Genomic DNA, 72,089 nt, shown 5'->3' on the forward strand with positions numbered 1-72,089 from the left:
GTTGTCTCGCGAAAATCAGCCAAATCAAAAAGATTTTGGCGATTTTGGAGAATTAACACTAAAGAAAACTTAAATCATTTGTATCATTATGGATTTCCGCAAAGTAACGCCTAATTCAATAAATTTACTTTTAGTGCAGCCTATGTACGTCACTGATTTAAAGATATACTTAACGAATTTAAAAATATCAATATATAAAGAAAATAACGCAGTAATCATATAATAACTAAGTGAAATTAATCTTTTATGTTAATAAAAATAAATCTATAGTCCGACTTGGTAAGCTTTCCACTACCACGAGATCGGTATATAAGCGAGTGAAACCGCGAGGCATTGCTAGTACACAGTAATTTTGAAACGTTTCATTAAGTGGGTTGTTTTTTTTTATCTATTTGCCTAAATCATCGTGTGTCACGGCCGTTCCCAATATACTATCAACAGATAGATATAAAATACTACCCTCTACTGTCAGTAATTAGCTGTCAATAATTTGAATCTGTCACAATATACCCGATAAGTCATTCTTTTCGCCTTATATTGGGACGTGTGAATTGCAATTTCCATACAAACTTCTATCGCTGGTAAGTTATAGGTACATCGTCCCATTGACAGACAGCGTGCAAGGATAAGGTGAGTTACCGTCGAAAAGTTTATTGGGACAGAAACGTCAACGATGGCTACCATTTTTTATCTCAAGTAAGAGATAGACTGAATATTGGGATTGGGATAGAATATTGTATGGAAATTGCAATTTACGTGTCCTATTTTTTATTTTTTAGTTTATCATCTCATTATTAGTGGAGGCTATTTATTTATTGCCAATAAATGATAACTGATAAATAAAATAACTGCATATAATTGTTTCAACAGATTTTAATAAGGTTTTACAATAACAAACTCTCAAATAATTAATTAACAACAGTTTAAAATTAGTTAAAGTAAATTAAATTATAATAAAAAAAGTTAATGATACATTCCAAAACCGAAAACACCGCGAATTGCATAGATTTAGAATTTATTAGCGTCATGTGTATCGTAAAAAGTTCACTGAAGACTGCAATAATTATTAATATCTTATTTAATGAAATTGATCGCGGACTGACAACGTGACTATTAACCTTTATACTAAAGAATTATGCAAATTAGACATGTGATTTGAAAAATAAAGAAACGGCCACGGGTGTTGCCTAGTATTAATACCTACAATAATTTTGTCACGGGTCAAGCGATAACATTGTGCGTTATTGACATAGATGGCGCTAAAAGTCGCTTACATCGCGCTGATAATATTTGAATAAGTTTTGTAAGGTGAGATATTTAGTGTGTCGTATTAACAAGTCGTCCCACGACTGCGTCATATATTTTTGAATAGTGGTATTCTACCTGAATACCACTTATATCATAATCCATGAGTAGGGATGGAACGATACCATCGAGGTATCGTTTATATCGTATAAGAGGTGTGTCATTGAAGGAGTTTAAATTAATTTAATATAACTGCTTTTTGTTAATGGAGTATGGTCAACAGGTTGAAGAAACTGTTAAATAGTCAACGGGTTTTGAAAAATCGGTTAATGCATTTTTAGGTTGCAAGGTGGTATGACGTTAAAGCGCCAATGATAGTAGATAATGAAGAGAAAATCCAGTTTAGAAACAAGCACTTTTAATTACACAAGTAACAATTAAAAATTAGGAGTATAAATAGTATTAGAAGAGTAATTTAACAAAACCAGATAGTAAATAGAAGACACTACAAATTTATATTATATGCAAAGAAATAACACGTAACGATATTTAAGGCTGTGACAAGGAGCGAACGACACTAGCTCTGCGCAGATTAACTTAATCTTGACTGGCGCTCGACTGGTTAGCTAGTGAGTGGTGATTTATAGGGAGTCACCCCTCTCCAACAAGTATCATAAGCAAGGTTATGTAAAATAATTACTTACCACCTGATTTTTTTATTGGTTAGTTAACATTTGCATGGTTTACCACCCACATTGACCTTCAAATTGCGTGGTATGTCATCTTGGTCCAACAATCAAAAGTTGTCAATACCGCATGACTATTTATTAGTAACTAACTGTAGTGATATTTAATAAACATGCCACTATTGGGCAAAATTGTAAAACAATCGACATAAAAGCCTCTATTGGGGAATGTATTAGTATTAATGTACAAATATATAACAATGAAGATTTTTTTTCAAGTATCAATTTTACCACCCTGTATAGTAGATATATTGTGTTGTATAACGTTAAGTATGATAAAGTTAATAGTAGAAGAATCTAGACGCTATTAATTTGTACTTATATATTTAAAAATTTACCTACAAATCCATAAATAGTATCCAAGTACCCAACAAAAAGCTGCACCTGAGTATAAGTCAAGTAAATTTCCATTTAAATACCGCACAACACAATTAGTATCAGCAAATTGCTTAGTAAGTATTACTATACGAAATTTAATAATTGATAGAACATGTACTCAGGCTGGGTATGTGATTTTATAAGGATCATAGAAGACATTTTAGCAAAATTTAATTTCGGAAAAAAAATATGCTCTGAGAGAGAAGAGTAATGCAATAACAACGAAAAAACAATTCCAGTAGTATTTTTTGCCCTCTTTTAAAATAATAACATTAATATGATTTATACATAAGTTAATGATCAATCGGACATAATTTAGAACCAGACTGTCTGATTGTTTAGATCTTTCTGTAATGTTCAGCTGAGCCATTTACTCCAGAGTCATTTATTTATAACGTTGTAATTTATTTAGAGATCTGTCTAAACCATAGTTTCTTAACCTTATTTTGCTCACCGCCCAGTTTGAGAATATGTTTTTTTCTAGAGCCCCCCATCTTAATTTTACTTACCATCTGTCGCGAATTTAAAACAGCTATTGCCACGATTATATTTAAACGTAAGATATTATATTATAGTCGTAAGATAGGAATATGACCCCTATCCTATTTCTGTGTTTAAAATAATGAATGAAAGAAGAATGTTTCAATGGGAGCAATTAAAACGCATGCTTAGTTATATTGAGGAATATTTTTTTGACATTCAAAAGACAGAATTTATGACATAACTAATGAGAAGGTTGAATTTGATGCATTTGAAGGAGTTTGTTAATATCAGGCTCGATTTTACTTAAAAACAACCGTAAGTCGCCGCGTTCAGTAACATGAGGCCGATTTCTCTTTTTAGTTACCAACGTTGCTACAACACTAAATCCACGTTCAGCTAAATAGGAAGATGGGAATGCTATCAGAAATTGTTGAACAATAAACCATAATCCTGGGTACAGTTGTGAAATCGGCTTCTACAGCCAAATTTCTTGGTAGCCATTCTTGAATTTAATTTTTAATTCTTCATTTGTCGTCAGTTCTATTAGTTCTTCGTCTAACTGGGATGATCCTGCTGTGTTAACATTTGAAAAAGGATCCAAAACCCAGTCTGGTATGTCCATGCTTAAAACGTCCTGGAATCGTTCCTTGAAATCTTTGTGGAGGTTTTCCAAGTGTTGACAGTAAACAAGCAAGTCGTCGTTATTGAATGATACTCCTGATAAATTTGGGAAGTTATTAATTAATTCCCGTCTGCCGATATTTCTTTTGTATAATAGTAGTTTGGATACGAAAGCAGCAATGCTATTTTTTGTCTTAATGAAGTTTAAGTCAACACCTTGAAGTTGGAGGTTGACATCATTAAACAATTTATACAGGTGTTTCAAGTACGTAATATCGTTCTTTGATGAGATGAGGTTGTCGCGCAATTCTAGGTCTTTGTTTTCTAGGAACTCTATCACAGAACCAAACAAATTGTAAAATCGTGTCAAGCAAGTAGGTACCTTTTGACAGCCATTGGCAATGCAAAGTTGACTAAATAATATGTCATTCAACGAGTTACTTCTGATTTTATTAACTGATCTGATGACATATTGCAGTGATGTATGGAGGCATTCATTCAGATTTTTCGCAACCAAATGCTGGCGATGAATTACGCAATGTACAGCAAGCACGTCAGGAACTGTTATTTTACTTTAGTACGTGATTAGCGTGTATTTTTTTGCCTTTTTAGACTATATTTTTAATCTACCCACGCCCCATCTGCGCCATCTCAATGCCCCTAATTTTCTCTGGGTCTTCTACTGCCCCCCCCGAAAGTCTCAAACGACCACAAGGGGGCGTTATCGCCCACGTTGAGAACCTATGAACTAAACTAATATTTTTGCATTGGTCTATAAAGAGTTTAAAGAGCACAATGTTTATTTTATCTACGAACGAAAATTGTGCAAAAGGATACCTACCTAATTTATGTAAACAAATCGTATTTTCGCCACAATCCCGACACTGGAATTCCTCCATTATATTTTAATTCCTTACTAGTTACCTATTTTAAACACAAAACACACAGCAACTTCTTTTTCCAATATAAACACTAAATATTATTAACAATAAACAAATCAACACAAAACAAATAACTAATGTAATTAGCTTAATTATTCACGCCCGTATAAGTACACGAATGACGAAAACACAACAACTAAATTAAATGGCGCTGTCATTCTTGATTAGTGAACAATATATTTTTATTTCCGGAAATGTCATATTTTATATCTCACAATCATGAATCACGTCATGTGCGATGTCAGCACTCTTATGGGAGCGCAATAAGGTTGAAATTCGGACACTAAGCGAACGAGACACATCATAATAATTACTCATAAATCTTAATGTAGGTATCATTTCTTTCGTTGATTTAATCCGTGACAGCTCGGTTGTCATTTCGAAGTGTCAGCTTGCTTACCCGGATGTGTTAAAGATGTCAAACTGCGATGGTCATATTTAAGAACGATATGCATAGTAATCGTATATTTTTTGCTGTGGTCGTATAACCTTGACAAATAAATTTTGTTATAGAAATTGAACGTATTCTACTAGGCTTCAGTAAGCATTATCGGAACTGCTTACTGTGAGTATTTAGTATATCGCGTAACGAAAAACTTATTATGGGTGTATTATGGGTGTTCAATAGAAGTTCGATTATAGAATAAAAGAACTAAATTTATCTGAATTATCTTGGAATCTAGTGTAGGTATATTAATTACTCTAAATATGGTAGGTAGGCTATGCCTATTGGCATATATGGAATGCACGCCCCTGATCCCCACCATCTGGATGTGTGGCGGTCCTCCACAGTGCGGTTTTCAACGAGCTTTCTTCCACGTACTACAAACCTGTGGAATGAGCTTACTTGTGCGGTGTTTCCGGGACGATACGACATGGGTACCTTCAAAAAAAGCGCGAACCTATACGTATGTAGGTTTAAAAACATAGAAAAGGTTACATACAAACGGCCTTACAAATAAAATTGGCATAAAGTTATAACTAAGCATAAACCAAGAATATGTAAAATGTTTACAAATAGACATTTTGCTTACGAATGGTTTGTTCGGATGTATAACGTTTCCCGCGTTTATTTGCAAGGCAGCTTGTCATTAGAAAAACTTCAGAATTATCATTGTATTGACAGTGTTGTCAACGATATTGTAAACATTTTGCATTTTCTTTGTTTATCATGAGTTATAACTTTATACCAAGTTTATTTGTAAGGCCGAAAGTGCATGTTGGGAGTACCACACGAATAACTGCATCTTACGTGCACTGCATTACTAGGAACACATAGATACATGGTAGTTAACCGGTACATAAAATCAATATCATGAAACCTAGGAATTGCGCTCATTGAAATTGAAAGTTCTGCGCAGTATAATAAATCAATAGAATACATGAATAAGTAACTCATCTATCTTATAAAGTCCTAGTAATTCAATGCAGAATACATGCAGCTGATATTTCCCTGTGAATTGTTTATTTCTATAAACAAAAAACAAATGATTCTCCAGGACTCAATAATGTGATACTGAAAACCAGTGTTACATTCGCGCCACGCCATTACTAGTCCGGTCAATTTAGACCAAAAAATGAGGGTACTGATTTTCAGCTTGTTGGGACTTTATGTAACTTCGAATGTCTAAATTGCCGGACTATACAGCTTGTTACTGAGTTAGCTACATTTGGTGACATTCACTGCCGCACATTACCTACTTTTTCGTTTTTAGTAATAAATTGTATTATTTAATTGGTTTTATTACTTAGTTCTAAGAATTAATTACTCATTCTGGTTTGTTTGTTATTTAATAATTGTGTGGTGGTATTTGTTATCAATAAATTTTTATTCTATTATAATAATTGTAATACTAAAGGAATTAAGTGATGTATATGTATAATAAAACATCTCTATAAATAGACTAGCTGACCCGGCGAACATTGTTCCGCCTTAGAGGCAATAAATGAGCAGATTTTTGATTTACTTAATTAATTTCAATATTTTAATGGGATAGTAAATATAAGGAAATAAAAAAAATCAAGTTCGTTAATGATTCTTTATTGGCTGTGTATTTTAGGTGCATGGGTTGCACCTAAAATACACAGCCAGCGATAGATGTCCGCAGAAGTTGGAACAAACAGACAGATAATAAGGTTCACATTCCGTATAAGTATCCATAATTATATTAAAGTATAAAAATACAAAATTAATGCTATATATATATGATATTCTTTATATACCTATGGACTTACTGCCGTTCCCAATATACTATCTACAGATAGAGATAAATTACTACCTTCTACTGCTAGTCTGCTACTGCTGTCAATAATCGAAAGCTGTCCCAATATACCCGATAAGTCATTCTTATCGCCTTGATGGACGCGTGAATTGCAATTACCATACAAACTTCTATCGCTATACGTCCCATTGACAGACAGCGTGTACGGATAAGGTGAGTTACCGTCGATAAGTTTATTGGGACAGAAGTCAACGACAGTTACGATTTTTATCTCAAGTAAGAGATAGACTGAATATTGGGAACGGCCGTAAAAGAGAAGGGTGAATTGAAAGAAGGACTCACAAAGAAGTGTACCGTACAATCGTACATTTTCAAAATAGAATGTATTTACTTACCAAACGTCAAAATCAACCATCGATTCAATATGACATACCTCTGACCTTAGAAGTTATAAACTTTAAGCTGTACGTTTCAATTTTTGTAAAAGAAACATTTAATTTTAACTTGTATTTGCCATTTTAGAATTAGCTATCTCGGTTTCGTAATCATTCATCATCAGCCGGAAGACGTCCACTGATGAGATGAGGGAGGAGCGACTGGATGTCACAGACAACGTCATATTTCAATGTGATAAAATATTGTGAGTATACTGTCCGAGGAAGTATGAATAATTGCGTATTTTATATTGCAGTAGTATTGTGAGTGAATTAATTATATTATCTTATCGTATCAGTAGTGTCAGCGTCATTGGCGATTGTACTACATTGGTAACAGTGGTAACATTGTATTGTTTGATATATGGCTAAACCTGACTTTCCGTGGCTAGTGGTCACCACTGCGGTCGAATATTGTTATTAATTATTTGATTACACCATTTGTAAGGAATCACCGGATCGCTGGTGCTCTGCAAAAGCTTTCCTAAAGCGTTCTATCATTTGTTAATCAATTATATCAATCACACTTAAGTAGCGTTCTTTACACTTTGTGATAAACAAGATGGACAACCTAATATCAACTTTATAATAATAATAATAATAAACCACAATATTAAGCCACCTAACTTTCTAGATACAATAGTTTTTTTTGCAGTAAAACTTCTTTAGGCGTGACTTGAGGGTAACTCAGAATATTTTTCTGACGGAAGCCACGTTAGTACTTTCGGCAGAAAAAATTCAATTGAAACAATTTTTAACCATTATAATTTAATGATTTAAAAAATTGTTTCAAAGTGATCAGTAATATTTTCTGAAAATCTCTAAGTACATTTGTTCATTTATGATAATAAATAATAAATAAAAGTTCTCAGTCTGACGTTTGCGACATTCGTTAATTTTTCTTCGTCCATCGGACAGGCAAAAGGTCCGAGCCCATAGAGCCATATATATATATATATATATGTATATAAATTATTAATATCACATATATATATGATATTAATAATTTAATTATTTTTATTCAATTATTTGTTAATAACACGGCTTTAATTAATGTAAGTATATATTTAATGTTATAAATTAAATCTTCTTGTCTTTCCACTTTTTAAGAATATTTGTTCTATACTGGATGTCCTAGAATAGGTGGGACAAACAAGGGCAAACGAAAATAACATATTTTGTCTATGAGCTTTCAGATAAGCAAAAAAAGTATATATATATGTATCTGTTAATTATTCCTTCAGTTAATTATAATTAAGTTTTACTTCAGTCGCGCGTAAAGATTACACGCACACACTTTTTATTTTCGTATGAAAATATATAATCTGACGAGTAAATGACCCCTAAATGTAACATTGCGTCATCAGAATTTGAGCCGTACTGCAAATTAAAATTATCTATCATGTAACTTATCGAATTGCTCTATGTACGATCCCGATTACGTTACACTTCTCCCGTCACCCTGACATTAATAAAGATGAAGAAAGATGAGCATGATGAGATATCTGGATATCGTCCCCACCATCTGGATGTGTGGCGGTCCTCCACAATGTGGTTTTCAAGGAGCTTTCTTCCACGTACTACAGAGCTGTGGAATGAGCTTCCTTGTGCGGTGTTTCCGGGACGATACGACACGACATGGGTGCCTTCAAAAAACAAAGCAAGTACACCTTCCTTTCCTTGCCGGCCTGGCAATGCTCACAGGAGCATTGAAGGAATCACAGGATTCCTCTGGTGTTGCAAGAGAATGTGGGCGGTGGTGATCACCTAACACCAGGTGACCCGTCCGCTCGTTTGTCCTCCTATTCAATAAAAAACACATAATTTATTAATTGATGTCAATAATTAGTGTAGTTTTAAAAACATAGAAAAGGTACATACATACAAAGTGCATGTTGAGAGTACCACAAAATAGCTGCATCTTACGTGCAATGAATTACTAGGAACACATAAATACAGAGCTGTAACTCGGTAACTAGAATCAATATCATGAAACCTAGGAATTGCGCTCATTGAAATTGATAGTGCTGCGCAGTATAAAAAATCAATAGAATACATGAATAGATACCTCATCTATCTTATAAAGTCCTAGTATTCCAATGCAGTATGCATGCAGCTTTTTTCAGATGCAGAATCTTGTCTATGAATTTTGACTGAAACCTAAGAAACATGTGTAAAGTTTCACTCCAAACCCGACGTTTTAAAGTGGGCGAAAATTAAGCACAAATGTTCTGCTACTTAGATTCGTAATAAAAGCGTCTTAAAATAACCAAAGGTACTGCATAAAAGTTTTCATTGCTTCACAAACTTTGTATACAATTTTCTGATTTTTATTAATGAAAACAAATTTTTTGAAAGTATATTAAAGTGAAACTTTTATTACATCGTCTCAAACTCTTTCCTCTGTGTGTTGCATGTCGCGTGACGCTCGGGCGGCACCTATTAGTAATATAAAAGGCGTTTATTTCAGGCATAATAAAACTCATAGTTACAAAACATTTTTACAAAAAACTGTAAAGGGGAGCCAAGTTAAAAGTAAAATTAGACTTAGAACTAAGTTCTATAGTTTGCTTAATGGATGCAACTGCGTTCGGGTGGAAGAGTAGGTTCGAACCCCACACACTTGATAAAGGTTTTTTATTTTATGAAAATGTAAAGCATAATATATAAATATGTTTTTTTTCTATACCTATGTTATTTTGTGAAAAAAAGTTTCACTTGCATCGTGGTTTCATAAAACCACACGATTGCTTTTTTTTTATTGAAATAAGTTTATCATTGAGTATATAAGTTCGAGTTTAATTTATATTAACACACCTTTTACCCAAAAAAATTACTCTTTTACTATAACGTAAAAATAATTATAATTTCAACATAGGGTGTCTGGCAAGGGGTTGTCACGATGTTAACTGTCTGGCAATAAATGTGGTATATTTTAATAATATTCTGAAGGTAACAGTAGAAAAGCACACTTTATTGTTCAATGAATGTGTCGACAGAGTGCAACGTGCAAAGTGCACTATCCGGCTTCAGTGATGGTTTGATGGCTATGAAGAAGTGACTGAGCCATACTTTTGTGAAAAAGGAATCAAAACATCGACACAAGTGTATCAAGATACCATTCTTGACAAGGTACTGAAGGTCTTTAACAACACCATGTTTAATAACCAAGAATGGTCCTTCCAGCAAGACTCGGCGCCGGGTCATAAAGATCGGTCTACGCAGTCTTGGTTGGAAACTAACGTTTCGTACTTCATCAGAGCTGAAGACTGGCCGTCGTCTAGTCCCGATCTTAATCCGCTGGATTATGATTTATGATCAGTTTTAGAGAGTACGGCTTGCTCTTAACGCCATGATAATTTGGTGTCCCTAAAACAATCCGTGCGATTGGCAGTGAAGAATTTTCCCATGGAAAGAGTGCGTGCTTCTATTGATAACTGGCCTCAACGTTTAAAGGACTATATTGCAGCCAATGGAGACCACTTTGAATATGCTTTTTATATTTTTAATTGTTTTATATTTATGTATTAAACTAACACACTGTAAAAGTAGTAATAAATGTTATTTGCAATAGAATTTGTTTTATTTGTTTCAGTATTATTAACTAGGTAGATAATAATAATATTGACACACTTTTACACAAATTATCTTGCCCCAAGCTAGGCATAAGTCTATGATTATGTGTTGCAAGACTACGATATATTTAATACGATATACTTACTTAAATATACATAAATGCAATAAACATCCATGGATGTCGGGTCATGTTTCGAAAAGAATCATCTATTTTTATCTTAAACAATGTTTGCACGATTATTTATTTATTTAGGAAACTAACAAAATACACTCTTTACATGCTTAAACTTAAAATATAATAATAATATGGATAAGAGTTAATTTACTTATAAGCTACCACAGCATTCATAATTTTTACTACGTTAATTATAAGACAGTAATTTTAACAATTTAAAAACTAAAATCTATAAATATTGTAATATATAATAGAAATATGAAAACAAGGTTTCTTTAGTCACGTGTGTAAATTAAGTATTTTCTTTTTATATTGAGCAAGCGGAATGAATAAATCAATGTTCTGCGATTTGGCCAGTGAGTTATATGACCTACAGAACATAGAAATAGTTGCGTTTTGACCCAGATTAGTCCTAGATTGTGGCACTGCAAACAAAAAATAGGCATTTTTCTTATAAATTATGGTGGAACGTATATTTTGAATTTTGATAGCAAGTTTGAAGAATCTATTTTACCGCTAAAAATATTGTGTAAAAACAAAAGATCTAACACTATCCTTCTATCCGCCAGTATATATTATATTATTATTCTATACTTATGAACGAACATTAACATTATCAGCGGTAGAACGTACGTACTCGAGTTATCAAGCATCTGATCACGAATGAAATTACGATGTTCAGTTACTAGGATCGCATAAAATAAAAGAGCCAGAACAGCTGAACTGAAGCTGAATACCTTATGAAAGAGATGGAAATATAATCGCCTGTGTGTGTGAGACACACACAAAATAACATAAACATTAATTGACACTCCCACTTGAACGCCGCGTCTCGATTTCCATTCTTTTAATCAGGGATGTTGCGAACATTCGCATCTGCATCCGCAAATGCGGAACATCCGCATTGTTTTGGACATCTGCATCTGCTTCCGCATCCGCATTAATCAATGCGAATGTTCATGCGGATGCGAATATTATACAAGTAGCGACAAGAAAGAAATTGGGCGGGGCCGGTGATTGACGCGTGCCGGTCGCACGTGACAATAACCAATGGGAGCGAAGAAATTAGTGACAAGATTCGACACGTTTGTTTGTTTTCGCTAGTGCATCATTTGTTTGTTCCTTTCCTTGCAAGTGGAAGTGAATAAATACGTGTTTGTTTGCGTTGTGAAGTGAAAGTGAACTACTTATCGTATCATAAAGATAAATAGGTATTTTTAATGTTATTGTGATACAGTGTGTAAATAAGAAGAGTTTACAAGAAAACTTTATATTATTTAAGACTAATATCCATAAGATCACAGGGTAACTTCTATTATATTACGCCGGTAATACGTTTTATTGTAGGAAAAAATATCGTTTTATGACGAAATTCGTTATTTTTCCAGTGTGATTCCCGTTATTGATAGTTTATCTATCTAACTATTTAGTCAACAATGTCACCACCGACCAAAAGTAATGTATGGGATTATTTTGAACCAAATAAAGAAGACCAGGATAAAGCTGATTGTAAAATATGCAAAAAAAGCTACTCTCGCAAGGGCCGCACCACGTCGTCTTTAAAAAACCATCTTAAGTCGATGCACTCAGAAGAATTTTCTACATTTGAGAACATTAGTAAAGAAAAAAAATTACAACAGATGAAATCTGACGCAAGTAAGTTTCATAATTAATAGTTTTAATTAATTAATATTTACTTGAGGCATTGTTTGGTTAGTTTAATAAAAGAATAGTTTTAGTTGTGGTTTATTGGCTAAGTTTCCACTCAATATTATAGTTATTTGCTGTCATATAAAACGTCAGTTGTAAAAAGACTAATATATGTAATTCATTTATCTACTTTTTTATTGTTTCAAAATAAAACAACCTGTACATAAATGTATATTTTTAATATGATATTAAAATATGAATAGTGAATTACTTAACTCAAAAACTATTCGGCTGATTGCAAAAATTTTATCACTATCAAAAAGTGTACCTTTTCTTTTTAGTGTAGTTTAGCTTCACGCTATATTTAATGTTAATGCCAGAAAACATTAGGGATCCTTCCTTCTTATAAATATTTATAAGGAATAAACTCCTTTTATTTTTATTTTTTGCAATATAAGTTGGACATTTGATAGAAAGGTTTTCTGGTGTTTTAAAATGTCCTCACTTTTTAATTACTTTTAAGTAAATAGTTTTTTACAACGAAAATTTTTATTTATTTGTGTATTTTTCAGATAAAGTTACCACTCCTCTGCAAGAATCAAAGAAACAACTTTCATTAGAGGAAATGGTTCTAAAAGAAAAGAAGTGGGACGTCAATAACTTGAATTCTAAAAAAATTGATAAACTCATTGGAGAAATGATTGCACTTCAAAATTTGCCGTTTAATTTTGTTGAAGGGCTAGGTTTTCGTAGACTGATGCAAGAATTAGCACCAAGATATAACTTTAGGGGACGCAATTTTTTTACAGATTTTGTATGCAAGGAATTATATAGCAAAGTGGCTCAAAAAGTTAAAGGATTAATCGAAAATTTTGATAACATGTCGTTTACGTCTGACATTTGGTCGGATCCTAGCTCAAACGCTTCTTTGCTTAGCCTGACTTGCCATGGAATTGCAGAAAACTTTGATAGATCATCGATAATATTGAAATGTGAGACATTTGACGGCCGTCACACTGGTGACATAGTTGCTGAAAAATTCAGTAACATGCTTTCTGAATGGAACATTAAAAAACAACAACTGCATTGCCTAATCAGAGATGAAGGGTCTAATATGAAACGAGCCGCGCGATTAGCAGCATTAAATGATATAGACTGTACTGTTCACAAGATACAACTGGCTATCCGTAGTTGTTTAGGTTCTCAAGAAAACATAAAAATACTAAAACAAAAATGTAAGAGAATTACGACCCATTTCAATCACTCTACCATTGCCCAGAAACAACTGCAATCAATTCAGGACAGACTGAATCAACCGCACCTGAAAGTGTTTCAAGATTGTGTAACACGATGGAACAGTACATTCTACATGTTCGAGCGTTTTTCAAAGATAAAGGATGCTCTGAGCCTTTACATGAATGATAATGAAATTGACCCTATTCTACCAGAAGAATGGAAAATGATTGAAAGTTTCATTCAATTACTGGGACCTTTTGAGGAAGCAACACGGGAACTGAGCAGCTCTTCTGCTCTTATTTCATCTGTGATACCGATAATACAAATGCTTGAAAAAAAAGTTGATGACTATTTATATTTAACAAGATCGCAAGAGTTTGATCCGATTCGTCAGGCTGTAACGACTTTGAAAAACGAACTTTCTACAAAGTTTTCTAGCTTGGGAGAAAACAATTTATATACCATCGCTACCTACTTAGATCCTCGCTATAAGCACAAATTTTTCACACCGGTGACTGAAGAAAAGATTAAAGATGACATTTTAAAAATGATAAATATTGAGAATGACAATTTTGAATCAGTTAATACCAATGCCAAAAGGGCTAAAATAACTGATTGCATGGAAAATGAAACAGAACAACTAGGACCAGGGACTTCAGGTTTCAACAAAAAGCCATGCTTAAAAAACGACCTGGCTATGATGTTAGATTCGTCGAGTGAAGACGAAAGTCAAGATGAGCCAGAAAATAGTAGCGTTGAAGCTGTATTAAAAAAAGAGTTACTTGCTTACCGTACTAAAAAAAGAATAAATGTGAGTGAAAATCCTTTAAACTGGTGGAGTGTACATCGAGGGGAATTCAAGGTATTATCGCCGATAGTACGAAGATTTTTATCTGCTCCACCGGGCAGTGTTCCTAGCGAACAACTATTTAGTAGCGCGGGATTAATTTACGAACCTCTGCGTAACAGACTAGAACCAGAAAAGGCGGCAATACTACTCTTCATCAAGTATAATGCTCCTATTTTTAAATTCAACTACTGATATAAAAAACAGAAGGTGTTCAGTTACATTATACATGACTTATATTTTTAACATAAAAATAAGTACTTAATTATGTTTGATTACAATAAAAATGTTAATAATTACGTTGTCATTGTTTTAATTCTTCATGGATAGACTTTATTTACATAATATCTTATACATCCGCATCCGCATCTGCATCCGCGGATGTGAGCCTGCTAAACTCCGCATCCGCATCCGTATCCGCGGATGTGAAAATATCGGCATCTGCAACATCCCTGCTTTTAATAGTTTTTTGAAAGCTCACCCATGAAGATGCGTATTGTTAAAGTAAAAATTTCATACAAATAATATCGTTCTTCATGCACTGGTACCGGGGCCTTAGTGATGATCTGACCAATGAATATCGAGTTGTGTTAAGTGTGAGTACTGATTGTGTCAGTGTGTTTAGCTACAATATCGGCCTGTTAAAATTGATATTAGCAAGTAAAATGCATCTCCTACTTATTCATGTTCTCCTGGTACACCTGCGGATATTACGTCGATACGAAATGTTTGCGGATAATTTCAACGAAAATTATTTTTTACTGCGGATTAAATTTGATATATATAAAAAAATATTTACAACCTGAATTGGGCGCACTTCCTGAAAAACTTTCCAAGCTAGAAACATCACATTTTAAGGAATTCGTGTTTAAAGTTTAATTAATATTAGTGTATTCCATACATGTGGGTTGGGCTACTAAGTCATGATGTGATTTAAAGAGTGACAGTAGGACTGCTAGTTTTGTCAGTCCGTTAATATGAACCAAGTGACCAGTTTCGTGTTTTTAACTCAATTTAGACAATATTGAGGTTTGGAACGTTTTTCTGGAATTACGTCGAATTAATTAAGTAACAATAATTAATTGAGGAGAAAGGTTTCACCAAAAGTTAGAGTTTTCCTCCCTAATTCATTACTTTTACTACCAAATATTCCACTCCCATGAACTTCCTGCAACATCCACCACATCTGCTACTAATTCATGTTCTCCTGGTACACCTGCGGATATTTTGTCGATACGAAATGTTTGCGGATATTTTTAACCGACTTCAAAAAGGAGGTGGTTATCAATTCGATCGGTTTTTTTATGTATGTACACCGATTACTCTAAGATTTCATATCTGATTTACATAATTTTTCCAGTAAGTTTGGCCTACTGGGCCATTCATTTTATCAACGTTTTTTATGAAAATTTTTGTTTACCTTGATGATATAATTGTTTTTTGTGTACGGCTTTTTTAGGAGTGTTAATTCAGGTTGATTATTGTTTATTCAGGCACCGACTTAAAACCTATCAATAGGTAGCACACATAAATAATAACATTTTAATAGTATTAAAGGTAAAGGTGTATTACACGAAACGAAAATTATTTTTTTAATCCGGATTAATTTTGATATATAAATATTTACAATCTGAATTAATTAATCAACAATAATTAATTGTTTCACCAAGAGATAGAGTTTTTCTCCCTAATTCATTACTTCTTCTACCAAATATTCCACTCCCATCAGCTTCTTGCAACATACACCACAATACATATTATGTATTTGTTTCATAAAGTGAACAAGACTTCTGAATCTGAATTACTCCCACCTTTAGGATAGTCAACAAGTAGGTCCTAAAAATATGAGTTATGGCTTATTCAGTTCGGGATTATGAATAGAAAAAATAACGGTTTGCACTCCGGCAGTGACGTCAGAATAAAACTTGAACATTCACGTTGTGCATTTTTGAATATTTTGGAATGGTTAGGGAATACTTTTGAATGAATTGATTTATTTCTCAGTATAAAAGTACTAGCATTTATGTGGTTAAATACAATATTCATTTACTGCGGTACACAGAAATGACAAATTATATTACATTAAAAAGATAACACTTCAGAACTATTACAATTATTTTACACTAGCTGACCCGACAGACGTTGTTCTGTTAATAATAAAAAAAAAAACTCCTGCGAGTGGTATTTCGTAAAGTCTTCTTCTTAGCTGACCTCTACTCGGCGAAAGGAATATTCCTAGCAAATTTCAAGTCTCTACGGCTTATGGTTCCAGAGATATCGTGATGAGTGACTATACACGTGGAAATCTCTTACATATATTATATCGATTAAAAAGTTTATTATACCATTTGTAAAAACTAATAAATAGTTTGAAGTGAATTATTATGACTGCTCATTGTCAGTACATTCATGAAAATTTAATATATGTTCACAAAAATCGTCACCTTTTTGCTCTTAATAGTGATTTTCATTATTATAACACTAGAAATAAGGGATTGCTTGTAACTAATTCTAGTAGGCTTCATAAGATACATAATAGCTTTAAGGGTTAATGTATACACTTTTATAATAAAGTCCCAGCCACTGTTCAGTTATTATCTATAAATAAATTTAAATGTTTTATTAAAAAATGGCTCCGTCGTAAATCCTTTTACTCCACAGCTGAATATCTAAGTGATCGGACAGCTTGGGACAACATTATGATTATAGCAATAGCAATGACAGTACAATATTGTATATTTGTATTAAAAAGAGCGCAAAAAAAGAATCCTGGGAGAGTTTCTTACGCCGCTTCTGATCTCTCAGAGCGCCATTTGTTTCCGAAGCGGTAGTAGTATCTAGTGTATTAGAAATGACATCAAAAAAAAATCTAAAGAAATCTAGAAAGTGACCCACTTTCAATGTCAATAACACAGTCTCGGTTTATTGATCCTTTGATTATGTCACTTACGGCCGTTCTCAATATTCTATCTACAGATAGAGATAAATTACGACCTTCTACTGTCAGTAATGCGCTGTCAATAATCTGAAGCTGTCCCAATAGACCCGATAAGTCATTCTTATCGCCTTATATATGGAAGCGTGAATTGTTATTTCCATACAAATTTCTATCGCTATATACTAAAGCACACATGAATAATTTAATATTGCAATAGCACACTACGTTACGATTACACGTCAAAGAAGAATAGAAAATGCAATTATCGCAAGCGAAAAAGAGATAAATCTAATATGCTAATTACTTCGTATTTGAATAGATAAATACAGAATCATCCTTCAGATATGATTTTTTACCGTACACCGTGATTTATGCCTAAAATACGATTCATTCATGAGTTCATGTAGTAAAAGTTTTAAAGTAGTAAAACTGCTTTGAAATTAGGTAAATAAAGTGTCATTGATTTTATAAAAAATACAGACATATAGACAACAAAACAAATCCGAAATTTATTTACAGTAAGGGTCCTATTTTTATAATTTTACTAACGACGGCTCCGAAAAAGTTTTAAGTTTACAATTAAGTATTATTTTTTGTATCTTATATTATTGATGAATGTCTTTTTGTTGAGGGTTTATTACAATAAGGTAATAGGAGAAGAATACAGTGATCCATTTATTCTTCTGCAGTGATCAAGGGATATACCAAAAGGGACAGTTTAATTGATAAAAACTCCTACGTTAGCAAATAGCACTCACTCTACGTCCGCTACCTACCCTAAAACTTGTTTTTGTAGTTTGTTAGTTCAGCTGCCTATATTATACGTACTTGTTTATTATTACATTTCGTATTACATTCACTGGAACAACGCTTTTTTTACATCATGTCCTAAAATATACTACCTCGATCATCCCGAAACAGACAGCATCAATATTTCGCTATTTCTGTACGTTTATCTATGTCCGTACTCGAGACTCGTCACTCGAGACACGTTGCGGCATTCGGCTTGACTCGGCTTGGCGGCGATCGGCGATGTCATGGCGTCATATTTATTTTGTTAGAGAATTAATGAAATCAAATATAATTCATGATTTCTTAACTGTAGTATGTAATTCTATGATATCTTTTTACTTTCGTAATTACTACATCTTCCCATAACACAAGACGGCATTTTAATGGTGTACCTATATCAAATTGTAAGCAATTCTGTCAACAGCGTGCGTACCGTTTTCGTATCGAGAGAGCGAGTACGACCAAAGGTACCAATTGACTCCATTTAGGCGATTGATTTTCGGCGCGCTAGTGACATATCTAGCTCTTTTACTACTATAATATCATTGGTAGGGTAGTAATTTATCTCTATCTGTAGATAGATTATTGGGAACGGCCGTAAGTCTATAGTGAATCCTGTATTTTTTAAGGGAAGTTATACCCCTAAAAGCCTACAGGAAACATGAACGGGGTGTATTGCACCAGGGCCACATGAATTGCAAAGGCTATCTGTGACGTATCCAAAAAGGATCGAAGCTCACTTCTGACCTTTTAAACAGACCGGTTGCAACGAGTAGGTACAATGCCGTCACCTGCACCACAATTCACATCTTGCATCCTTGTTCATCGCCGTATACCATAACACGTTTGTAGTAACAAACATGTTATGTATCGAAACTTGTCAAAACAAAACGCACATATTATATTGTCACATATATTATTGTCTAGAATTTTATTATAAGTAAAGAATATTATCAAAACGTATTGTTTTAGTTACAGATTTGACGCTATCCATTTATTACACACAAATAAAATTAACAATATAATAATAGCTTTATTTATTATAATGTTAATTTATTTATAGGTTTATGGTGAATTTACTATCTCTTCGTTTTATTTATCACTAGTAAAGTACAGACGGATAATCTGACTCGCACTTAGCCTTGTTTTATCTAACTTTTGCGTATGCTATGTTTTTACAAAGCACGACGCGGCCCGCGGTGACGTTTTCGATCCGTTGTATGAATTGAATGCGGGGTGGTGTGAAGCGGCAGTCGCTATGGCTCCGTGGACAGAGCTCCGAAGTATAGTATGTGAGCAAAAGGGAGATCGATATAGTGTGACGTGTATCGCTACTATTATTACTTGTAACCAGAGCCGGATTCATACACGCGCTGCGATTTCTTCGGGCCCCAATTTTGAATTAAACAATATGCACATAGAGAATTAGCAAGGATTTGTTCGATTTACCAAACATTGAAAAATCATTTTTTTAAACTACTCTTATTAATATTTTGTACATATTCTTTAATAATTATGGTCAGTGCTTAGAACACACCATCGACAACATAGGTACATGCTGCGTAGCTGTAAATATATATATTATATATATAAATATACTTATAAACCTTTTAGGATCCAGATCAAAGGCCCTACAATTGAATTTGTTGCGGGCCCCGTTCTCGCACTTAATCCGGCACCGCTTGTGACCTACTGGCTGCAACATTGTAATTTGTAGTATTTCTAGATTACCAAGTACAATTTATCTGCTATCGAATCATGTTCTCCTAGTACATTTGTTTACGGGCTTTGACCGGAACGATGGCCAAATCAACCACTACATACATACATGTTACAATAAATACACACTTACTACAGTAACCCTGGTACATTTTTCATCTTTTATTACTAACAAGATGTTTTTTCGTGAGTAGTATCTTGTTGACTAGACGCCCAACTTTTTTCCTCACATTAATGTTGGTAGATGGTAGCTTAATAGGGGTAGCAAGGATAAAATATGTTGATTTGAATAATTTTAAAAATTCGGTTAGTAATACTAACCGAATTTTTCTACTCGGCAAATGAGACTAACTGCACCTGGTTCAAGCCCATATAATAATTGTAATTTAAATAATATAAATTAAAAGTAATTGTTTTGTGTAATTTGCATGATAAATGCGCAATTAAATATTATTTAAATGCGGTGTGGGTAGACGACAGCATTCGCGATCAAAATCTTGTCAACAAGTGTACCAGGAGAACACGAATCAGTACGAGTACATTGTACTTGGTAATATCAAGTTATACAGCCTGCAATATTGCAGTCACACACACAGTCACAATTAACATTACTACACTACTCACACGTCGCACATCTCGATAGTAGATTAGCTGACCCGACAGATATAATAATATATATAGAATAAACAGTTCGAGAGATATGGTAAATGCGTGGGTGGTATCGTGACACGACAAACTATATATGTAAACCTTCCTTGAGCTTCAACGAATCTATTACAAAAGATTCATTGAGATCGGTCGAATAGTTTAGGAGTTATTAGGGAACATATAACCATACTCTTATATATGTATATATAGATTGTTAACCGAGGGCCGAAAGAATCGATTCCCGAGGTATTTAGATGAATTTTCTATTTTTTGGTGGGATTTTCTATGAAAACGTAACCTTTTTGTTATGTTGAATTGTCATCGGTCCTTAATAAGTATGCCAAATTTCGAGTTAATCCGACGTTTTGAAGGGGGTCAATACTAACATACGTATGAAGCTAATAAAAGCATATTAAAAAAACAGTTAGTGACAACATACGGCTGTTTCGATGTTTGTTCATTGGGCATGTTGTAATTAGATTGCAATTTCTCAAAAATGCGCGATCACGAAATTTGTACGGACAAAGTCGTGGTCACAAGTTGTAGTTCCCACGACGCCAGGTGCGTATGGCTACACGTTTGGTTTCCCCAAAACAACTGCATTTCGTGGCAGCTTTCGGTATGCTTACACGAAGTTTGGAGAATAATATTCCACCTCCCATACGGAACTGCGTTAGTTTAGGGCTATTTAAATTAAAATACAAGGAATATCTCATTATTGTCCGAAAATCAGTTTAAAATATTTAAAAAAATTAGGTTTTTTTGTGTGGCAATGGCAAGTTTAAATCAAGTTTAATTGTTTTTATTTATTGTTAGTTTTAATTTTAGATCGGAGTTTCATTATTTTTGTGCTTTGTGCTCATAGACAATTAATAGTTTGTACACCTTCGTGTGACAGGACTGTGCGTTAGTAGCGCTCTCTGGGTTTCCACGGAAGACCAGCGTTGTGGATTCTTTCGAAACCACAACTATTCTGAGTTGGGGGCCCATTGGCGTCATTAGATCATAATTAGATTAGTATAACTTTAAGAACTATTATCAGAATGTATAATGACGTCAATAAACATTTTTTCTTTCTTCTTCTTTCTTTCACAAAATACTTAATCATGTTTAGCCTATCCACTAACCCGTATTATCATTTAACTACAAACATATTTTCATCAAGATCTTGCAAGCCGATCTTGAGTTATGAAAGTACTTACATACAGACAGACAGGCAAAAATTAAAAAAATTGTAGAATTGTTGTCGATTAGTGTTTAAACGTTTACTAACCGACTTCAAAAAGGAAAGAGGTTCTCAATACGACGGTATTTTTTTTATCACACAGAAAACGAAATTACAGACAGACACTACACATTTATAATATAGGAGTACTTATATTAATTATGAGCGCGGATCAAGATTTCAACAGTGGGAGGCTCCTTTGCACAGGAAGCCGGCTAGATTATGTGTACCACAACGGCGCCTATTTCTGCCGTGAAGCGGTAATGTGTAAACTGTATTACTGTGTTTCGGTCTGAAGGGCGTCGTAGCTAGTGAAATTACTGGGCAAATGAGACTTAACATCTTATGTCTCAAGGTGACGAGCGCAATTGTAGTGCCGCTCAAATTTTTTGGGTATTTCAAGAATCCTGAGCGGAACTGCATTGTAATGGGTAGGGCGTATCAATTACCATCAGCTGAACGTCCTGCTCGTCTCGTCCCTTATTTTCATAATAAAAGGATATAGACTCCACGTAGTAGAACGCGGGCAGGAGCTTGTATAATTTAAAAGTATATAAGTCAGTCAAATGTTGCTAACATTTTGATCAAAAATTAAGACAAATTTCAATAAATTTAACATGACAACATTATGTAGTAACGTGTTGAACTCTTAAGTTGAATTATTCATTCTTATCTTTCTCGCACAAGACTCAATATATTATATTCATTAAAATTTGGCGTTGTCAATTATATCCAGTCACTCCTCACCCCTCAGACCGCATTATCTCATTCATAACTCTTAATACCTTATGCGATCCTGGTATTTCATATACGTATATTTGCAAGTACCTACTGGATGTTATACCGCTGCGATATGTGGCAATATTCAGTCTATCTTCGGTTGCGGCCTACTTGAGATAAAAATCGTAACTATCGCTGACTTTTCTGTCCCAATAAACTTATCGACGGTAACTCACCTTATCCGCACACGCTGTCCATCAATGGGACGACGTATAGCTTACCAGCGATAGAAGTTTGTATGGAAATTGCAATTCACGCGTCCCAATATAAGGATATAAGAATAGCTTATCGGGTATATTGGGACAGCTTCGGATTATTGACAGCTAATTAGTGACAGTAGAAGCTAGTAATTTATCTCCGGATCTTACTGTCTCCCGCATCATGTTAACTACGCACGACATGAACATGCCCAGGTATGGCGTCACAGAGCACTGTACTATCTCTGATGTCTCCCTTCATTCCAGACTTAATGCGAGAACAGTATATTATATGACTGCCCGCGTGTCTGGAGCTCTCATAGAGCCTCGCTGACTAGTGTATCGTAGCTACCAACTTATGTTAAAATGATAAATACAAAAAGCAATTGTGTGGTTTTATGAAACCGCGATGCACAAAATTGTTTCACAAAATAACATAGGTATTAATATCAGCATAGAAAAAAAAACAAATTTATATATTATGCTTTACATTTTCATAAAATAAAATAACTTTATCAAGTGTGTGGGGTTTGAACCTACTCTTCCACCCGCACGCAATTGCATCCAATATGCGAACTATAGGTGCCGCCCGAGCGTCACTAGACATGCAACACACAGACGAAAAGTTTGAGACGATGTAATAAAAGTTTCACTTTCAAAATGCTGATTGCAGTTCGTAGCTTACAGTGACTTATCAATTTTGATAAGTCCAACAATGCCATCGTACATCTCCCTGCACAGCATCATAGTCTTATTAATACATTCTTATAGCGTAGCTGATATTGACATATTTTCTGATTCCTTAGCCAAATTCCGCAAGACCATTTGCAGCATCATTGGTAATCTTTAATAATGTTATAATTGGAAAATTGATGTAACTGTGTATAATTGACTTATTAATTTAAAAAAAAATGTTTAATTCGTAACTTATTCTATATAATACCTACCTAAAATTAATTATTTCTGTGCATGCTGTGTTTATTTGTAAGTAATAACTACATTTAGTTCTTAGTTTTTAGTTCTACATTTTATATTTGTGTGTATTATTGTAAGTGATTGTAAATAAACCTAATAAATAAATCATACTCAGTCAAACCCATACGCCTCTTGTTGGAAATGTCATACACACCATCTTCTGCTTCAGTGTGCTCACCTCGAGTTCCACGGACTTTCAAGTGGTACTTGGAAGCTACTTCCTCCAGCTTCTTTTATAAGAAACTGTGTGGCCCTCTTCTAGCACTAGCCATCGCCCATCAACCTCAGTTAGCTGGTCGCACAGGTTTGTACGTCTATTATTGTGAATATCGTCTCTAAACCTTCTTTAATCTCACCAAACGTTAAAATGTTTAATAATTAACTAATAATTTAACTGTTTTAAACTTTATGAAATTTAAATGAAGTTTTTTTTCTTCTATCGACAGTCTCAACATATGCCAATTTTTTTATTTCGATCATTAAATAGAAGACATAAACAAAACATGATTTATTTAATATGTTATGTATTTAGAGTGATATCTATCACTTCTAGGATTAATACACAAATAAAACTTGAAAAACAAAATTTTATGAACGACGCGGGACTAGCCACAACCTGAGAGTTGAACAAAGCAAAGAAGTTTTTACAACTCTACGATACTCGAACGGTTGGCTCAGTTGGTCGTTTTTCAAATTTTGTTTTTCAAATTTTATTTGTTGATTTCTTTAAATTTTAAACGGCCAGTCGAACCTTAAAGTTGCAAGGTCCGGTGAATGTGATATTTAGAAAAATAGTATTGTATATATGCACATCATATAATATCACTATTGTACTTCATAATAATTATTGTTCAATGTAAACATTAATAAAACATCTTTATTCTTAATAAATAAATAAATCTTAAAAATTTGCAGTAGCAACGTACAGACAAGTAGTTAGTGCATCTTCGTTGCATCGGGTGACCAGGAACTCATAAAGTAGCGAAGGTAAACAGGTGAGAGAGTGAGATAGCTGGAGAACTGGATCAATAACATGAAACCTAGAACTGCGCTGACTGAAATCTAAAGTGAGCAATACAGATAATACATACAAATACTAGAAGCTCAGTATTTCAGATGCAACAGTCCGCCCGTAGCCAGTGTCCGTAAAGGTATATTACGTGGACTGTTTTGTAATAATCGGGTTTATGTTCTTGTCGTCGTATTCCTGGACATCAAGACGTGTTGATATAGTATATTTCATTACGAGTGCGGAAAGCCTGTCATTGCAAAGAGTTCCGACAAATGTCTACCCGAGCCGAGGCGTAGCCGAAGGTGAGGTTATAATGGTGGACTCAGGTGAGTGAAGGGAGGGTGAAGATTTGTAGATATAGATTATATTTTTGTTTTCTTCATCCATTCCGGGTAGGCAAAGGGAACTGTGCCCATACAGCCATGTCTTCAGTAGATTTTTTTTATTGATAGGTATGAAATGAAAATGAAATTTAATGAGACGAAATGAAATGAAACCTAACCTAACTCATTGAATGAAATCATTAAATCTGATATTGAAACATATTAGAAGCTTATTTTTAGAAATATTTGCATGAATCATAAAAACTTCTATGATTTTTTTTTGTAAAAACTTCGTGGTTGGTTTTTTTTAATAGACATTATTTTGACAATTGGGAAAGAGAACGCACGAGTTGGGAAAAGGTAAAGAAAAAGCTCGATTATGTAATAGCCTACATCCCGAACACTATACGTCCCTGTAATACGACACTTTTTGAGCAACTGTATTTAAAATATTATTCAATGTATTTAAGGCTGGGGGTCGAACCAAAGGCCTTGAGAAATCGGATAGAGCTAGGTTACCTTTTTACCGTTACCGTTTTTAATTTATTACAAACATAATACAATTTTTTTTTACAAAACTATGACATTATAAATACACTGGCCTTCAAAAGTAAGTATCACAATTTTAAAATTGGGATAACGTTTTAAGTTCACAAGATATACTTTCGAAATAAAAAGGACTCCAAAGAGAATTAAATTTTGTACATAAAAACTTTATAGTCGGAAACCTTCTTTTAAGAATTGGCTGAAAAAAAAACTTCAAAAACAAAACCATTCCTTTTTCAAAGTGGAGTTTCCGAATTACAATTTTACCATTCACATTTTTCTTTGTTTTAAATTTTTTTCAAGATCGATGGGTCTTGTTTTAAAAATTTATGCTAAAAAGCACATAACATTTATTTATCATGCCTCTTTCAGTTGAAGAATGTGCTAGGATCATGGCTTTTCTGGAACTAGGCATTAGTATGCGTCGCACTGCAAGAATGGTGGGTGTGACAGTACGAACGGTCCAGAAGGTAAAGCGAAGGTACGAAGAGACTGGACACCATCTGAGGAGACCTTGTAATGGCAGACCCAGGTGTACCAGTGCCCGAGAAGATCCTTATATTATTTCCACTGTGTTAAGAAATCGCCACCAAAATGCAGTTGAAGTCCAGCAACAGCTACTTCACACCCGGAGGGACTACATTAGTGACAGTACAGTGAGAAGAAGACTTGCTGAAGCAAATTTGAAACCCCGAAGACCAGCGAGTGGCCCAAAACTCGAGAGACAGCATCGAGTAGCGAGACTACGATGCGCCCATGAACACATGCAGTGGGATGAAGAAGAATGGTTAAGAATTTTGTTTGCAGATGAGTCTCGATTCTCCCTTTACACTTCTGATGGAAGGCGAAGTGTTTACAGGCGACCTGGTGAGCGATACCTTCAAGCCTGCATCTCAGAAAGAGTCCAATACGGTGGAGGCAGTGTACATCTATGGGCTGGTATATCTTCAGAAGGTCGCACAGAGCTAGTAGCCATAGAAAATGGGCAAACTCACTGGGCAAAGATATGCTCAAGAGATTCTCAATGAGTATGCAGGGCCGTATTTATCAAATATGGGTGATGGATCGACGCTGATGCATGATAATACCCGGCAACACACGGCTCATATCGTACAAGAGTATATTCAGGAGGTCGGTATCAGCGTGATGGCTTGGCCATCAAGAAGTCCTGATCTCAACCCGATTGAACACGCCTGGGATGAGCTTGGGAGGCTAGTCAGACCACCACTGAGAGGCTAGCCAGGTAGAAGAATGGGTTAATATTAGTAACTAGTGTAGTACTAAACTAGTGTTCAGTATGCCAAACCGGCTCGAAGCTGTAATAAGAGCTCGAGGAGGCGATACCAGTTATTAAAAATTAAATAACATGTAATACATTGTAGTTGAATTTTTTTACACTCAACTAAAAATGCCTATTTTCATTGTTTTATCTTTTTTACGTTAAAAATGTTACTAATATATAATTTTAGTTGCCTAAATAAAAAATTAAAGCCTATAAAATTTGCAACAAAATGTTTTAATCTTAAATCTCTACCTTCTATAGTTAAGAAAAAAAATTAATTTGAAAAGTGTGATACTTACTTTTTCAGGCCAGTGTAGTATTGGTGTACAATTAATAAATTCTCGTACAATTTTTTTTTATATTTTAACTAGATTGAATGATTAGCATTGCTCTAGCTGTAAAGATAGGGCTTAGTGACTTTTTTCGCACAGTCTATAAAAAACAAAGGATTGTGTGGTTTTATGAAACCACGGTCAAAGTGAAACTTTTTTTCACATTATAGACATTTAACTAAAAATTTTTGGAATAATATTCCATTAATGGTATAAAATCGCTTTATCAATCTTAATTTTATACTTGGAAAATTGGAATGATATTGTGAAATAATAAAAGTAGACTAAGTGTCCAACTTATATTTTATTGAACTCTTTGTCTTAGCCCTGGTTATAAATATTGATTGAAAAGGATTAAAAATGATGAAATTTGAATACTTTCAATTCTTTTTCATGTATATATAAAGCTTACATGGGGTGACTGATTCCGAATACTTTTCAATCAATATTTTTAATCAGGGAGAGTACGAAATACATAATACATAACAATTATTTACATTACATACACATATAAAAAAAACTGAAAACAATATTTTATAAGGGTTTCATTCAATAGTCTATACACTACACGGTCAACTGCTGCGAACTATAGGCGCCGCCCGACCGTCACGTGACATGCAACACACAGTTTGAGACGATGTCATAAGAATTTCACTTTAAAAACATTTGTTCTCAAGAAGTAATACAAAATGAATTGACAGAATTTGATGATAGAGATGTACCAAAAGGTCATAAATGACTTTCACATGAGATGGCGGTAATGTATACATTACGATCGCTACTTTGATGAAATAATAGTTGTATGTTCAACAAGTGAGCAAAGTTATTATTTGCTGTGAGTGCTGACTTTAAGTCACGAATTAGCGAAGTAGTCTAGAATTGAATCACGTGCGTAGCGAGTGATTCTCATATAGACTACTGAGGTAGTGAGTTATTTAAAGGCACGAGACAATAAAAACATTTGCTCTCGTGTGAAACATACAACTTATCACCTCGACTAGCGAGAAAAGTGTTATAGGTTATAGTAACAGAAACAATTAAGATAATACTTAACAATGTTTATTACAGATATCGTTACTAGTATTTATTTTAAATATTAAGTCTTTAAAAAGGCAATAGTAAAATTTATAAATCTGAATTTCGATAAGTAGGTAACATATAAATTTTTGTGACAATGAGATAATACGCAAGGCTAAAATGAGTTTCGGAACGCACCGGATCGCATTGTTCATTTTTTTAACGCGGAGTAATTCCCGGATGTGATATGGGGTACGAAATTTAAGTCACTTTGCCTCACGCTCGCAGCAAACAGTGTTTTTGCTGCGAGTTTTCACGTAGCAATAGCGCCCTTTTCATGCTGGAAAGGTGAAAATATTTTTTTATATAATATGTTACTAGCCGCTTCGCTGGGTGAATATTCAAAGGAAATAAATGAAATTTTATTCATCTTATTACAAATACAACAACCAAATAAGTAGCCCTAATCCATCTAGGATAAATTTCGCATCGAATGGTGTTAGTTTCATGTCGATACGATCTGTGGTTTAGGCGTGATTGAGCCTCAAAAAGACAATTTTCATTAACACTACATAGTATGAAACAATGTCGCTTTCTCTGTCCCTCAATCTCTATGTATGCTTAAATCTTTGAAACTACGCAACGGATTTTGATGGCGTTTTTTTAATAGGTAGAGTGATTGAAGAGGAAGGTTTATATGTATAATAACATCGATTAAATAATAATGGAGAAATACTGTTATTTTTGAGGTTTCTAATGTGATGTCGTAAATAATTACATTTTTTCCGCTGACATTGCAAACTCAGGCTGAACCCTACGAGATTTATCAAAATAATGTACTAACTATTGTACACATTGAAAAGCTCTACAGAAAACTCCGCTATGGTATATGTCTATCTCTTATGGATATCCCACAATAACATTTTTTTGTCATTTACTTTTTAAACAACAAATAATGGCTAATTTTCGAAGCCATTTTAACCAATACAGCCTTAATCCTTATCTTATTAAATACCTCAAATACATCGTTGATTTAATATAGATCTATATGACCCTTTACAGCATATGATTTAAATGAATATTTTCGAAGATATTACAGATTTAATGGCACTTTGAATTTAGCTGCGATCGGACGCGTTCTGGACCGACTTTTCAAATTTAACAAGTGTGTACTGGACAACATCTGTCGGGTCCGCTAGAAAATATATATATACATATATTATACAAATATGCAGCCTGGTTGTCCTCTATAGCTTGCACCTGCTAGAGGTGAGGCCGTCGACATATTGGTTGTTGTCGCACGTGATGAGCGAAAGGCTCATATGCGAACTAAAGAGAGACAAGAGATAAACAGTTGTATTGTTTCTAATTTTAACTTGTCCGACAAAACATAATTTTACATAATATACGACATGTACGTGACGTTGTTGCACGCGATCAGCGTCGGGCTTCAGTGATTCAAAGAGAGACAAAAGACATATAATAGTTGTACGGGTGCCAATCTGTGACGTTGCTGCAGTGACGCTCTATCAGGCCTCAATTCATACGTAATACTTTATTTATAACTCTCGATACCTTATGCGATCCTGGTACATATACTTCATCGAACTTACTGCGGTTTCTAGTGTGTACTTACTTGAATTAGGTTCTTACCAGATAGTACTACACTTCCAGTATGGTTGTTTGCATATACATACACATATAGTATCTAATATTATAAATAGGAAAGATATGATTGTTTGTTTGTTTGTTTGTTTGTTTGTTTGCATTGAATAGGCTCCAAAACTACTTAACCGAATTGAAAAATTATATCACTGTTGGGGAGCTACACTATCTCTGGATGACATAGGCTATATTATATTTTCAAAAAGTTAGTGATTCTTACTCAAACTCCAATATGTAACACAAAGATACTAAACTTAACTAAAATATTCTATACATCGCGTACGCTGCATAAAGTATTGCTGAGAGAATAAAATTAAAATAATGTACTACGACTTGTAGAACACATCATTATTTCCAAAAAGTGTCGCGACAGCATAATATGTTATAAGTGTTCTTAAGGAGAGCTGGTGTGGGACGCGACTTGTGTCGACACTCTGGCTCCTTCTCGTGTTCAAGTTACGTCAGTTGGTGCTGGGGCTGCTGCTTCGACTGCCGAAGACGGCAAGCGTCGTAAATATGTTGATCTCAGTGAGTCATACATCTTTGTGCCGTTTGGTGTCGAGACACTTGATCCGTGGGGACCTGAGGCGCGGAAAATGTTTAAAATACTATCTTCGCGCCTCAATAACTGGCTACTGGAAACCCAAGCGATGGCAGCTATCTCGGTCAACGGATCAGCCTTGCTATCCAACGCGGAAATGCTGCCAGTATTCTTGGTACGTTTCAAAGTAATGATAGTTTTAATTTTATGAAGTCATAGTATTGTAAATATAGTTATAAGTGTTCTTTCATGTTAAAAATTTAATTGAAAAGTGTCTACTACGGGCTCAGAACTGTATGTACGCGGACGAAGTCGTGGTGGATCAGGTAGTATAATATACTATGATATTAAAGATAGTCGTTTCCAGAGTAGGGTCTAGATAGATATCAATGTACATGTATGTAGGTCAAAGGTTTTCATAATTTCACCCCTTTCATTGAGAGTCATGGTTGACAGTTTTTTTGTGAGGTAGTATTGAAGGGATATGCGACGTACGGGCCCTGTTTGTTAGTATTATATATATATATATCTAATGTGTTGACGCCAGATTTACTATCGTAGACCACTTTACCTTTTCGGCCGTTCCCAATATTCTTTCTATCTCTTACTTGAGATAATAATCGTAACTATCGTTGACTTTTCTGTCCCAATAAACTTATCGACGGTAACTCATCTTATTCGTACACGCTGTCTGTCAATGGGACGACGATAGACGCTTACCTACCAGCGATAGAAGTTTGTATGGAAATTTCAATTAACGCGTCCCAATATAAGGCGATAAGAATGACTTATCGGGTACATTGGGACAGCTTCAGATTATTGACAGCTAATTACTGACAGTAGAAGGTAGTAATTTATCTCTATTTGTAGTAAGACGTATTATTATATATTATGTTATATAAAGCCATAAATATCTACTTTAATACTATAAAATAGAAAACACTTTAAAAGCAACAAAAAAACACCCCTTCAATTAATAATATTAATGACAATCTTAAAATACTAAATTAAATAAGATAAGTAAAAAAAATTAACTAATATCTCATGTCGCGGTGTTTGTAGTTAAATTCCTCCGAGACAGCTTGACCGATTCTCCTGAAATTTTAAGTGCATATTGGGTAGGTCTGAGAACCGAACAATTTTTTATCCCCCTAAATGTTAATGGTAGTCCACCACTAAATTTTTGTTTTTAATTTTTAGCAATCGAATATAATGAATATTGTAGTACGATAAATTTTATGTACGTTATATTTGGTAGTTCTGAGAATTAGTCGTCATCTATATTTTATACCCCAAATTTTTTTTTTATTACTTTTTATGGCAATGCAGCGTTTGCTGGGTCAGCTATTTGAAATATAAAAATGAACTGTGCGGCACATGTTTCACTGCTAAAAGTTGCTGACCAGTACATTGTTATGTAAGTGCAGAAGACAACAACACAACACCGGTTTTCAGCAGCTCAACGTGACACTTGGAGTTGACAGTTGCTGTAGTCTTCTAAGAGAAGATATCCAAATCTTTCTTTTCTGTTCTTCGCAAACACTCAGTGTCAGTCAACGAAATATGAAATACAATATACATACAAACATCCATAACATATAATGCTTGTGAATATCGGGATTCGAACCCGGGAACCATACCTTATAGCAGGCCCATTAACGACAAGGCTATGAGGTTTTCAATATTATATTAACTATATTGGACCCAAAAACTCTCTCTCTCTTTTTAAATAATTTAATACAATAAAATTTCAAGTTTATTGAGCCCTATTCTACAACGCAATAATAGTATGAATATCCATTCCCCGGCTGTATTTCCGCTTAATTATATATACCATCATCATCATCAGACGGTCGACGTCCACTGCTGGACAAAGGCCATCCCCAAAGATTTCCACGACGATCGGTCCTGCGCTGCCCTCATCCAACGTATTCAGGCGATCTTGACCAGATCGTTTGTCCATCTTGTTGGGGGTCTACCAACACTGCGTCTTCTGATACGTGGTCGCCATTCGAGGACTTTACTGCCCCAATCTGTACATCGAACTATGTGCCCTGCCCACTGCCACTTCAGTTTCGCAATCATTTGGACTATGTCGGTTACTTTGGTTCTGACCTCATTTCTGATTCGATCTCGCAGGGATACTCCGAGCATAGCCCTCTCCATTGCCCTCTGCCCATATACACCATAGGATACAATATTTATAACACTCTGAAATATAATAAAGTTAGTAAGCGAGCCGGGTATAGTGAACTCTTACAACGGTTTCCTTATCTTCTTGACCGTGTGCCTTGTGTCGTTCGTTTATCAATGTAGGTACCTAGCATACAATATTGCAACTGTAGGTATACTTTGTACTAGGATGGCATGCGTTATATGGAGATGACTGTGAGAGTGAGAAGTAAACTAGAGTAGGATGGATAGACTAATATGATATATTATTATTATAATGATGCATAGGGATGTTTGTTTCCTAATCATGAATGATAAATGTATTTATGTAAGTTTAAGTAAGCACTTATATTGTGTAAAGTATATCATTTAGGTAATGCCTACCTTAATGAGAACCTTATTAATATAATATAACTTAAAATTGGGTAATTTAGATCCATTATTCTATAAGTACTAAACAAAATTTATATTTTACATCCAACCAGTAAGTTTTAGTGCAAAATTGACATGTCGAGAGTAAATCATAACTTCAATCTCTTCGTGTTGTGTGTGCGATACCATAATATTATATTATTAAAGTAGGTACTTGTATCTACATTGCCTACCTCGTTAAGAACCTTTATAAATATAGTGTTAAACTTAGTTCATTTGGTTCCGTTATTCTATAACCAAACTTCTAACTACGACTAGTTAGATCTACAGTGCCTACCTTGCTAGAAAACGAATGCACGCCCCTGCTTGTAGTAGATAGTTCATAGTAGAAACTGTGCATAGTTTGGGGCAAGATTATTTACTAAATATATCAATAATAACATTAAACTGTACATCTGTTATGATTGATATCACAAGGCAAAAATAATAGGAAGTATTATGTTAAAATAAGAGCCCCTAAAGGGCAATATCAAATGAATAATCTGAATGAATATAGGTAGCGTATGAACAAACGCTAGTTTATTGTGTTTATTGTTGAAGTATAACTTCTTTAGGCGTGACTTGGAGGTAACTCAGAATAATTTTCTGACGGAAGTAACGTTAGTAGATACTCATAAAGGTGCTAACATAATATGAGAGAGAGGGAGAACTGGATCAATAACATGACACCTAGAACTGCGCTGACTGAATTCGAAAGTGCGCAGTGTTTAATATGGACACAGTTCATCGTAGCCAGAGTTGTGAATTGAAGTGAAATAAACAGGTTTATGTTCTGGGTCTGCCTGGACTTCTAAACTGGGTTCGCAGTAAGTATGTAAGTTAGTAAGATCTTTACTTGTTGACAAGGATAATACATTATAAATAATTTAAATACATTTTAGCTCTCCACGTCGTGCCCGTTATTGAGCATACAAATATTTGACACATAGAAATTATAATCAAATCACAATAATTATCAATCAAACCAAATTGAATACAGCGTTAAATAAAGTTAAATTAAATTAAACGCATCATGAATTTAAAAATAAGAGTAACCATATCATTATCACGAAAAATTATTATAAATGTCATAGTTAAATACAAAATTATGTTCATAATATGTAGGTACTAAATAGGTATATATTTATCAATGTTACTTCAAAGATTCAAAGTCATTTTCTATTTAAAATTCACTGATCTTATAATAACATTTATGTGCTAAATATATTTTAACTTTATGTTTAAATTCCCTTTTAGGCCAGCTTCTCACATTATTATTATTATTTATTTATTTCTTATTAACAAATTACATATTATAGCTAACACAATTATTATACATACATAAACTCATTTGAGTTTTACCATGTACAATAAGGTCGTCGGAAGACATATTATATTATTTAAATTTAAAGTTTAATACTTAATTAAGTAACTACTTAAATTAAATTACTTATTTTTAAAGAAAAATTAAACAACTTAAAACTACAAACAATATTCATTATACAGAAGAAAAACAAAACAAAACAAAGGCATAAACATTTAGGTGCTAAGAAATTTTATGAACAACATTACAAACTAAATAACTTACAAATACCCTCAATATTAACACTAAAAGTATTGTTGCTTTATCTACAGAGTGATTATTTTATTTACAAACAATAGAACACTGCAAGAAGGATGAGGAGAGTGAAAATATTTTTTTTTTATTTCTTTATTAATTAATTACATGTACTGGTAATTTATTATAAATATGTTGTTTCTGATTATAATATTTTGTAAGGCGATTTCAGAGTGAAAAGTGTGTTCAATTTCATATTTTTTCATTCATTGATTTTACAGAGTAGTAATCACATTGAACCACAGATTTGAAGAATGATCCCTGAGGAAGACCTGCTAACCTGATTCAAGTAAAGCGTAAAAAGTAACTGAATTTAGACAAGTATAATTATTGCATTCAGCAATCTAGCTTCCTAATTTCAGAAGTAAGGATGGTTTCTGAATGACTGAATCATTTAGAAGCCTAATCAGAAACGCATTTAAGAAAATGTAATCGCATTTAGTTACTGATTTCAGTCGCTAGTGGCTCTTTGTGCGGGGATGACGTATGTTAGTTTTATGTTCCCGAATAATAATAATAATAGCCCAAACAAGTTTCAGAGATAGTTATTGTCAGCAGGGCTTGGGATATTCAAGAAATGAAATTTAAATCTTGGTATGAATATCCTGTTGCAAGAAATCTCAACGTTACAACAAAATTTTCTTTTGCACTAATACTGTCTCGTAGGAGTAGTAGTATCTTGCTTTTGAATAAACGGTGTCACAAGATTTAAATACCTATATGTCTAAACATCTGGAATCCATTTGTAGATCATTTCTGAAGTCTGCTGATTGTAAAACACCTATTCTCTTTGTTATGTTTGCTAACTTTCACCCATGATTTTCATTTTCTGTTTTCAACTGAGCCAACGGCCAGGTCTAGGCAAAGGCCAATTTTTTGGTGCCTGGACAACACTGGAGCCATCCTCGTACTTATACGACACGTTTGAATTCGTCGCGCTTTAAGTGGTGACTGATTCAATAACTAAATTTAGTATAGTGTGATCAGAAGCTTCTAATGTGTTTCTAAATTTGCTAATAACCGCATTAGGTACCATAACTATCTTGGGAAATTTACAATATAGATATAAAAAATGTCCGTCAATAAATAAACAAATTATAGAACATATTTAGTCGCTATAGCTCATGACCTAGCTACAATTAGTTATGCTTTGCTCTTGTTAAAACAATCACTAAATGAACACTATCACAGCACTATAGCACAGTATCATCACTTACTGCTTTTATAACATAACAAAAGATGAAATAATTTAATAGTTTTGTAAATCAGTAGAGCAGTAAGTGGTTGTTACTGCTCTACTAGCTACGTATTAATGATCAAAATATTCGGTCATTTCGCTTCAAGTAGCGCGGTTGAGTGATGGTCGTCTGATTTTATTTTATTTATGCCTTTTCGAGACGCGATAAGGTGAGTAATTATTGTTTATTTTAAATATTGTAAGGAATCCTTTTATTTAATATGCTTTGTTATGTGAAATAAACAACTTACTTAAATGGAAAATAAAGCTAATTACTAATCCGTTTTGAATAATAATACTTTATATTTGTACCGTTTATACCCAAAAAAATGTAACGATAAATTCACTCATGATGCGGTTGGAAGATACACGATAATTATTTGAACCTTGGTTGGGAAGCACAAGGAGTAATGATAAAGAACCTTACATCCGAAGTCAAGGAAGGTTCAATCAAGAAAAAATGTCAATGAAAGCAACACTTATAAGCGCAATAAAACGTACAATTTTTTTTTTCTGACATCTGATAATGAGAAAATCGAAGTGTGTATAACGTTTTTTCTGACCACGTTAGGATATAATAAAAAAAATGACAAAAGGTAATTCAAAATATTAGAAAAGATATATCTGATCAATAAGATAAGAGGGGCAAACATAACATTAGACAAAAAATAAACACAGTAAGTAAATTTAGAAACCACGTTCTTCAGTATAAACCAGTCATATCACACTATCGAAGAGAACATGCTCCGAGAAGAAGGTATTTGTCGAGCGATGTGACTCTTAAGATTATCTACGAGGATTTCAAAGCCAAGTATCCAGACCATAAAATTTCATACGAATTTGTTACAAAACAAATGAATATTTCATTTGTAACTCTTTCTAACTAAGAATGCGAAATTTGTACAGGGTATAAAATGCATAAAGAAGAAACTAAGCACAGTGAGGAAGATATATGTTCAGATTGTGTAAACTGCAATGCCTATCTGAAACATAACGAAAGATACATTAACAGCAGAGAGGAATATCAAAATGATGTGAAAAACCAGGAAAGTAATGAAGAACTAGAATTACTTATTTTTCAGCGGATCTTTAAAAGGTAGTGCTGCTTTAACGTATAGATATATTCAAAATTGTCTTGTTTACCACTCGTGTTATATGCTTCAACGAGAGCTTTGTGCCTAGCAAATTCACAGATAAACAGAAAACGGTCGCTGTTTTGTGGAATGAAGTGATATCGGGACGAAAATAAGAAGATATTGCCTCTGCCATGTGTCAGCCGATATCATCATTTGGTTAAAAAATCTCTACAAAAGCAAAGGAAGGTTTATGATTTTAATGATTATGTCAATTGTGTCGCAACTTGTACGAAAAATGTAACTGTTAAAAAAATGAATGTCACCGACTTAAATAATCATCTCAGCATAGGCTCCGTAATACTCAGCCCAGGGTATACTTGAAAGACATAGTTGCTGTACAAGTTATCAGAGGGAGTTTAGATATTCATTACAAGATTAACCAACCATAAAGATGAAACATTCCGATCATTAAGCTTTTTACAGGTGAAAGTTCTTAAATTAAAAGAAATACCTTGTTTACCTAGAAATACCTCTTTCAATAATTCTGTGGTCAGGTCACAGAATTATTGAAAGAGGAATTGCTGACGTAAGGAAAAAGCAGATAATTCAAAACTTGTGTCCGTTAATGCCTGTTAATCGTAGATTTTTTTGGGAAAATTTGTTTGTAAATAATGTTGAAAACTTGGCAATCGAGGAAGAAGAAGTCGGAGAAAATGAAACACAGTAACTTATAAAGTGATGAATAATATTTTTAATAACGATATTTTTATTTTCCCTACTATTTACAGACATACTGCTTAAGAAATTCTGAAAAGACCTTACTTATAATACTCTAAAAAGCAGTAACGTTCTTTACTCCATAGTGAAATGGTCAAAATATAATTAAAAATCTAAGGTAAAGGGCAGTATAATGCTTCTTTACTGCCGTTTTAAGTAGTAATTTAAATTTATTATTTTGGATTCTTTAAGCAATATAGCAGTATGAAATAATACTAAGCAAGAGTGCAGTATCTATGGCAGTTACTGCCCTCTTACCTAAATATTGATTAAAATAAGTTAAGGATATGGTAATGAAGACACGATTTGTGATGTTTTAGAATAACCCTATTAAAAATGTTAAAACAATGTATTTCTTCTGTAAAGAACACATTTTTTCCTTTCTTTTGACATGTATAACATAAAAATCGAGTGTATAATTTTGTCACAAACGCTTAAATTGTGACAAATACTTTGCGCGCTGTTTTCTCGTAACCGCCTTTTCTGACTTACTGCTCTCTCGATTACCAAGGCAGAATTGTAGTGCCGCTCAGAATTTTTGTTTTTTTTTGATAATCCTGAGCGGCACTGCATTGTAATGGGCATGGCGTATCAATTACCATCAGCTAAACGTCCTGCTCGTCTCGTCCCTTATTATCATAAAAAAATATAAAAGTTCAAGAAATTGTAAGAAACTAAATATTATGCAATTATTGTTTGCTTATAAATCGAGGGCATGACTCCTTTCACGACTTTTCTCTAAGACTCGTAGTTTCTGACTTGGCCATCACCGCCCTTCTCAAAAAACCACCCTGTATATATATATACATAAGAAATTTATGTTTGTTTCCAAGTCATGAATACTTATTATATTATGTGTATCGTATTTAATACTAGCAATGCCTCGTGGTTTCACGTGCATACGGATCTCGTGGAAGTGGAAAGTCTACTAAGTGGAACTATAGATTTATTTTTGTTGAAAAAAAAAGTTTTTTTATAAGTATCGCACCGGATCGCACTGTTTATTTTTTAACGCGGAGTAATTCCTGGATTTATGGTCACGTGGGGTTCCAAGTTTACGCAACACGCCTTACGCCAGCAAAAAGCCTTTTTGCTGCGAGTTTTCACGTTGCATTAGCGCCCTTTTCGTGCTGGAGAGGTGGAAATAAAATTGCCTCCAGAAACTTCAGTATTGACTCGAAAATGTTTTGGTCTGCTCAAGTCTCTGGAGTACGTTTTAATCATGAAGTTGAAAATCTTAATTATTTTTACTGACGCTAAAAGTGCCCTCCAATCCTTTCCTTTTAGCAGTAACAGTAATAATCATCCAGTCATTATTGCATGTAGTGATTTATTGTATCAAAGTCACACAGTTTCCTTTGCTTGGATTCCGGGGCACTCAGGAATCTTTGGCAATACCATGGCCGATAGCCTTGCCAAAGCTGCGGTCAATGAGGCTGGGCCATGCATGCATTCCCTTGCATTTGGCAAGGCTTAACCTTTTGCCTAGTGATATATGTGAGTGTGGCAATGACGTTGGGGATTTTAGTCATATTTTCTTTGCCTGTCCTTGACATGACCGTTCCGCTTTTATTTCCTCGCTTTTACCCATTAAATTCCTTTTCCTACTTTAATTTCTGTCCTTTTATCTAATATAAATATCTAATATAAATAATTCTATACACATGTATAGAATTTTAGCTAGATTAATTTTTTATAACAATATAAAATTAAAACTATTTATTTACTAAATTTACCTGATCCTTTTCCAAGTTCCGTTACCAATAACACACTTCCTAACCTTTTTGCAAGGCAGACGCACAAACCCTGCAGGCCAATAAATGGGGGAAAAAAAAGAAAAAAGACATTGATTTGATTGCTGAAGCTTCGATTTGAGTTTTGAAATTAGAATATTAACGCTAATTATTTACTTTATCAAGAATTCGAGAAATACATAAACGTGAGTAGAATCATAAAAATAAGTTGAATTACGGTGTATTAAAATATTCAGTATTGAGTATTCAGTTTAAACATTCGCAGACCAACAATGATATTTAAAGGTATACTACACCAAGGTATTTTAAGACACTTATCTATTTATTCAATATTATTTTCCTTCTTCAGTTACTTGTCACGGAGCAGTTAACAATTAACATTATTACAAGTCGAAGTTGCCCTAAAACTTGTTTTGTATGGGAACCAAATCTAATATCCCCATAATTATTCGCTAAAAATTATAAATGCTACTTTTGAGAAGAGCTTTGTGTTCAAAATTGTTTATTACAACTGGTGTTTGTAGATATAATAAACTCATATCTGGTAAAGACATTTGTTCGAATAATTATGTAATTCATGCACTAAGCAACAAGTTCGACCACTCAATGCTGGAGAGAATGCTGTTACCAAATTCCTATACACATAGTGCTATATAGCTGCTAAATAGATGTTACATTTGTATACAATTGATACCACTTTCTGGACACAAAAAAATATGTTTTGACAATTTTAACAATTGTGATATACCTGTGCCAAAATTTCAATACCTAGTTCATTGAAATATGGCCGGTCACTCCTTGATAAGTTAACATGTCATGTCCATGTTGTACTCTGCTGACTAATTGAGAAGCTTATAAAGAGCTAAAAATATTAAACACTACGATTAGTGTTACATGAATGGAAAATATTCTTAAATCAGTCAATATTTTTTTTGTGTAATTTCATAATTAGCATCCAATAAAAACAAGTGTGTCTTACATAATCTTTCCTCATCTGCTTTTTCAGAATAATCTAATCTAAGTTTCTTTGGGGCTGTTCAACTTAGGCATTCACTTAAACACATTATTTCAATATAGAAATATGGAAATTGAACAGTTTATTGAAGACACAGAACAGGATTTGCCAGGTAATTTATATGTCAAATTTAGAGATAGAGTACTGTTAATATACGTTTTAAAGTAAGTGTATATTGCATAATAATTTAATGAACACAAATAAAACTTAATCATTTTATATTCGATTTTCATGATTTATACCAGATAAAAAAAAGTTATGCCATATATCCCAATGACTTAAAGATCGGTATAGTAAGACCTATCCACAAAAAGGGCAGTCAACAAGTATATTATGACAACTGTAGACCTATTACGATACTCCCAATAATAGATAAAATTGTAGAGAAATATATCTGTAATGAATTCATGTTTTTTTTAAATCACATCTTGAACAGTACACAGTATGGCTTTCAACCACAAAAAAATAAAACACAATTACTTAGTGCATTCATGGATAAAATCTACAAAAAACTAGATAACAAAAAACATGTAATGGTTCTATTTGTAGACTACAGCAGCAATTTTGACACTGAGGCGTCATACATTATTAAATTGCCTATAAAACTGGAAAGAAAAAAGGAAATAAGTTGTAAAAATTAATTATACATACAGTGACCTGTCTGTGTCTGAGGGCATAGCTCAGGGCTCGGTAATCAGACCATTACATTTTCTTCCTTAAGTGACTTGCATACCAAACTTAATAGAAAAATATGAAGTATTCCAATTCTCTGACGACACATGTGTACTAGCTTATGTTGGTAATCCTAAAGATGCTATCACTAATCTTCAAATAGACTTTGATAAAATAATTAAATGGTCACTCGATGTGGGATTAGTATTAAAATCCATGGAAACGCCTAATGGAAGTACCCATTTTGTATTGTCCCGTAAACTAGCTATCTCGGATACTGCTTATATTGTATTAATATTATTTAATATATATAGTATAAAATTCTATAACTCTCGCTAAAATTCGACATTCAATGTCATTAAATTTTCGGAACAATAATGTATAGATGTCTTAATTTCAGAATCCATCAATCTGCCCCAGTGTCATCACGGGATTTTTCATCTGAATGAAGACAACATGCAACATGAACCGTTCATTCAACAGGCGGGAAAAGATGAGATAGATGTGGAAGAGCATGAGTTACCAGGTAATGATGATGTAATATATATATATATATATATATATATATATATATATATATATATATATATATAAAACAAACTTGTGTTAGTTACACCATTTATAACTCAAGAACGGCTGGACCATTTTTTCTGTTGTTTGATTTTTTGGATTTCTCTTAGTCCGGAATAGGATAATAAGTAATAAAATATCGAAAAAATCATAAAAAAATATTAAAACATTTATTTTCTCATACATTTTGTATGGATTGACATTTTCATTGAAGTTTTTTGTTAGTTTCACGCTACATGAGTAATAAAATACAAATGACAGGGCATGTCATGTTATTCAAGTTGACTGGTGGGTTCAACGACGATCTTATGCATAGAATGTCATTGGGTGGGTGTGTTTGTTTCGAGTTTCTATTAGCTTATTCAAATTCAAATATTTTTATTCAAAATAGGATTTAAAATCACTTATTGAACGTCAAAAACCTTGTAGAATCCACCCACCCATTCAAAAGAGACTGCCTCAGACCTGAGAAGAATGGGCGCAAGAAACTCAGCGGGCTTTTTTTTTAATATAAAATATGGATTACAATGTAATATCGTACAATAAACATATTTTATAATTAAAGAGCCTGAGGGTGTTCGCTTTATGGGAATAAAGCGAACACCCTCAGGTCCGTGATGTCATTAAGAAAATCGTTTATGCTTTAATAACCTTTCCCACACAAACGTTTTTTAACAATTCTTCTAATTTCGTAACACATTTGTTTTGTACATTTTCTGGGATCATATTGTATAAGCATATACATTGCCCAACAAAAGACTTACTAAGTCGACCCAACCGAGTAGTAGGCATAACAAGTTTATGTTTGTTCCTCGTGTTAACATTATGAATGTCACAGTTTCTAGAAAATTCCTTAATGTGCTTATGAACATACAGAACATTATCAAAAATGTATTGAGAAGCAACAGTCAAAATGTTTATTTCTTAAAATTTTTCTCTTAATGATTCTTTAGGACCTAGGTTATAAATCGCGCGAATAGCCCTCTTCTGCAGCACAAAGATAGTATTAATATCGGCCGCACTGCCCCATTACAATATACCACAGGACATAATACTATGAAAATAATCAAAAAGTATCTATGTCAGTTAACCGTCTAATTTTCTTAACCGCATATGCTGCAGAACTAAGCCTATTCGCCAATCCTTCAATATGGGGGCCCCACTGCAATTTGGAATCAACAGTAATGCCAAGAAATACAGTAGATTCCACTGGTTTTACCACCTCTCCGTTTGATAAAATATTCGCATCTACATTTTTGACATTTGGAGCGGTGAATTTAATATATTTGGTTTTATGACTATTTAACAATAAGTTATTGGCGCTAAACCAGTACACGATGTCAGATAGAGCATTGTTTACTTCGTCATATAAAACTTGAATTCGTTTCACTTTGAATATAAGTGAAGTGTCACCCGCAAACAATACCACCTTGTGTTTTTTTCTACAAGTGCACTACATTGTGCCATCTTTCCCGACACAGACGTAATGCAACAAGAAATTGCAGATAAAAAACACCGCGTTAGTGTGGGCTCGACGTTGTGTTTCTGAATCACAAGAGCAAAGCGAGGCAGCCAGTAAACCTCAGAGATCAACAACTAGATAATTTTCGACGCACAAGAAGAAATTTGTGAAGTACTGATTTGAATCGAGCAGTGTTTCGATACGATTGCAGTACTGATTACCGCTTGCATACTAACGTTCATATTGGGTCAATGGACGTTGTTTGCAAGTACTTTCCGCAGAAACGCCAGTATTGTGCTGCCTTAGTATGAAACTACCGAATCACGACATTTTCGAGCAAACACTCAAAAATACAATGTTTGTTTCCAAATGTCCCCATTTGGGGCAAACATTATCTAATCACGACGATTTAATCCGACATTCAGGGTAATAATTTATTTATATTCTTACACACAATACAGTAGAAGAATAACATACCTACAATACTTATTCCTATGTATTATGTATGCTAATTCTAAAAATAAGTGTTTACAAATCAGTAATACGGACTTTGCTTTTGATTTTGTAGTTAGACGACCAAGGACTACTACTTAGATCTACTTCATACCCTTTGGCAATGGAATAATTCCTTCTCATAAAAATCAAATAGTTATCCCATTACACATACCTGGCAAAATCCATCTGAAGCTTCCAGTTTTTTTATGGAAGAGTACGAACGAGAGAGAGAGTTTAATATATATAGTATCAAATTCTATAACTCTCGCTAAAATTCGACATTCAATGTCATTCTATCTTCGTAACAATAATTTATAGATGTCTTCATTTCAGAATCCATCAATCTGCCCGAGTGTCATCATGATCTTTTACATCTGAACGAAGACAGCATGCAACATGATCCGTTCATTAAACAGGAGTGTAATGATGAGATAGATGTGGAAGAGCATGAGTTACCAGGTAATGATGTTGTAATATATTATACAGCTGTTGTTGCCTCATAGACCCACTCGGTAATAGTACAGGTACACACCGAGAACTATATAATTCTATAAATATACCGAAAAATTTTATTCTTGTATTTAAACTCAAACTCCCCCAAAAAGGTCCCCCTTGGGGGGCCTATCAACACTGCGTCTTCCGGTACGTGGTCGCCATTCGAGGACTTTACTGCGCCAACGGCCATCAGTCCGTCGAACTATATGCCCTGCCCACTGCCGCTTCAGTTTCGCAATCATTTGGACTATGTCGGTTACTTTAGTTCTCCTACGGATCTCCTCATTTCTGATTCGATCTCTCAGGGATCTCGGAGTGAGTTTAATTAATTCTCAAATTTCTATGCTGTATCTGACTTTTTAAATTTGTGATTGTCTTTTTTATAATCTTGTGTTTAACTGTGACTACATATTATGTATAATTTGTGTAGATGTTAATATGATGTAACAATGAAATATTATGTGCTGTAACGTTAGAATATTATTATTATATAATGATGTGGAGCCGATGTTATTTGCATGCCCTTTTTGGCTAATGTGTTGATTCGTACAGGATTGTTTTCTTAACTTTTATACACACATTATGCAAATAAAGAATTATTATTATTATAAAACAAAGTTCTTCGCCGCGTCTGTCTGACTGTCTGTTCGCGATAAACTCAAAAACTACTTCACCGATTTTCATACTGTTTTTACTAATATGGATAGCGTGGTTGTCGAGGAAGGTTTTAGAATTCAGTTTATTAAGTTTTTCTATACATGAATGAGCTTCCTTGTGCGGTGTTTCCGGGACGATACGACATGGGTACCTTCAAAAAAAGCGCGTACACCTTCCTTAAAGGCCGGCAACGCTCCTGTGATTCCTCTGGTGTTGTAAGAGATTGTGGGCGGCGGTGATCACTTAACAACAGGTGATCCGTACGCTCGTTTGTCCTCCTATTCCATTAAAAAAAAACATGTATATAACGATATTTGTGTTGGATAAAGTAAGGCACCTGGGAGCTTTCAACGAAATGTCGAATGGGTGGTAGATTCTGACGTTCAATAAATTAAAATCCTACTTTGAATACAAATAATTGAATTTGATTTTGTAAATAACACATAATATATTGCTTAACTCATTTTTAGGTTGGTCCGCAGACTGGCGACTGGATAAACAATCAAACAATATATTGAGAGAGATTGAAGGATGTTAATTATCAACGTGATGGTAAGATTATATTTTAATATTATGTATAGTTTTATAAACTACCAAGTTTGACTGACTCTTGTTGAGGTATTAAGACCTCAAGTCACCAATTCCTCTTCTACTCGGAGTAGGCGAATGGTTATACCGTTTGCTCGCTCGCCAGAGACTTGTGTAGATCTTCTTTTATATTCATAGATATTTAATAAGTGTGAACCCACCCACGCGAATGCCCATTTATTGTAAAGTTAAAGTTAGCAGTAGCAAAAAATAGATATTGATTTTACGAATCAACTTTGCTAGCACTATTCTAAAATTAAAATATAACGCTATTCTAGTAAATAAGTTCGAATGTTTGGAAATTCCAAGTAAGGATAGTATTAAACAGCTTGAGTTTGAAATTCGGGTCACCTGGTGCTAAGTGTTCACCGCAGCCCACATTCTCTTGCAACACCAGAGGAATCACAGAAGCGTTGCCGGCCTGTAACGAAAGGTGTACGCGCTTTTTTTGAAGGTACCCATGTCGTATTGTCCTAGAAACAACGTACAAGGAAGTTCTTCCACGTGGTTAACGCGCAAACTTGAGTCTTCTGGGGGTGCAATTGGGCAAGGTTCAATTTACCCCATTCCGCGACCTTCTCAAGAGAGGACACGACTGCATAGCAATGTATGTTGGAGGTGTCCAACATATCAGTGATATACAGAAGAAACAGTGTGAGGGATAGCACCCAGCCTTGGGGCACTCGAGCATTAACCGTCGATAACGACCTAGTTGCTAAAATCGTAAGCAAGAAGTGTAGATAACACCACAAGGGACTAGCCTTGGACCGTTCTTCTTCCTTATCTACATAAATGATCTTCCTAACCATATAGAAATAAAACAAGGTAGTATTGTCTGCAGATGGCACTTCACTGATATTCAAAGTGTTTGGTGAAGTTAACTATATACTATCTGACATCGTGTACTGGCTTAGCGCTAATAACCTTATGTTAAATAGCAACAAAACGAAATGTATAAAATTTACCTTATCAAATAACAACAATGTAGATGCTAGTGTGTTGTTAAACGGAGAGGTGATAAAACTGGTTTAATTTGCTTTATTTCTTGGCATTACTCTTGATCCCAATTTACAATGGGGCCAACATATTGAAGGACTGGTTATCTTAATTCTACGGCTTACGCGGCTAAAATTATTAGACAATTAACTGACATAGATACGGCGCGACACGTTCGCTTTATTTATTTTCATAGTATTATGTCCTATGGTATATCCTATCAGTGAATACTGCCGTTATCAATAATATTTTTGTATTGCACAAGAGGACTAGCCGCGCTATTTATAATATAGGTCCTCAACAATGACGTTCTATACATATATACAATGCACCTCATACAAATCAAAGCCGAAATATGGCACACGCCACAATTGAGACCATAATAACTTTTCTATACATTTCTGCGTTTGCTCCAGGTGTTTTAAATATTATTATTTCAATTTCAGCTGCGTATTTTGGATTTAGAACCCGATTTGGACAAGGACATCAGTGGAGTAGCAGTAACGATCTATTTAAGCCCACACGAAAAAGAGGGTTACTATAAGTTTTACGTTCGTCAGTCTGTCTCTATTTTCCTGATCAAGATCTGTTCAGTCGGAGGTTTTTTACGTTTTTAATCAAAAATCACACTCATATTATAAAGGGGAAAGTTTGTATGTTTATTTATTGGCTTGTGATTTATTTGTTAGTTCGTTACGTTCAAAGGCTTTTGGATTTAATAACTTAAGATAACATTTAATGAGAGAAACTAATACTCAAATATAATACTGAATAATAATATACTTATTTAAATGTTAAGTTCCTTGAATTAAATAAAATTTGTCTTTCAGACTTACATATCTTTTCAGGGTATTTTTTTTGGTATATGAAGTATAAGCGGAAATCATAATATAATAGTATGACAGCTTTTGTCACATTTTAAATATGGTATAATCCAAAAAACTTAAATCCTTTCGTGGTAAAATATAAATATGCCTATTTCCTTTGTAAATTACTTTACATCACTCTCTTGCTACCAACTAGCGCCAATTCTCTCTCATTATCTCGTGTACGGGAAAGCTGAAAAATATTATCTTTTATATATTTGCGATGTAAATATGTATCAATTATCTCCAAGTCACTACACTTCCGTGATAACGTGTAAAAAGCTCTAGTACAAAATTGTTCACGTTCTTGTAAGCCGCTCACATTTCACGAAATACAATGCAATACAGGTGATAAACCTTACTTATGCAGTGTGTGTGGTAAGAGTTACTGTAAATCTGGTACTTTGAAGAGACATAAAAGCATACATACCGGTGATAATTATACCTTACTTATGCAGTGTTTGTGTTAAGAGTTTCTGTAAATCTAGTACTTTAAAAACTTTGTAAAACACATAAAGGATTACATACAGGTGATAAACCTTACTTATGCAGTGTTTGTGTTAAGAGATTCTGTAAATCTAGTACTTTGAAGGGACATAAAATAATACATAATGGTGATAAACCATACTCATGCAATGTTTGCGGTAAGAGTTTCAAACAAGCTTCAAATTTGAAAACATATAAAGGAATACATACACATGGTAAACCATACTTATGCAGTGTTTGTGGTGAGCGTTTTCGTAAATCTCGTACTTTGAAGAGTCATAAAAGACTTCATTCTGGTGATAATACTTACGTATGCAGTGTTTATGGTAAGAGTTTTAATCATTCTACTCCTTAGGAGTACCATAAAAGAATAAATACTGGTGAAAAACCTGATGCATGCAATGTTTGCGGTAAGAGTTTCAATGTAGCTTGTACTTTGAAGAGACAAAAAGGAATACATACAGGTGATAAATCTTACTCTTGTGATGTTTATGGTGAGACTTTCAAACGATCTGATAATTTGAAAACACATAAAAGAATACATACCAGTGACAAACCATACTCATGCAATGTTTGTGGTAAGAGTTTCAAACAAGCTTCTACTTTGAAAACACATAAAGGAATACTTACAGATGATAAACCTTACTTATGCTGTGTTTTTGGTCAGAGTTTCTGTAAATCTGGTACTTTGTAGAGACATAAAAGAATACATACCGTTGATTAACCTTACTTATGCAGTGTTTGTGTTAAGAGATTCTGTAAATCTAGTACTTTGAAGAGACATAAAATAATACATACTGGTGATAAACCATACTCATGCAATGTTTGTTGTAAGAGTTTCAATCAATCTGGTAATTCGAAAACACACAAAGGAATGCATACAGGTGATAAACCATACTCATGCAATGTTTGTGGTAAGAGTTTCAAACAAGCTTCTATTTTGAAAACACATAAAGGAATACCTACAGATGATAAACCTAACTTATGCTGTGTTTGTGGTCAGAGTTTCTGTGAATCTGGTACTTTGAAGAGACATAAAAGAATACATACTGGTGATAAACCATATTCATGCAATGTTTGTGGTAAGAGTTTCAATCAATCTGGTAATTTGAAAACACACAAAGGAATGCATACAGGTGATAAACCATACTCATGCAATGTTTGTGGTTAGAGTTTCAAACAAGCTTCTATTTTGAAAACACATAAAGGAATACTTACAGATGATAAACCTTACTTATGCTGTGTTTGTGGTCAGAGTTTCTGTGAATCTGGTACTTTGAAGAGACATAAAATAATACATAGTGGTGATAAACCATACTTATGCAATGTTTGTGGTAAGAGTTTCAATCAATCTGCTAATTTGAAAACACACAAAGGAATGCATACAGGTGATAAACCATACTCATGCTATGTTTGTGGTAACAGTTTCAAACAAGCTTCTATTTTGAAAACACATAAAGGAATACTTACAGATGATAAACCTTACTTATGCTGTGTTTGTGGTCAGAGTTTCTGTGAATCTGGTACTTTGAAGAGACATAAAAGAATACATACCGATGATAAACCTTACTTTTGCAATGTTTGCGGTAAAAGTTTCAAAAAAGCTTCTACTTTGAAGAGACAAGAAGGAATACATACGGGTGATAAATCTTACTCTTGTGATGTTTGTGGTGATAGTTTCAAACGATCTGATAATTTGAAGAACCATAAAGTAAAACATACCAGTGACAAACCATACTCAAGCAATGTTTGTGGTCAGAGTTTCAAACATTTTGGTACCTTCAAGATACATAAAGACTACAGACAGGTGACAAACCTTACTTATGCAATGTTTGTGGTAAGAGTTTCAAACAAGCTTTTACTTTGAAAACACATAAAGGAATACGTACAGGTGATAAATCTTACTTATGCAGTGTTTTCGGCAAGAGTTCCTGTGAATCTGGTACTTTAAAGAGACATAAATTAATACATACCGGTGATAAACCATACTCATGCAATGATTGCGGTAAGAGTTTCAAACAAGCTTTTACTTTGAAAACAGATAAAGGAATACATACAGGTGAATAACCTTACTTATGCAGTGTTTGTGGTAAGAGTTATCTGTAAATCTAGTACTTTGAAGAGACATAAAATAATACATACTGGTGATAAACCATACTCGTGCAATGTTTGCGGTAAGAGTTTCAAACAAGCTTCTAGTTTGAAAACACATAAAGGAATACATACAGGTGATAAACCTTACTTATGCAGTGTTTTCGGTAAGAGTTTCTGTGAATCTGGTACTTTAAAGAGACATAAATTAATACATACTGGTGATAAACCATACTCATGCAATGATTGCGGTAAGAGTTTCAAACAAGCTTTTACTTTGAAAACACATAAAGGAATACTTACAGATGATAAACCTTACTTATGCTGTGTTTGTGGTCAGAGTTTCTGTGAATCTGGTACTTTGAAGAGACATAAAATAATACTTACTGGTGATAAGCCATTCTCATGCAATGTTTGCGGTAAGAGTTTCAAACAATCTTCTACTTTGAAAACACATAAAGGAATACATACAGGTGATAAACCATACTCATGCAATGTTTGTGATAAGAGTTTCAAACTTTGTAGTACCTTCAAGATACATAAAAGACTACATACGTGTGTTAAACCTTACGTATGCAATGTTTGTGGTAAGATTTTCAAACATTCTGGTACCTTCAAGATACATAATAGACTACATACTGGTGATAAACCTTACGTATTCAATGTTTTTGGTAAGAGTTTAAAACAAGATTTTACTTTGAAAACACATAAAGGAATACATGCAGGTGATAAACCTTACTTATGCAGTGTTTGTGGTAAGAGTTTCTGTAAATCTAGTACTTTGAAGAAACATAAAATAATACTTACTGGTGATAAACCATACTCATGCAAAGTTTGCGGTAAGAGTTTCAAACAAGCTTCTACTTTGAAAACACATACAGGAATACATACAGGGGATAACCCATACTCATGCAATGTTTGTGGTAAGAGTTTCAAACTTCAGGTACCTTCAAGATACATTAAAGACTACATACTGATGTAAAACCTTACGTATGCAATGTTTGTGGTAAGAGTTTCAAACAAGCTTTTACTTTGAAAACACATCTGGTGATAAACCTTACTTATGCAGTGTTTGTGTTAAGAGGTTCTGTAAGTCTAGTACTTTGCAGAGACATAAAATAATAGATAGTGGTGATAAACCATACTCATGCAATGTTTGTGGTAGGAGTTTCAAACATACTGGTACCTTTTAGATTCATAAAAGACTACATACTGGTGATAAACCTTACGTATGCAATGTTTGTGGTAAGAGATTAAAACAAGCTTTTACTTTGAAAACACATAAAGGAATACTTACAGATGTCAAACCTTACTTATGCTGTGTTTGTGGTCAGAGTTTCTGTGAATCTGGTACTTTGAAGAGACATAAAAGAATACATACCGGTGATAAACCTTACTTTTGCAATGCTTGCGGTAAGTGTTTCAATGAAGCTTCTACTTTGAAGAGACAAGAAGGAATACATACGGGTGATAAATCTTACTCTTGTGATGTTTGTCGTTATAGTTTCAAACGATCTGATAATTTGAAGAACCATACAGTAAAACATACCAGTGACAAACCATACTCATGCAATGTTTGTGGTCAGAGTTTCAAACATTTTGGTACCTTCAAGATACATAAAGACTACAGACAGGTGATAAACCTTACTTATACAATGTTTGTGGTAAGAGTTTAAACCAAGCTTTTACTTTGAAAACACATAAAGGAATACATGCAGGTGAATAACCTTACTTATGCAGTGTTTGTGGTAAGAGTTTTCTGTAAATCTAGTACTTTGAAGAGACATAAATTAATACATACTGGTGATAAACCATACTCATGCAATGTTTGCGGTAAGAGTTTCAAACAAGCTTCTACTTTGAAAACACATAAAGGAATACATACAGGTGATAAACCTTACTTATGCTGTGTTTGTGGTCAGAGTTTCTGTGAATCTGGTACTTTGAAGAGACATAAAAGAATACATACCGGTGATAAACCTTACTTTTGCAATGTTTGCGGTAAGAGTTTCAAAGAAGCTTCTACTTTGAAGAGACAAGAAGGAATACATACGGGTGATAAATCTTACTATTGTGATGTTTGTGGTGAGAGTTTAAAGCGATCTGATAATTTGAAGAACCATTAAATAAAACATACTAGTGACAAACCATACTCATGCAATGTTTGTGGTCAGAGTTTCAAACATTTTGGTACCTTCAAGATACATAAAGACTACAGGCAGGTGATAAACCTTACTTATGCAATGTTTGTGGTAAGAGTTTAAAACAAGCTTTTACTTTGAAAACAGATAAAGGAATACATACAGATGATAAACCTTACTTATGCTGTGTTTGTGGTCAGAGTTTCTGTGAATCTGGTACTTTGAAGAGACATAAAATAATACGTACTGGTGATAAGCCATTCTCATGCAATGTTAGCGGTAAGAGTTTCAAACAATCTTCTACTTTGAAAACACATAAAGGAATACATACAGGTGATAAACCTTACTTATGCAGTGTTTTCGGTAAGAGTTTCTGTGAATCTGGTACTTTAAAGAGACATAAATTAATACATACTGGTGATAAACCATACTCATGCAATGATTGCGGTAAGAGTTTCAAACAAGCTTTTACTTTGAAAACACATAAAGGAATACTTACAGATGATAAACCTTACTTATGCTGTGTTTGTGGTCAGAGTTTCTGTGAATCTGGTACTTTGAAGAGACATAAAATAATACGTACTGGTGATAAGCCATTCTCATGCAATGTTAGCGGTAAGAGTTTCAAACAATCTTCTACTTTGAAAACACATAAAGGAATACATACAGGTGATAAACCATACTCATGCAATGTTTGTGATAAGAGTTTCAAACTTTGTAGTACCTTCAAGATACATAAAAGACTACATACTGGTGTTAAACCTTACGTATGCAATGTTTGTGGTAAGATTTTCAAACATTCTGGTACCTTCAAGATACATAATAGACTACATACTGGTGATAAACCTTACGTATTCAATGTTTTTGGTAAGAGTTTAAAACAAGATTTTACTTTGAAAACACATAAACGAATACATGCAGGTGATAAACCTTACTTATGCAGTGTTTGTGGTAAGAGTTTCTGTAAATCTAGTACTTTGAAGAAACATAAAATAATACTTACTGGTGATAAACCATACTCATGCAAAGTTTGCGGTAAGAGTTTCAAACAAGCTTCTACTTTGAAAACACATACAGGAATACATACAGGGGATAACCCATACTCATGCAATGTTCGTGGTAAGAGTTTCAAACTTCAGGTACCTTCAAGATACATTAAAGACTACATACTGATGTAAAACCTTACGTATGCAATGTTTGTGGTAAGAGTTTCAAACAAGTTTTTACTTTGAAAACACATAAAGGAACACATCTGGTGATAAACCTTACTTATGCAGTGTTTGTGTTAAGAGGTTCTGTAAGTCTAGTACTTTGCAGAGACATAAAATAATAGATAGTGGTGATAAACCATACTCATGCAATGTTGGTGGTAGGAGTTTCAAACATACTGGTACCTTTTAGATTCATAAAAGACTACATACTGGTGATAAACCTTACGTATGCAATGTTTGTGGTAAGAGATTAAAACAAGCTTTTACTTTGAAAACACATAAAGGAATACATACAGGTGATAAACCTTACTTATGCTGTGTTTGTGGTCAGAGTTTCTGTGAATCTTGTACTTTGAAGAGACATAAAAGAATACATACCGGTGATAAACCTTACTTTTGCATTGTTTGCGGTAAGAGTTTCAAAGATGGTTCTACTTTGAAGAGACAAGAAGGAATACATACGGGTGATAAATCTTACTCTTGTGATGTTTGTGGTGAGAGTTTCAAACTATCTGATAATTTGAAGAACCATTAAATAAAACATACCAGTGACAAACCATACTCATGCAATGTTTGTGGTAAGAGTTTCAAACATTCTGGTACCTTCAAGATACATGAAAGACTACATACTGGTGTTAAACCTTACGTATGCAATGTTTGTGGTAAGAGTTTCAAACATTCTGGTACCTTCAAGATACATAATAGACTATATACTGGTGATAAACCTTACGTATGCAATGTTTGTGGTAAGAGTTTAGACCAAGCTTTTACTTTGAAAACACATAAAGGAATACATGCAGATTATCACCTGATAAACCTTACTTATGCAGTGTTTGTGGTAAGAGTTTCTGTAAATCTAGTACTTTGAAGAGACATAAAATTATACATACTGGTGATAAAACTTACTTATGCTATGTTTGTGGTAAGAGTTTCAGTCATTCAGGGATTTGCGTTATCTACATGGATCTATATTTGTGGTAAAAACATTACAAGGTAAAAATTTATAGATACAAACAAAATTAACGAAAACAGTGCAAAAAATAAATCAATTTCTCCTTTCGTTAAAATTAGCATCGCAAGCGCGGATACACCGCACAAGCAGCTCATTACACAGCTTTGTAGTAGGTACGTGGAAGAACATTTGTTGCAGGGAAACGATGTTCAAAACCTTTCTGATTTTTTGGGGTGAAGAAATTTAATTTTTTTACAAGTGCACAACACCTTAGCTTAGAAAATATATTTGTTCATATATTATTTGTTTTAAATCAATTGTGCTTCTATGAGAATTAAACTCAATGTAGTAGTTCAAATATTAATTGAATATCTTATAAGCTACATTAATATCAGATTTGAGTATTGTATTATCTATTGGTAGAGATAAGTCATTGTTTCTGGTTTGATATTGTTTGATATTTTATTATAATATGTTGATGGACTTTGCAGTTAAGCATACCTATTTTTACACATATTCATTAAAATCTACACTATTTCATTCACATTTCTTCAAACAATACAATATGTTCAGGTATCCCTACTATTATATATTCCTACTGTGACACAATTATAAAACATGAACATGTTATTTTCTTTGTAGGTTTTAGTCTTTGTAGGTTTTAGTTTTAAATGCATATTTATGGAACTGCGGTGTGGAATTAATAACCGACTTCAAATAGAGGAGGATCTCAATTCCGTTATTTTTTATGTTTGTTACCTCATAACTTTCGACTGGAGAACCCCATGTGTGGTCACATTGCAATTTGGTCCAGATCTGACAATGGCATCCAGGAGAAAACCATAAAAACCTTACTTAACTTTGCATTATGTTCGCGACAAATTGTATAACTCAATATTACGCCAATTTCAAGGGTAGTTTGATGAGAGTTTTGTTGTGATTATGGGATCCATGACAAAGTAACGGAACTCTTCAATTCTTAGAAGCAAATTAACTTATCAATAAATTAATTATCTTTTATATTCTATTTGTGAGCATTTTACACGGTTGATTGTTGTGGCTTATATAAGCTAGAGTGCTAAGTTCGAGTATTCATTAGGTAGTTGTGACTTTTGTATTGTAATAGTGATAATATTAATTGTAAGTGGAAAATGTCAAGTAATAAAAGTCCAATTACAGATATTACCATTTTATTATGAGTTTAAATTACCAACCCTTTCTTCAAAAAATATTAGTAAAATAGAATAGAATAATAATTTATTAATAACACCACACAATTATTATATAACAAGCCAGAATGAGTAATAAATTCTAAGAACTAAGAAATAAAACCAATTAAGTAACACAATTTATAACTAAAAAGTAGGTACCTACTGTGTAGACATATGTACCAGTCCGGAAACTACCTACAAACGTTCGAAATGACACACTAAGCAGTTTTCGCGGTCAATACGAGTCGAGTGTCACGATATTTGTTTCCGCGATCTTTTTAAAAATGCCAGCGTATTGCGTGGTATACGGCCATTTGAACTCGGCTCCATCAAAACTCCAGTTTTCGTTTTTTAAACTATAAAGTAGTATAGTATATAATAATTATTATCTTATAGTAGAATTATATTATTATTAAAATTAGTAGGTATTCGAATTATAAGTCCGTGAGATCAACTTAATTAAATTCGTTAACATAATTCAAAATTTACACTAAGATGGCGGCTGCAATATTTATTATCATTTTTTTATGAGTGTAGTTTAATGATTTTCGTGAGTGTTGAAACCAATACCGGCTAGTGCTGCCAAAATGAAAATTCAAGATTGCGGCTGCTAAAAATTATCAAGTTTTTCGTCACGCGTGTCGTTTTCATGGTTTTCGAGGGTGCTGAAATAGATAGTGGTGTCAGAATGTAAATCCAAGATGGTGGCTGCATGAAATTGACAATTTTTGCATCGTGGGTGTCATTTTCATGGTTTTTGAGTGTGCTCAAATTGATAGTGCCGAAATAGATAGTGATGTCAAAATGTTTATCCAATATGGCGGCCGCATGAAATTGACAATTTTATCGTCATGGGTGTCGTTTTCATAGTTTTTGAGGATGTTGAAACTGATAGTGCTGTCAAAATGTAAATCCAAGTTGGAGCTACATAAAATTATCAACTTTTTTATCATGGGTGTTGTTTTCATGATTCTCGAGGGTATTAAAGCCGATAATGCTGGGCTTAAATGAAACGAAGACTGAAACAAAATTGTGTGTTTGTCGGCTAACACACAACTCCCGAAAATCTAAAAAATTATACCCATACTGATTTTATTGAAAATTTCACATCTGCCATCTTGGATCTTGATCGTGTCTTATTTGTAATTCTACTCCCGAAAATCTCGACACTCCTGAAAATCTCGAAAATAATAGCCAATTGGATTGAAGGATTAAGTCACATCCGCTACCTCGGATCTCCAAATAGATTGTATTGGTTATTGACACTCATGAAAACAATAATTGCCCCGTCTAGACATGTTCGTGGGATGACTGCAGGGAAAATTCAAATCTTCCCGTCAAAATTTCAAATACAATATTTCGACGAAAATTAAAAAAACATACTGAAAAAATATTTCCTAGAAAAACATTCAATAAAATGTTGTTTAAAAACATTACATAACAGTCGTCATGTAGACTATAATATTACATTATACACTGTATAGCTATCATACATACACTACACATTAAAATCTTACGCTTTTTACTTTTTTACGCTCTGCAACGCCCCATAAGGAAGTTCGTTCCAAAACTCCTTTTTTAAAGTCGGTTAGTAAAAATAACCTGACAACCCTATTGCTTCAATGGAGTGTACGCACATATAGGTAAGTATTTTATCAACAAGGCTTAGTTTCTTTACTGATACATATGTCTACTGTGCCTCAACGAAGATTTTTTTAAAGATATTATACATTGTCATTTTATAAGATTTTATTTACTGTTTCATGCAGAACGCTGGATACAGGACGTTATTACCAGCTTGTCCAACTACGCGAGGAGGCACACAAATTTATAATATTTTTGGAAATATTTCATGTCAAACTGGAATATATTATATTAGCTTGTTTAGCTATCACAAGCTTAAATGAGCTCGCATATAGTTAGATCGAATAGAATCCTATCATTTAGGTACCAAATTATATTACTTACTTATGTTTTCTTATCAATAACTTAATTAAAAAAATACACTATAAATAAAACATCGATCAAAGTAACAACGAACTACAAAAACTTATATATTATGTTACTTGCTGCTACGGTACCCTTCATGGGCGAGTCCGACTCGTACTTCACCGCTTCTTTTGTTATTGTATTAGTTAGTTACATCCATTCTCAGTAATAACCACAATATATTCATTCAGATAATTATTATAATCGGAAATAAAGAAATCTATAAAGAAAACCGAAAAGCAATGTAAAATCTAAATTTTCATGGTTTTAGGCTACCTGTCATCCATAGCTATCGTTCTTCACGATATTTATCTGTCTTACAAGAACGTGAAACAGAGTTTCAAATAGTATTTTTTCAGAGTCGATTCCTTTTTTCCGTTACCGTTTCTTGGGATCTATATTGCGAGAAGCGTGGCACCTTTCGTAGACCTACCCAAAGCTACATAAAAATATATCTATTTAATATATGACAATAAAAAGCAATGAAATATAATAGTTTACTTGATTTCACCTAGAAAAATCCTACTGTGTGTGAAGAAGACGCTAAAAAGTGAAAAAAAAATTGGTTTAAAAAATTTACTTCTAAATCTAAACTGTGTGAAATAACATAATAAAGATTTAACTTAATACACCTCTTATGCAAACCCAATACCTTTAATGTTAGTACTATTATTTGTATGTGCTACCTATTGATAGGTTTGAAGTAAGTGACAAGCCCTAGACAAAATAAAAGTTCATAAACTGATATTCTCGATAATTCATTCTAAATATATCTCCATTCTCAATAGCAAAATCTTATATTGTCTATGAAAATTGGCTCTGTTTCTGTTATTCAAGGCGACCTGGCGCAACTCTCTAATAAACTTGAAAATATATGAAATGCGTACTAAAAATAATGGCGGCGTAAGCTATCTCGCTCTAACTTAAATTCCACTCTTTTGTTTATTTTGGATTGAGTGTCATGTGACATGTCATTCATTCAAATTAAAATTGACTGTTAACAATTTTCGGTACAAATTGTCCTTTTCCCTTACTTTATTCGTGTATTATTCAGGGGAATTTGCTTAATTATTTGTAGAATAAATGCGTAAGACATTTCTAAGCTATGCAGTGTAATAAAAAACTTGTAAAGTATTTGGCTTAAAATCAGGCCGGTCAGATGGGAGTAAGAGAACTTTCATGGCTAAATTCCCTTTGGATATATGTGGAAAGGTAAGCACTAAAAAACAAATAAGGAATGCTCAAAGCGAGTAAATGTGATCGAGAATTGATTTAATTCATCTAGAGTAAAAATATATTATATCAAACTGTACAACTTGATACTTTTTTATCGATTGTCGATATTTTATTTTTAATTATTATTCATTTTATTTCATTTTTATGGTCTTTCAAATCCTTTTTACTATATTATATTGTGCATTATTTAAAGCCTAAAAATTAGGGTTAACTAATTTCTGTTAATTTGTATTCTGTTCTAATTTCAAATTCAAGACGACGCGACGCCTACGACTTGAAAATCATTTATTGCAACATCTGAAAAACGAAAACCAAACGAAACTATTACACAACGCAAAAGAAAACTATTAAAAAAAGATTGATTAAGTAAATTGTGTTTTTCTTTGATATAACTAAAACGTATCCCTAGTTTAATATAGACTTGGCTTAGGACCGTCTTAATTTCAACAAAGGGAACCTTAATATTAGATCACATTCAATGTCACTGTTGATTTAAGAATATACATACTTGTATATAGTAAATTATCTATAAAAATCATGGATTGATTACAACTCTTACATTGGTTTACTATATTTGCAGCTCTGCTATTACGTCACTAGGTATATAGGTATTATGTTGGAATCAAGATTTAGGGTATGTTCCGATATGCACTGCGACCACTGTACAGTGTGACATCAATTTAGTATACTGTGAAGCCGTTTCTCTATAGCCTATTGGTTACTATTTAAAACGGAACGCAATGCCGTATACCGTCAGTCGCATTTTTTGACGCAGCGTTCAAATGAGTGTATTTTTTTCTAGTTCATTAAAAAAAACTGTAGTACTGTCCAATTAAAAATATTTGGGACTAAACTGTAGGTATTCTTTATAAAACGTTAGGCACTCGAGTTGTTTTTACTGATCACGTGTTCAAAGTACTGCGAGTACCTTACCTCGGAAACGCCAGTGCTCACAGAAGAAAATGGCGGCGATTTATGACGTCATATATATCCCTAGGGTACCTACTGCGGCAGTATACTGACAGTCCATAACGGAACGAATTTTTCTACAGTAATAGCACTGTGCAGTGCTCGCAGTGCATATCGCAAAGAGTATAATAATATATAGGGAAAAGAGAGCTCTCTCTACGCATTATGAACTGTCTATTTGAAAGCTGGCGCCATCTGGAGATTGGCCCCGAAAATAACAATATATAAGTTCGAAATTTTAAAATTAATTTTTAATGTTCTGACGCAATTAAATAACTAAGTCTAATTTTTAATGTAGGTATTGCAATTTCTTACCATGTTGAAATTGCGCGTAGAGTTAGTTATTTAATTTTGTCACAACATAGAACATAAAGGATAGATTTAGTAGCGTAAATATGCAAAATGGAACACGAGAGCTACATACATGTGCAAACGCTAGGCGTAGCCGCCATTTAATGACCGCCTACTGGTGTAACACAAATAAAGAAAAGTTGAAAGGTTTCAAAGCGAGTGACAGCTGCCAAAGCTTTCATTTTCGGGCCAACTAACAGAATGCACTACAGTCTTCTGAAAACGTCACTTTAAAGCCCGGTACACACGCAGCGACTTTATCGACGATGACTCGCTAGGGACTTATGACTTTTGTGTCTATATTATAGCGATTTATCAGTATTCGTTTCGCAGTAGAAGGCAGTTGACGCAAAGAGTATAATAATATATAGGGGAAAGTAGATGTGTATACCGGTGTCTGTTATTAACTTTTTTTATTTGTGAACGTTTCTTTGTAATGTCCGAAGAAAGGCGTCGAATGTTACTAGCGCTAGCAGCCGTTTGCTTATATGACAAAGAGAGAGAAAAGAAAAATAGAAGATGTTGGGCGAAAAAATGGTTACTTCAAAGACCAAGATATTCGCATATAAATTTAATGGCCGAGCTAGCACTACAAGAACCGAACGATCTTAGAAACTATTTACGAATGGACTCTTGTACATATCAACAGTTGTTGTCTTTGTTGGAGCCAATGCTAACAAAACAAGATACGTGCATGAGAAAAGCGATAATAGCTCACGAACGATTATCAGCTACATTGCGATTTCTAGCAACCGGACGATCTTATGAGATCTATTTACAATACAGCGTTGCAATATCTAAGCAATCTCTAAGCAAGATAATTCCAGAAACATGTGATGCGATCATAGCTACATTACAGGAAGAATATTTAAAGGTAGGTTTAAAGGTGCTTTTTAGTAAAACTAAACTTTTCTGTTACGTATTTACTATGTGCTAACAGTTATGGTTGAAAATTATTAAATACATCGTAAGCTTTTGAGATGTTTAAGAATTGAGCTATTGGGTTTCTGCAACTTCTAGTGACTGATTGTTCGTCTCCTGAGGAACATGAACTAATTGACCACTCACGGGATCTATCAAAAGGCTTTGTGAAAAAGTATCATCCGTATCAGTATGAGCACTTTGAACATTTTCATTTTGAGAAAGCAATTGTATATTAACATTTTGATTACATCAATACGACTTTGACGAGAGAGGGAATTCATTCGTGCTTCAAACAAAACGTCGTTACTTAATTTCTCCGCAAAAATTTATTGATGATTTGGTAAACTCTTTAAAATACCAGCCCATGATTTTGCTGTATGTTCCCAGCGGTCTGTTGGAATAGGTTCGCTGAGATGAGCATTGATTTTACTAAGAATATCTTCTCTTGATCTCTTCTTTAAATTACTATCACGAGATGCCGTAGTAAACACTGTTGAGGGTGCTGGTGATTGCGTTGACTCCGAAAATATATCAGAATCTACATCTTCATTTCTATTTATTCCTAATTCCTCATCGACAGGTCGCTGAAATAAAATTTAAATCTAAATACCTATTTTTGTTCCCTGAAACTGAAGAAGAATGGTTAGACATAGCAAAGACATTTGAAGAAAGGTGGCAGTTTCCTCATCCTTAGGAGCTATAGACGGGAAACATGTAAAAATTGTGCCCCAGCAAATAGTGGATCATACTACTTTAACTATAAAAAGGATTTCAGCGTTGTTTTATTAGCAATAGCATTTGCTATTACGGTAAATACGGTAGTACATAGTAGTACATAGTATACAGTAGTGCATTTGCAAATTACGAATTTATAATGGTAGATATAGGAATTAATGGCCGAATATCTGATGGTGGAGTTATTAATACAAGCATATTTTATCAGAAACTAAACACAGGATCCTTAAATATTCCTAGGGCAGCAAGGATAATGAATAGTGAAACTGTTTTGCCATACGTCTTCGTGGGGGACGATGCATTTTCTTTACGCCCAGATTTGATGAAACCTTACCCAGGTCCATACTTAAGTCAAAGAATAAAGAATATTCAATTATAGACTATCAAAAGCCCGTCGCATTATTGAAAACGTTTTTGGTATTTTAGTCAATATCGATTCCGAATATTCAAAACTTCAATCAATTTAGATATGAAAACCATTGACAAAATAGTAATGGCAGCATGTATATTGCATAACTTTTTACGTCGAAATTGTAATCAATATATCGGAGTGGGTGTGGAATGTGGATATTGAAAATTTAGAAGATGGCAACATAAGCACAGGTTACAGAGCCAACAACGAATTGTTAGATTTACAAATAACGAATCAAGGTCAAAGTCAAACCATGGCTAGATATGTTCGAGATCAATATATGAAATATTTCATGATCAATATATGAAATGAGGGCAGTGTTTTGTGGCAAAACCGTTTTACTAATTTAAATACCTTTACATAATGTTATTTGATAACAATATGAATAAACAAGTATAGTATACGAGTCCTAAGGCATAAATTGTATTTTTATTTCGCATCTTACCCGATCTTTGTTTCCTATTTAAATGTTAGTTATTGAACTTCTAGTCGTCTCTTGATCTTTCAAGAAGTTGAGTAAATCATAATAAAAGGCATAAAAGGCATCTCGATCAGCGTTTGGCTCCACCTCCTTAAATTTTTCCACTAATATCTCATAGCTTTGTGACTTTAAATCTCTGTTTGAGTAATCTTTACTCTTAACCATCCATAATGAAGGTAATTACCGGTATAATTCTATAAATTCAGTTACAAAAGCCCGAGAATATTTACGTAGGTCCGCTATTTTAAAATCGCTCAAGCACGGCGTACAGTGTACACGTCCACACAGCAACGATGTCGCTGGCGACTGTCGACTTTTCAGATTTACAGCGATTCGATCGCCGCATTGACAGCGACTATAAATCGCTGCTGATATTCACGTCCACACACAGATTTTGACTTCGCCAGCGAGTCGCTATCGATTAAAGTCGCTGCCGTGTGGACCCTACTTAAGGCGTCTGTCCCACCCCTGGCATATCATAACGTATACCCTTTTTACGCGTTTCATACAAGCGACATTTCTCATCATTTTGTATGGCACTCCTGTCTCTTGAACGTAGTGTTTAAAATTTAAATTATCTTTGATTCAAAGAAGATGTAAGTACTTCGTGTTATTTTATTATTAATATTAAATAATAGCTTTTCTTATTGCAATTCAGTTCGTGTATGTTCCTGATATAGTGAAAACAAATCTTAAATGTGTGATTGTCCGAAAATAAGTGAATTTAAATCAAGGTCGTGTTTGTTTACTATAAGACAAGTAAGGAAAAATAGACTATAGTATTGCTTTAAAATAGTTAATCAATTATGTAGCAGGGAGCACCTTTAGTTATATACTAGAGTCTAATATGTTTCATGTATCCTAAATGCTTCAGATTTTCAAGCCACTAATGAGTGCGTATCTGGTTTTCAATATGCAAGCAGTACATGTATACCCTGATACATGTAATAAAATTAAGCAATAATAATCTATCAAGCCTAGATATTTCACATATTTAGTATTTTTTTTATTGTTATCTTAAAAAAATACCAAATTTACTTTAGAGTAATTATACCATTCTCTCAATTTAGAGATCAGTATGGCATTTCATTGTATACCAGTAACTTTTCATAAAATCTATCTTAATACAAGTGTACTATGTATCTCCATCATCAAATTGAATGAACAGTAAAACAAAAAGTGGGGTACTTTTTGGTGGGCTGTCGAACTATTGATTGTCTGGAAACTAAAAAACACTAACAATCAAAATCTGTAGAGCAGGCTTTGTCAAGGTCTGATTATAGAAAAGATCACACTGCCAATTAGAGGTGGGTGATACAAAACATATTTAGTTACATACAAAACATGACTCGTTCAAAATGTATGCATTAAAATATCTGATATTCTAATTTGTGTACTACACACACCACAGAAAATCCGCTAACTGACTTGTTCTTCGAATCTTCAAAATCTATGATGTATTACAATAGCTGATATTTCTATTATCTTCTATTCACGTATTGCACCACTGAATACAACTGAATACACAAACATGATATTAGAGTAGCTATGATGACCACTCACTACATGCAACGACGAGTATGCTGCATGACCGATATAAACTATCTAAATAAAGCATGCCAATAGGTACATATGTGACACCAACTGAAATCTCCACTATGATGACAACCCTAAAGACTTTAATGCAATGCCGGGCAGGGAGCTATGCGAATTATTGTTAAAAACTTGGTCTTTAGTAAATATGAAACTGTTACTTTTAAGATGAATGTTTTGGTATTGCATGAGCACTAATTAAAACAACCTACAAGGAATAGTAATTGAAAATAAATGATTTGTTTACATTAATGTTGCAAAAGAAAAGTGAGAATTGATTGGTTAATTAATTAATTGTTTGTGCTATGAGTATTTGAAAAATAAAGTAAAGTTTGCCAATAAAAAAGTGATTCCAGCTACAAATTGTGAACATGCATTTTTTGTAATGCCAATGTAAGCCCCGTGGACCACTTATTCCTTTCTTTGCCCTTTTCAAATTTAAATCCGTTGCTTAAATGCTACAATGAAAGCATCTGAACTATAGCAACCTCATTGTACAGCCTAAAGAAAACTTCAGTATAGGTAGAACTTGCTACACACACTCCGTTTCTTGCTACTACTTCTCATTAGCTCAGCCCTCTATGAAGTAGCGATAGATTCAATTCTATTCTATTCTTTCTAGTGGCTTCTGTGGAAGGGGCACCACAACTCGCCAATGTCATTTTTCAGTAGACAACCAAGCTTAGAGTGTGTCATTTGATTGGTGTTAACGAATTTACCAGTGATTATAGTAATGACCGGTGCCCAGAATCAAAACAGATTTATTTTCTTGTTATACCTGAAACAAATACACATGTTGTTAGATTATAATGGATACATGAATAAAGTGATTTTGATTTGATTTACATTTACAGATATAAACTTAATATTATTTACAATTCTTATATGCAGATAAGCGAAATGCACAGCATTGATTAATAATAATTTAAAATAAGTGTTTTATAGCTAAGTACAAATGAAAGTAAATGTGAAAATTAATTTAAGTTACTAGATGTATAGTTATAGTTAAAATTAAAAGTATGTTAGTATTAAATTTTTAAGTGAGCCAAGAGAGTCATTCAATATATCTACATTTGAGTGTTTTCTAACAAGCATGTTATATTGTTCACCAGCTCTGATAATTGGGGAGTTCAGTCCTAAATTTGATTATATAATAACGAAGTGTCACTCAGAATTTTTGGGTTTTTCAAGAATCCGGAGCGGCACTGCAGCGTAATGGGCGTGGCTTATCAATTACGCCTCTTCCCTTATTTTTATTTAAAAAAATCACCATCTACACTGTTTTAAAACAAGCAATGTTCTCTTTGTTCTGCACAAGATGGCTTGTCGCGCTATATATAACCTAGGTCATAAAAACATTTGATAAACCAACACGTTCCGCGCGCCCACAGAAGCCACTTACTGAGCTGTTTTGGCGCCAAAACTGGCACCGCCACTTGAAAAGTGATACCCACGTAATACTCAAGGTATCATTATGTGATTTACGTTACGGGTTGCTAGATAAACAAGCTTAGTTACTGTAAAGAAAAAACGTGATTTATGATAGATTCGTGTTGTGAATGACGCCTGTCTTTCAGAGTTTTACGAGAAATTGTGCTTTTTTCTAAACGCGTCAAAATAAAAATATTGCAATTCTTTGCATTATTTTTACTTTAGTCGACACGTTATAATATGATCTTGTGATTCCTTTAAAATTTATTTTTCATTTTCTAACTTTCTTAATATAATGTTCCCGTTGTATGCAAAAATAATGGAGCTGGCGGCGGCTATATAAATAAATACTAATATATTGTGTCTTCAAAAGCTTTGCGCTTTGTTTATGGCTGTTGGAACCAAGAGCTATTAATAATACACCCGGTAAAAATTCTGTCTGGTAGTTTTGTCTAGGGATACGTAGATATTGGCAGCTTTTGACAGCCGTCTTGCCGGTAGCATATAGCACCATAGAAGCGCTTGCCGTGTACGCTTGTACACATGGAGGTAAACTTAAGGAAATAATCATTTTAACTGTTGCATCTTAGCGATGGCGCATAGCGAATTTGCTAGAAGCTGATAAACATAATGTTAACTAGGACCAAATATAAACTTGTTATGAATACTAATCAGTTAAGTCGAGTTAATAAGTTTTTTTTATGGAATAGAAGGACAAACGAGCGTACGGGTCGCCTGGTGTTAAGTGATCACCGCCGCCCTCATTCTCTTGCGACACCAGAGGTTCACAGGAGCGTTGCCGGCCTTTAAGGAACTTCTTTCTGTACTTCCTTAACTTTTTCAGCTCATCATTAAAAAACGCGATCGAAGCTTCAAGACACGATACCGTTTTCTGGATATCTAATAATTCACTAATCGGTAACACTGTGTAGATGTTTTTATTTATAATATATTTACTATTTGTCTCGTTAACAAATTAATTATCACTTGCTATTATATTATATTATTTGATATCGCTCCAAAAGTAATTAACACACTGCTTTGTAGTTAACGTAATGTTGATATCGGTTGAATGAGCGATTTCGTTTTGCGAGTGAACTGGTATCAAATGTACTGCCTCTGGACAAAGTACAAACAGTCACAGTGTAGGTATGCGCGGCGAAATAGGCTTAAGCGCAGTGCATATCGCGTCGCCTACGCGTTTTATGAAGTGACTTATCACAGGAATATATTATGATTATTATTAGGAACAACTTACAGATTTTAAGTTTAATCACAATATGTATCACTATTATTATATCTTTAAGGATTTTAATACACCAAAATACACACTTTAAACCGTATTCGACTTCGAAATATAACTTATTATCTTGGTATTTAAAATACAATGACGGAGCAAAACGAGTAACCAGCTGTCCGTTTGAGTGCGTGCGAACTACCTCACCTTACCTGACTACTTACGTACTTATGTACCTTATTTTGGAGATGCGACATGGGTATGTCGTATCCTCCTGGAAACACCGCACAAGGAAGTTCATGCCACAGCTTTGTAGTACGTGGAAGAAAGCTCCTTGGAGGTTCGCTCTGTGGATGAACGCCACAAATCCAGATGGTGGGGATGATATCCTAACTTGTGGCGTATCGTGTGAAGGTAGAATTCGGCAGGTATCAGGTCAAACAGCTCGTCGGTACTCTCCCCGTGATAAATGCGGTAGAAGACACACAAGCGATGTCTCTAGGCAACGCCAAGTGATCCAGCCGTTCACAGAGCACTGCGTCCCCGACAATTCGAGCTGCTCTGTACGCGGTCAAATGAATCGAGCTGATACTGGGGTGCGCCAGACCAGACATAACAGCAATACTCAATATGTGGCGGTTCAGCGTGGAGCGGGGTGCCGAAGTGTTACTGCCTCGTTTGTCCTCGGACGTGCGCGGTTCTGTGCCCTCCTCAGAACACGACGGGCAGCCCAAACGTAAAATGCTTAGGTAGAGATTCTCCGACTCTGGTAGAGCCGGTACCCTCCTGGGGTAAAATCCTCCTCGAATGGCCTCCGGTCCTCGACACTAACCTATGCGAAACATAGCGGCACTAGGCCGCTACTTCACGCCGGTATTCTGTGCGAGTGTGGTAATTAACCCGGACGAGTCTGGCCCGATTGTGCTGACGTCATAGGACGGCAGCGTGACTCTTCTAAAAAGTCTTTTATTGGGCGATGCATATGCTTTTACAACGGGCACCCCAGAAAATGTACTCATCGAATGTGTTACGAAATCCAAGATAATTGTTAAAAAAAGTTTATGATGATTTTTTACAACGATTTGTTGTCCTTTTTTTTTCTCGAAACTGATGACAAAGTGATATCATATTCAAAGCAGATGATTAAGATTGTTGTCAATTTTACAGAATTCTCCGATCGAGAGAGTATCATAACGACGCGCACTTACATCGCAACGAAGACAACATGCAGAATGAAATGTTCATTAAACAGGAGTGTGTAGAAGAGACAGAAGTATTGGAGCATGAGTTACCAGGTGCGTAGGCTTCTCGTTGCTTACAAAATTTCAACTTATCTATAGCTGCTGTCCTCGTATCTATTCATTCAAATTTGTATGGGAAATGATAGCAATACGCAAACCTCATAAGAAACCAACAAACTAGAAAGAGATACGCGGTCCCGACCGCGAGTGCTCGTGTCCACTGTATAAATACCACTGGACAGGCTCTTCCATACAGTTTACGTTTGACAGCAATAAACTAATTTTGACGTATAATACAAATGGCTGCGAAGGAACGTACAATACTCTGAAGTATTTTTGAATTTTTAATTAATTTCGTTCGTATTTTGGTTATTTATACTTGAATCAACGTTATAAACTACACATTTTTTTTCTTAATAGTTTTCCTGTCTATGTTGAATGTTGAACACTGAATCGGTTCCATTGTTTGCTCGGCGGATTAGTGTGTTCGTTTGCAAACAAGAATTGAAACCATTTTAATAATACGTCTTGGTTTGTGACTTTTGTTCTGTTAATTATATTATATTATTTAGTACATTTTGTTTTCTCTATTGTTTTTAATTTTTTTTTTTTATTGTAATGTTGCAATGTAGAACGTACGGCACTCCACATAAACCCAAGTGGTTTATGGGTAAAATAAATAAATAAAAAAGCAATTGTCAATCAGTGTCTTAGCAAAAATCTTTATCACGTATTTTGTTGATTAAAACCATTATTCTAAAGGTTTTATCTTTGGTACAGCATTGTGATAGGAATTATAATTTTGACTATCGCATAATAACTTTGCCAACTTCCTAGACTGTATTTGATATTGTTCCTGTACTAGTCTATTGGTTAAGTCCTGCGCTTTATTGTTGAAAATGTTTAAACTCGATATTGTGTAATTTAAATGTTAATTCGGAATATAACACTCAAGATAAGTTTGAGACTGTCTCTAACTGAAAGTGTCTGACCTCACAGACTAGTAAAAAAATAAGGACTCCGTGTCACCTTACATAACAGTGTAGCACAAAAACAAGCCGATTAACGCGTAAATATATAGCCCCACGCACACACTTACACTACTACAGGCCGATAGGCGGTCATTATGAGAATTATCATCGTTCGTGACAGATCAGTTTGCGTCTCACTTGAATATTTTAAAAATACCATCGTGCGTTGTGAATTAGTGTAATTGTGCGTTCGATACACGTAACAACAATTTATGGATGTATTAATTTTAGAATTCATCAATCTGCCAGAGTGTTATCTTGGGCACGTACATCTGAACGAAGAGACCATGTGTGATGAAACATTGATTAAACAGGAGTATAATGATGAAATAGATGTGGAAGAGCATGAGTTACCAGGTAATGATGTTGTAATATATTAAACAGCTGTTGTTGCCTCACACACCTACTTTATGGAATCATCTGCCGGAGTGGATCTGGTCAAACTTGTAAGGTTAATATTTTTGTATTTCAATTGTATTTTATTGTTATAAAATTTTTAGGTTGGAGTCCCACCTGGCATTTGGATGAAATAGCAAACAATATATTAGTCAAGGAGCTATGTAGTAAAGAACTAAGAGTGAGCTTGGTGAGATTGGAGGATGTTAATAATCATTGTGATGGTAATATCATGTTTTATATTATATATAGAGTGGTGGGTTGTAGACTACCAAGTTCCTCTAACGGCTTGCTGAGGTATTTAGACCTCAAGTCACCAATTCCCCTTCTACTCGGAGTAGGGAAATGGTTATTCCGTAACTAGCTATCCGATAGCCTGCCTGGATCTCGATCTGTTGATGAAGGTGAGGTTTAAAAATCGGAAGAATTTCGTTTGTTATTTGAAATGATTTTAAGAAAATGGTGACATAAAGTGACATGACGTCTATATATATATATATATCTTAATATATATAAATTACGTGACACCCATCAGGGACCCAAAATTATTATTATTTTCAATATTTGTTTTGTATGGACATATTTTCTGTGAGAGAATTTAGTGACGCACGGTCTGATAGTTCCGCTGTGAAACGAATTCATCAAAACACCAGGGAGCATATTTTACGAAATATTTTTTGATGTTAATAAATATTATTGACAAATTCATAAATAACTGTATTTCATTTATTGTGTACAGAACAACGTGTGTCGGGTCAGCTAGTTTAATATATTTTTGCCGTTTTCCAACATTTGGTAAATGTAGAGCCCTAAGTAGAAGTGCCAATTAAAATATGGTTACTTACTCTTTTCATATTTGCAACTTATAAGAATTTGAAATTATATTTATATATAGCTTGTGTAAATGAAATTAAATGTATTTTTATGTCATAGATTGTGGTTACTTAGTTAGTGCTTAAGTCGTAATTTCACAGCACTAATAACTTGCCATACAATTTTTTATATGAAAATCCAACAAAATACTCAATTGACTTGTGTAAGCTAGCCTCAAAAGAGTGACGATAATAGAAACTGCATCAATCCAAATACTCAGTATATTGTATAAGTGAAGGATGCGAGCATTTCATCTATCTAATATATAAAATTCTCGTGTCATGGTGTTAAACATTGAAATCCTCCGAAACGGCTTGACCGATACTCATGAAATTTTGAGTGCGTATTGGGAAGGTCTGAGAATCGGACAACATCTATTTTTCATCCCCCTAAATGTTAAGGGTGGTCCACACGAATGTTTTTTAAATTTTTTTGACATATTTTTTTAAATTTGTTTGATTATCAGTAAGCATTAAAATACATACAACTTAAAATTTTCACCCATCTACGATCAACAGTTACTTTTGTATCGCGGTTTTAATATCGGTAATACAATGTTTGCTGGGTCAGCTAGTAATATATATAAAATAACTTTAAAAAATTAATTTGAATTGAAATTTATGGACGATGTCCGATTCGAACCTGCGCGTCTAGTGCTACCGCCCCAGCGCTCTTCCAACTGAGTCAATCGTCTGTTTTAACTGTCATAATTTAAAAATCAACATCTTCGTGCCCGCTTTGGTCCCATACTGTATATATCCCATATAGCTATGATAAATTTGGGAATGGTTTCTTTAAAAATTCAATATGTGCGTGTGTGTCTGTTCTGATCTTCTTGGTATTTATATAAAAATTAGTTTGAAGTGCGTGCTAGCACTTACACTACTAAAAATACATGTTGCCTTGAACGAATGTTTTTTTATATTATAAAACAAGTAAGGTGCCCTATAGTACCTGCTTGTTGCATTATAAGAGTACACATTGCCCTGTAGCGACTGGTTTATTACATTATTTAAAACATACAGTGCCCTACAGCAACGTGCTTGTTACACAGTTGCCCTGAAGTGACCCGCTTGTATCTTAATAAAAATCATACGGTGCCCTATACCCGCTTGTAACATTATAACATCACTAAAAGCACATGATGCCCTAAAGCGACCGCTTTGTTACATTATTAGAAACATCGGTGCCCTATAGCGACCCGCTTGTAACATCACTAAAAGCACATGATGCCCTGAAGCGACCGCTTTGTTACATTATTAGAAACATCTTTGCCCTATAGCGACCCGCTTGTAACATCACTAAAAGCATAAGTTGCCCTGCTGTGACCGGCCTGTTACATTACTAAAAACACATGTTGCCCTGGGCAGCAATGAATAAGATTTATTATACAATTAAACTAGTTACCTAACTATAAGCATTCTTTTGCTACACGTAAAATAATACGCATAGATACACTGTTGCGCGCGTAAAATTCGCGCGCAAATATCGCTCCAAAATGTTTCGTCAAATTCTTCTAAATACCAACACACTACTGTTATACTGAAACATGTCGGATTTCACAATTCTATAATTAATATTTTTAAAATTTAAATTTAAAAATATTATAATATAAGACGTAAATAATTTATTAATTCATTTATTACCTATGTATAATGTTAACAAATTCAATATCATAATAGTATTAAATT

General features: G+C 34.0%; 1 protein-coding gene across 1 annotated transcript; it reads left to right on the plus strand.

Annotated features, from left to right (window-relative positions):
• Nucleotides 1–41,734: 41,734 nt before the first annotated feature.
• LOC126974233 (zinc finger protein 239-like) lies at nt 41,735–55,481 on the plus strand. The gene is made up of 2 exons (XM_050821696.1): nt 41,735–41,804; nt 49,930–55,481. Exons 1-2 carry the CDS (start codon nt 41,735–41,737, stop codon nt 50,964–50,966), a joined length of 1,107 nt encoding a protein of 368 aa, XP_050677653.1. The 3' UTR covers nt 50,967–55,481.
• Nucleotides 55,482–72,089: the final 16,608 nt, after the last annotated feature.

Source organism: Leptidea sinapis, chromosome 2 (genome assembly GCF_905404315.1).
Source record: "Leptidea sinapis chromosome 2, ilLepSina1.1, whole genome shotgun sequence".
Lineage (NCBI taxonomy): Eukaryota > Metazoa > Arthropoda > Insecta > Lepidoptera > Pieridae > Leptidea > Leptidea sinapis.

Coding starts and splice junctions, on each gene's coding strand:
- LOC126974233 (XM_050821696.1), top strand. CDS start 41,735: ATGCAACATGAACCGTTCATTCAACAGGCGGGAAAAGATGAGATAGAT. Junction 41,805..49,929: donor GGAAGAGCATGAGTTACCAG/GTAATGATGATG, acceptor TTTTACTTTGAA/AACAGATAAAGGAATACATA.